The 60,948-nt window shown below is 42.3% G+C and overlaps 1 protein-coding gene across 1 annotated transcript; it reads left to right on the top strand.

Annotated features, from left to right (window-relative positions):
- The first annotated feature begins 14,895 nt into the window (after positions 1-14,895).
- Positions 14,896-53,695, top strand: RAD21 (RAD21 cohesin complex component). The gene is made up of 14 exons (XM_048841523.2): positions 14,896-15,052; positions 24,988-25,158; positions 38,062-38,191; positions 39,478-39,577; positions 40,228-40,334; positions 41,470-41,673; positions 42,355-42,480; positions 42,665-42,787; positions 43,510-43,733; positions 44,457-44,619; positions 45,099-45,250; positions 46,394-46,543; positions 48,188-48,271; positions 51,846-53,695. The coding sequence occupies exons 2-14, from the start codon at positions 25,015-25,017 to the stop codon at positions 52,035-52,037; spliced, it is 1,899 nt and encodes a 632-aa protein (XP_048697480.1). The 5' UTR covers positions 14,896-15,052; positions 24,988-25,014; the 3' UTR covers positions 52,038-53,695.
- The last annotated feature ends 7,253 nt before the right edge of the window (positions 53,696-60,948 follow it).

Below are 60,948 nucleotides of genomic sequence, written 5' to 3' on the forward strand. Positions count from 1 at the left end.
CAGCCTGCGTTTTTTCCCCAAACTTTAGAGTTTTGCCCCTGATTTCTAGAAGAATATATTGAACAGTGAAATCCTGCAGTCTTAGGTATGGGCTTGATGAGCTAACGGTTATTTTTCCACCTCTAAATTCTATGATAAACAGGCCAATAAATATTAAAAGCACATTTTTGAAAGAGAAAATCTCTTCCCCATTATTCTTGCTCCCGCTGAGAGATAAGCCATTATGTATATTTAAAATATGCTGATACAGGAAGGGTTGTTTTTGCACTCTGATAAGTGAACTGTGAGCACAAGCTGCAGGAAAAGAACAGGGTTTCTGAGGAGAGTATTTTTCACAGCTGTTATGGTTTCCATAATAGGCATGAAATCTACTCTTTAAAAAGCACATCTCCTTTGTGAAATAGTTACTGGCTTTGAAAAAGACTTTTCAGTCCTACTTTATACATTATAAAGAAGCACAAGCAGGACACAAGCCCATTTCTACAAATCCTTTGCCAGTCACCTTTAAAAGTCTGTCATTTACTGTAAGATGACTGTGTTGGCTTGTCTTTTATCTGATCCTCCTCTGTCTCACATGCTCACAGTGTTCAGCTTCTGTTGCCCCCAGAGGCACCATAGTTATATAACAGTACAAGTGGATGACAAAACTTAGCCACAAAGTGACACATCTCCCCAGCACAAACACTCACAGGCAGACTGAAGGAAAGTGCAAAAGAGATCAGTTTGTGTATTGCTTTGTTTTCTCCAACCAGTTCTTGTATTGATCTTTTACCAGAAAAGACATATGAGCACAGGTGAGCTATTTCTTTTTGTGAGTTTTTTCCCCTATGGCTCATCTAGAATATTTATAAAGTCTTCTGTTTGAAATAGTGCATTTCCATGGTTTTCTTCATTGTCTGATATTTCTCATTTATCTTCATTTCCTCTCTTATTGCAAAAGATTTTTAAAACTATCTCATTAAAAAATATAAAAGTCAGGATCCCTGTCAAAACTAAACTAACATTTCAATCCAGTTGTGTCAGAGATATGTCACTTTGGGGAAAAGTTTTGTCGTCCACTTGTACAGTTATATAACTGTGGAATCATAAAACCAAAAGGTTAGAAGGGACTGCAAGGGTCATCTAATCTAACCCCCTCCCAAACTGCAGGATTTGTTGTGTCCAACTATCTTTATCTGTTTGGGTGGTTGTTTTTCTAATGTTTCTAGCTGACATGGTTCCAGTGGAGAAAAACTTGAAAACATGACCCTCTAATGGTTCCCTGTTCACTAAATCTATCAATTGTAATTTCTCAGATTGCCTGAATAAACCTTTGTCTGAGCATCTGATGTGTTGTTATTTGTAAGTTCCTTAGAGCAAGGACTCCTCTATGTCTGGTACAGCACTAAATACAGTGTTAATGCCTAATACACGATAATTAAAACATAACAAAGTAAAAAAAATTGTCTAAGATCACATTTGTTAAGTTTTATCTTTTTTTGTTCCCTCAGAACAAACCAGATGTTGAACGTTATAGCCACAATCTAAACCCCTTGAAAAATAATACAAGTCAATTTCTGCTCGTAGGTATGAATGCACTAATTTTACTAAAGGGAATGATAGTTGGCTGCATGATTCCAAGGAGAGAATTTGTCTTTAATATTGGAAACAACTGAAGATTTTTTAAAGTGTTAATTTGCTGTAATTCATTTATTTTCTAGTGTCTTGGTGTTGTTAAACTGTTAAAGTGCTTAAGCTTCCTCTGCCTTTGATGGGGAAATTTGGCATATTTGCAAATACAACCCTTTTGCAGGCAGCCAATGCAGAAACAAAGGCAGGGTTAAAGCTGTTTAGGGGCCCTTTTTCTAAAATAAACAAAACTATGGCTTGAGCAGCCCTCCCCTTTGGAGCCATACCTCCTGGTCACCTAGGTTGTTTTTTCCTTCACTCAAGCACAAAGAGTCCTCTGGGAACATGGAACCATATACATCTTTTTATTTGGGGAAAAAGGAAACACAACCAAAATAAACATGAAAACTCAATATATGCATTTCCATATAAGAAAATGAGCAACCAAAATCAATGCATCAGGAATTTGGTCAGGCCCAGAGTTCCAAAATAGTAATTATCTGCCTTATTGAGGTCCAGAACTCTTAATCTCACCACAAACCCTACAACCTAAAACCCCACTCATGGTTCCAGTTAGACCCAGTGGTAGTCAAGGGACATCTCTGTTCCACCAGCCTGCTCCAATGCTGAGAGAACTACTCTGCTAGCTCACAACCTCGTACGCAGCTATCTGGTCCAGTTCTGTGACACCAGTTCTACTTCCACTAACCTGGTGGTCATCTCAGCACTGCTGCCATCTGTTGAGTTGCTGAATAGTCTGATTTGTGCCACTGATGGTCTGGTCTGATCTCATTGCAAGTTCAGCTCTGTTCTGCCGCTGGGCTGGTCCAGTCCAGTCCTGCAGATTCAGTCCACGCAAGGCACAGAATCTCCAGGTGGGGAACCCAAAGCAAAACACAAAGCATACAGAAAGGGTCCTTACACCCTGGCCTAGAGCTCCTAGTCTCTAGAACAGAAGCCTTTCTCCCTCATCCCCTGTTGAGCTTGGATTTCATTACCAAACCAAGTTGACTACCGATAAACTCAGGCCGACCCACTTACTCCAAGGCATGTGTTGCACAAATCCTTTGGTCTTTAATGAATACAGTAATAATTATCTATTGCTATTTATACAATCAAAACAAATTCCAACTAAAGAAACCAGACTCAGTACATTGAAATGTGTAAGCAACATTATAATTCGTATAACTGAAGCTGACTAGAGCTGGCTTTCCCTCTTCCGTCCCATAGAGGGAGTAGAGTTCTATCCCTCTAAGGGAGAGTCTACACTACAGTCAGAGGTGTGACTGAGGTACTGAAGATATTCCTGTGCTAGCTTTACTTAGGGTGACCAGATAGCAAATGTGAAAAATTGGGACCGGGGGTGGGGGGTAATAGGTGCCTATGTTAGAAAAAGCCCCAAATATCGGGACTGTCCCTATAAAATCGGGACATCTAGCTTTACTGTAGCGAGCACGGCTAAAAATAGCAGTGAAGACATGGTGGCATGGGCTAGGAACTTGCCGCTGCAACTTCATTTCTATTTTCAGCTGCACTAGCTACATTAAAGCTAATGTATATATGCCTACACAAACTGCAATCACATCTCTGGTTGCAGTGTAGCTATTCCATAAATCTTCTGGTTCTGTGGCTTACATATTGTTTCACACTTAAATGACATCTAAGGCCTCCCTGAGTCACTACAGAAGTTACCCCCATCTTCAATTTCCCCATCTGCTGTGATTTTGACACTTTTCTCCTATTTCTCTGTGACTTTTTCAATGTTAGAGAGATAATTGCGTAGGTGCCCTTAACAGCTGGGAGATCTGGCAGTTGTTTCAAGAGCAAATCTAAAGCAGGGTGTGGTGGCCAGCAGCTGGGAGTTGGGGGGCTGTATTGCATGACATAGGGCTCATTGGCAAGTTCGGCGCCAGATGGATTTCTCTCTTTTTTCCCCTGACAGCAAAGTGAATGTTTAGATTTTTAACCATGATTTAGGTGGGGCTTCAGTGACAGCAGTATTTCTCTGAAAGTCACATTACAATCCGTCTGACAAATACTAAACATGTTTTTTTTAAAATAGTCTAAATAGTAACAAACTATTTATTGTACTCTTGTGAATAATGTGCTTATTCAAACCTGTGCAGAGAGCCTTCACGAAGCCTATACACCACTTAAGACCTATATAAACTCTCAAAATATGACTGTGGGTACAGATGAATTTCACCCTTAAAGCACAGGTGAGGAGGGTAGCACTGCCTATTAGTTGCCTGACACTTCCCATTAAAAGGCCGTGCTTTCAGTTGCTTGTAACTTTGCCAGACTTTACCATTTGACCTGACATTTTTCCAGGCTGGGTGTCTGCTTCAGGCTGATTCTTATAACTTCAGCCAAAACATTTCAGCTGGTTTTGAGAATGAAGCTAGAGGAAAATCACTGTTTAGTACATATTAAAAAATTCTGCTGACCTTTTCCTTGAGAAGTTCTAGCACCCCCACACTTTGTAGTAGGTATTTCAAATTTGGCCTGGGGTGGCCTTTGTGTCAGCGATGTGATTTTTGCCATCCCCATGAAAATCTCCCCAAATGTGACAGTTATAAGCCTTTTAAAAAATCACAGCTTGCATATACTTGGTAGAGATTTATTTGCGCTTCATAGCTAAATTCCTCAGGAATTTCATCTGCAGTGGACATGCCCCAGACTGGGGTTAAGCAGAACTTTTCTTGCAGTTGCATCTCTGGACTGCTGCAAGCTGATCCAGGGGTAAGCACCGGAACTGAGAGCAGAGAGCCTGTCTCTCTTGTGCTCTCAATGCCCCCTGTCCCCCCGCTAGACCCTGGCAGCCTGAAAGAGGAAGCTGCCTGATTTGTACACAGAGGGAACATGAGCTGGACCTGTATGGAGGGGAATTGATTGAGACAATTAGCCTGGGGTGTGGACACTGGGACTACATACTACTGTCAAGGAAGGAAGGAAACTGAGAATGGGGTTTGGGGTGAGGTGGAGTCTGAAACTGGCTGGGCAAGGGGATGGAGGGGGAGACTGGAACTCAGAGGTGAGGGAGACTGGAACTGGCAGGGCAAGGAGCCTGGGAGCCAGGGCAAATGTGGTTGGGAGGGGAATGAGAACCAGTGTTGTGCGGGAGACTGAGATAAGACGAGGAGCCAGGAGGAAGACTGGGCATGGAGATTGGGAATATTCAATCTTTTGTTTTATCCACATTGAACATGTATGTCCATATGCCTTATTTACTGGGTCTGAATAGTGCACAATAAGCAAGGCATGGGACCACACACTGAACAACAAGGAGAAAACAAAATGTTGTAAGAGCTGAGCTGCTCACTAAGTGAGCACCATCCACTCTTTGCACTGAAAGAGGCAGGGTCTTGTAGGAAAATAAATAGTATGAGATTCCAGAATTGAAGACTGTAGCATAAGGCATACACACAAAGGGGTCTGAGTTAATGTTGCACAGGCAACCTTAATTCTCGCATTTCCTAACTTTTGAGCGCTTGACTTTGCAACCTTAATGATGTTCTTTTAATGTAGTTTTTTTCTGTGCAATATATTGTGTAACAGAATGTAGTACTTCAGTTAGTGTCCCTTTTGGGATATGCCAAAAGAGGAACTTGTCATGAGAGATGATGGAAGAAATAAAATACTTTGCAGTTAAATAGCTCATTCCAATCAAGAAGCTCAAAGAGCTTTACTTTAGTCTTACAATAGCCCTGTGACCTAGGGCTTTATCGTCAATTTTACAGGTGAGGAAACTGAGGCATCAAGAAAGGATGGGCCTGAACTTGAACCACTGATGGGAGTGGGAGTTTTGCCATTTACTTCAATGGGAGCAGAATCTGCCCTAAAAGAAGTGACTCTCTCATGATTAAATAAGTCTGTGGCAGATCCAGGAATAACACGCAGGTCCTGTGACTTTCAGCCACCTGTCTTAAATGCAAACCCAACTTTATTAGATAGTTAGGGCCAAATTCACCTGTGATATAATGGGCTTGAACGAGTATCCTAGCAGAAAATTTGATCTTAAAAGCCTAATACTGACATCTAGATGCTGACATGGTAAGTTCTTTAAATACAGGGGGGTTGGTTTTTGGTTTTTTTACATCTTGCATCATGTGGTATAAAAGATTCTTAAGCTTCATACACAGTTCCATTCCTGATAACTTCTACTGTTTGGTATGCCTTGCCCAGTGTAATCAAAATCTATACCCCTTAGAGGTAAGCAGCATCTATCTTGCCCCATGTACACCAGGCCAAGAATTGTGTTTGCTGAGCCTAAATTAAAGCCTAGTTTGGCTGGCTAGGATGGACAGAGGTGGTAGGGACCCAGTTTATGACAGGACACTTTCCAAACTCAGTTTAAATATGATTTGACACTGTTCACAAAAACTAAACAGAACTAAACAATCTGAATTTGTTTAAAATGCTGTTTTACAGTACTCAGCAAACACTGAGCCCCAGTGTAGATGGGGCATCTGTATCATCAACATACAATCCTGAATCAGCAAAAAGAAGGAAAGAGGAACTGTCTCATATCCTCAGTCCTAATACCTAAAACATACCTTACAAAATCCCTAATGGAAATTCCACTAGACCCCATTAGAATACTCCAGTTGATTTCTTCTGGTTTCTACTGGAGGACCAATAGCCGCATGAATCAGTAATCTAATGGACTTGTTGTTCTGTCCCAAAAAGAGGCAAAAAGGGGAACTGGATGACGGGTTGTGGATAGCCCCCACTGGCAAGATAGGGTTAACTCCACATTATGGGCGGCAGAAGTCCCGCCCCTCAGACCATGCTGGGCATGCTCCAACTGCTTCCACAGTATAAAAGGGAGCAGCCCTGCTCATTCTAGGCTGATTGCTGAGGAGAGAGGATGGTTGGTGGATGCTTCAGGCCAGGAGCAGCTACGACTGCAGGAGCCTGAGGACCTGGAGACCAGACTGATGACCTCCTACCCTCAGTGAGTGGCCAGGAGCCAGAGTTCCAAGGAGTAAACCCTGCCACAAAGCCTGAAGGTCCTGAGGGCATAGTGGCTGCTATGGAAGTGGCTCAGGGAGGCAGGGTGAGTGGTATCTACCACCTGAGTAGGTCAGCATGTTGTGGTAGGATTCCCCGCTGACTGGGTGATGACCACTGACAGGGCCCTGAACTGGGACCTGGTGGAGAGGGAGGGCCTGGGTCCACCACTGTGGCCACCACCTGCCCCTAGGGGGCAGCCTACTTCCCTGACTCCAGCCTACTAGGCCACCCAGCTCTGACCCCAAGTGCTGTTATATTGACTCTGGCCACTAGGCCACACAGCCCTGACCCCAAAGACAGTTATACTGGCAGTGCCCATTAGGCCACACAACCCTGAGACTAAGCATAGGTGCTGACTCCCTGGGTGCTCTAGGTCTGGAGCACCTCCAGCCTCCCCTGAGCTCACTGTGTCCCTGCTCCTCTGCCTACCTCCCAGTGTTTCCTGCCCAGATGAGTGGGTGTGGGGCTGGGGGCAGAGGCGGGGTCAAGCACCCATAGGAAAGAGGGGGAGTCGGTGCCTGTGATGCTAAGGGAAGTCATATTGACTCTGGCCACTAGGCCATGATGTTTTCAGCTGAAGGACAGTCTTGTAGACTGTAACCCCAGTGAGATCACACCCTGTCCTGCCCCAAAGGAGGCTGGGGTGTGCATACCACATGACAGGGGGTCATAGTGCATCACAAGCTAAATATGTCTAGTTGGCAGCTGGTGTCAAGTGGAGTGCCCCAGGGGTCGGTCCTGGGGCCGGTGTTGTTCAATATCTTCATAAATGATCTGGAGGATGGTGTGGATTGCACTCTCAGCAAATTTGCGGATGATACTAAACTAGGAGGAGTGGTAGATACGCTGGAGGGCAGGGATAGGATACAGAGGGACCTAGACAAATTGGAGGATTGGGCCAAAAGAAATCTGATGAGGTTCAATAAGGATAAGTGCAGGGTCCTGCACTTAGGATGGAGGAACCCAATGCACCGCTACATACTAGGGACCGAATGGCTAGGCAGCAGTTCTGCGGAAAAGGACCTAGGGGTGACAGTGGACGAGAAGCTGGATATGAGTCAGCAGTGTGCCCTTGTTGCCAAGAAGGCCAATGGCATTTTGGGATGTATAAGTAGGGGCATAGCGAGCAGATCAAGGGACGTGATCGTCCCCCTCTATTTGGCATTGGTGAGGCCTCATCTGGAGTACTGTATCCAGTTTTGGGCCCCACACTACAAGAAGGATGTGGATAAATTGGAGAGAGTCCAGCGAAGGGCAACAAAAATGATTAGGGGTCTGGAACACATGACTTATGAGGAGAGGCTGAGGGAACTGGGATTGTTTAGTCTGCAGAAGAGAAGAATGAGGGGGGATTTGATAGCTGCTTTCAACTACCTGAGAGGTGGTTCCAGAGAGGATGGTTCTAGACTATTCTCAGTGGTAGAAGAGGACAGGACAAGGAGTAATGGTCTCAAGTTGCAGTGGGGGAGGTTTAGGTTGGATATTAGGAGAAACTTTTTCACTAGGAGGGTGGTGAAACACTGGAATGTTCTACCTAGGGAGGTGGTAGAATCTCCTTCCTTAGAAGTTTTTAAGGTCAGGCTTGACAAAGCCCTGGCTGGGATGATTTAATTGGGGATTGGTCCTGCTTTGAGCAGGGGGTTGGACTAGATGACCTCCTGAGGTCCCTTCCAACCCTGATATTCTATGATTCTATGACTCTGAGTTGACCGTGCAAAACTGTTGCAAAAAAAGCTAACCTAGTTCTGTGATACACTAGCAGGAGTGTTGTAAGCAAGACACGAGAAGTAATTCTTCCACTCTACTCTGTGCTGATTAGGCCTCAACTGGAGTACTGTGTCCAGTTCTGGGCACCACTTTTCAGGAAAGATGTGGACAAACTGGAGAAAGTCCAGAGAAGAGAAACAAAAATGATCAAAGGTCTGGAAAACATGACCTTTGAAGGAAGATTGAAAAAATTAGGTTTGTTTGGTCGGGAGAAGAGAAGACTGAGAGGGAACATAACAGTTTTCAAGTACATAAAAGGTTGTTACAAGAAGGAGGACGAAAAATTTTCGTTAACCTCTTAAGATATGACAAAAAACAATGGGCTTAAAATTACAGCCAGGGAGATTTAGGTTGGGCATTAGGAAAAACTTCTTAACTGTCAGGGTGGTTAAGCACTGGAATAAATTGGCCAGGCATGTTGTGGAATCTCCATCATTGAAGATTTTGAGTAGGTTAGACAAACGCCTGTCGGGAACGGTTTAGATAATACTTAGTCCTACCATGAGTGCAGGAAACTGAACTAGAAGATCTCTCGAGATCCCTTCCTGTCCTACAATTCTATGAAGTTTCACCTTTTATGTATGTACCTGGAAATTTCAAGCATGTATATAAAGATGACCAGGTTGGAACTGTTACAATGGTACTAGCAACAATGAAGTGAGCTCTAGCTCACGAAAGCTTATGCTCAAATCTGTTAGTCTCTAAGGTGCCACAAGTACTCCTTTTCTTTTTACATAAAAAAGACATTGTGAAAAAATGTTACACAGTCAAATTATTCCCTTAAAGACAATGACAAACTTAAAGCTCAAAAGCAGAGGCTCCAGAAGATTTAAAAAAATATATGAATAAACTTATCTGGTAAGTGCTGTTTCTAGTTTTTTGTTAAACATAATTGCTACCTCCCTTTTTCCCCTCCCCAGCCTTATTCTAAGCTGACGTTTAGCAAGAAGCCCTCTGAAGAAGTCAAATACTCAAAAATCATATATACCTTTACACATCTCTTAAGGTTTTTAAAATCTGTTTAAGATTTATCTGGTACATTTTAACCATGAAAATCTAGAGCTGATTCTAGGGGTAATAAGAACATTTTAGTTAAAGGGAGTGAGTAGCAGTAAAAAGTGAAACTTTTCTCTTCCTAAACATGCTGAAGTTTTGGGTTGTAGTGTTTTTTAGATTTGAAATTGCTCTTTAACTTTTTTACTGATTGCAATAGTCTCAGAGCCAAGAACTCGTTTATCTCTTGCATCATCTCAATAGACTTAAACTCATAGACTTTAAGATCAGAAGGGACCATCATGATCATCTACTTCAGTGGTTCTCAAACTTTTGTACTGGTGACCCCTTTCACATAGCAAGCTTGTGAGTGCGACCCCCCTTTATAAATTAAAAACACCTTTTAATATATTTAACACCATTCTAAATGCTGGAGGCAAAGCAGGGTTTGAAGTGGAGGCTGACAGCTCACGACCCCCCATGTAATAACCTTGTGACCCCCTGTTTGAGAACCCCTGATCTAGTCTGACCTACACATTGCAGGCCACAGAACTTCACCCACCCACTCCTGTAATAGACCCCTAACCTCTGGCTGCTTTACTGAAGTCCTCAAATCCTGGTTTAAAGACTTCAAGTTACAGAGAATTCATCATTTACACTAGTTTAAACCAATCTATATTCTGAAAAATGAGTTTTGGGGCACTGCTGCACTAACCTGCCTGACAATCAGAGTACTTTGCAAGAGCTCTTTCTTGAGTGGCTCAGAGGTATGCTGCCTTTTTATCAGTGCCTCAAGGCTCACTGTAGTCTCAAGCACATATTTTCAGTTAGTATCTGCTATGTGTGTCGGTGAGAAACATCTTGTTTGTTAATTATCAGAGGACCATTTAGAATGGAACTGGCATATGAGAAATTAAGTAGTTTACATTTCTAAGGCCTTCAGTAGTGAGATAGATGGGTTTTCAGCACGTAGTCAAAGATGCAAAACCTAGAAAGTGAAAACAATTCATTTAACTGAATACTATATTATTGTGCATTGTACATTAATTTCCTGTGCTATTTTTATGCTGCTGGTTCTAATCAGACAAAGTGTATTCTGTAAAAAAATAAAAAAACTTGTTCCTGTTTTAATGCATTTAATAAAATTGGCTCTTCATTCATTTCAGAGAACTCGCCCAGGACATGCACAGAGCCCTATTGAAATCGAAGGGGAGGGAGATCCTTCCACGTGGAACTAAGTTTATTGGGACGTTTGTTTCAAACATGCACAAAAAATCCAACAATATACAGTCAGTAGAGACATGTGACATGAACAGAATGAAGCAAGAAAGGGTCATTGGATTTGCTAGCCCTGATTCAGGCAAGCAGCACTACACAGGAAAGCATTCAAGAGTGTGCTTCCATGCTTTTCTGAACAGTGATGGACTTAAACTCATAGACTTTAAGATCAGAAGGGACCATCATGATCATCTACTCCAGTGGTTCTCAAACTTTGGTACTGGTGACCCCTTTCACATAGCAAGCCTCTGAGTGTGACCCCCCCCCCCTTTATAAATTAACAACACCTTTTAGTATATTTAACACCATTATAAATGCTGGAGGCAAAGCGGGGTTTGCAGTGGAGGTTGACTCGTGTGCAGTTTAGCTGGTAGCTATGTTGTCCACAGTTTGCAGCTATAGATTCTTTACATGTTTCTGTGCAAATCAAAGCAGCTTAAACTCGAGGAAGATGGCGTGTGGAACAGTGGATCCACAGGACAACCTGTATCTCAAATTTGAATGTCCAATGGGGAAACATGGTTACTTCAAAAACATTTATTCAAAGTGAATACAGCTCTCTAGAAAAAGCTGTCCATCTCTTAAGAAAGTTGTTTAGCTGGTGTAAGCAACTTCCTGTTAAAACTTCTGGATGCACTGACTGGCTGGTGCATTTGACAAGAGGCTGGAAATGAAAATAGGCCTGGATTTCCTTTTAAATGTCACTGAATAGTCCTATTCCCCATATGTTGGTGAAAGAGCATATAATCAACTACAACCTCTCTACCTGGAGTACAGTATGGAATGCAATTAACTGAGCAGAGTCAGATGAGAAATTCAGCGAAATACTGGGAGCAGCATTCAAATCATACGGTATGTTTCTTTTGCTGTGCAATGGCAGTTATAGGGCAACTGAGTCGGCAGGTCAATTTACATTTTGAGCATCAGGTCCCTTCTACAGATCACTGTCCAAGTTGAGTGAAATAGAAATGCTACACAAGCACCATGAGTGCTGAAAAATTAAATTAGATTTTTAAAATCCTTTGCTTTAATGCTTTAGGGTATTTATGGCAACTGAAGAAAATTTGTATTAAAAATAAATCTTTTGAACATGGAAGTGGCCCTTTGAAACACTCATACAATTTATTCTTTCGTTAAAAATGAAGACAGTTCATTTATATTCTTTAAAAATGGTTGTTTAGTGGCTGGAGCTGGAGCTTTATCCATAAGGAAACAATATATTGTGCTGAGCTTCTGTCTAGGCCCTCTAGGGAATCTTTTTGTTTGTTGTATTATATTTTTAGTAATCTTTAGAAAAGCTTCCCACAATTATGTGGAAGCTTAAATGATTGGCTTGATCATTGTATACAGTCATCGTGTTTTAAAATCTCCATAGCATTTTAAACCAAACATTTTTACATCGTGTGATTAAGCTCAGCTTCAGGCCATGTCAAGAGACATCTTAATTAACTGTGGGAGAGAAACAGTCTCATGAGATGACAATCAATCAGAAATCTCTTGGACAAACTATGTAACATTAAATTAGACTGAAGTCTTCTACAGTGATGGACAAGACCCAGCTGGAGAACAAGCTTACAGAGTGAATTGATCTTGATGATCATGTGAAAACAGTGGACAACAGAGTAAAGCCAAAGAAATTATCATTCAGATAATTTAGATTTAAATTAGGCTACATTTAGATTGGAAGCTCTTTGGGGCTCAGACTGCATGTCTGTACATACTTCTGTGAAATGCTTAGGCACACTTTGGTAGCTCAATAACAATAATAACTATAGGAGGATCAGACACTAAAATGCTGAAAGAACTGCAAAAAATTGGGCTATGCATCAAGAAAGGATCAAAACTATTCCTTAATAGCCTCATGATTCTTATAGGTCAATAGGTTTTTATGGACAAGCTAATTTCAAGTATTTTAGATCTGATTTGCAAGAAAGGATCCCTTCTGTAATAGTAAGTGCTAGACCACAAATATCAAAATTCAGCCCAAGTACCAGAATACCAAAATTAGGTGAGACAAGCAGTACAATGATTTTTAAGTCCATGGGTGAGAAAAAGAACTGAATGATATTCAGTAGATATGAAAGAACATTTTAGGAATGCATCATACTCTTCCCTAAAGTTAAGCTCTGCCACTAATCAAGAATAATGTGGACTGTGACAAGTAGGTAAACAGCTGGCATACCACCCAGTAGTGGGGAGAAAATAATTGTAGCCAAAGACTGTGGGGCAAACCCTTCCTTTTATTAAAAGTGCCATGTTATATTTAATGTCCTATTGAGAGCAGAAGGACTTCTGATTAAAGTGCATGGAACTCAATATATGTACCGCTGAAATAACAAGTCAGTCTTGCTGAGACTAAAAATTTGTGGTTCCGGGGAGTTTAAGTGTTTTCAACCTGGTGCTTCAACCACTAAGCCACTATACTGAGGAAAAAAAGAAAGGGGTTAGTAGTGTTACAGAAGGCATTTTCTGACAGCAGGCATCCTGGCAGCATTACTTTACCCCAGCAAAGTTCCATGTGGGGCATAAGGAGAATCAGTATTTGCTTTGGATAAAGATTCTAATGAGACACTAAGGAAAATGAATGCTGAAAACTTCAAAACTGAGTCAGAAGAAGAGGGATCAGGAGACTAGACTGCATATTTTTACACTGTTTGTTTGATATGCTGTCATCTGCTAAGATATATTGTTGTCTGATATGATAGATTTGCTCAATTACAGTAATATTGTTTAAACCCTTGGAGGGAAAGCGGAGTTTCCTGGTATTTCCGTGTTCCATTTTGTTTATGTGCTGATAGTCTAATTAAAAAAATGTACAATATTGTTTTATAAGAAAGTTTTCATTATGCTTATATATTTAAGGTCTCTTTGGGACGAGGATGATTTATGGCACTTCATTTTATAGTTGAGCCAATATGTTGTTTGACTTTGTAGCCATGGTTTCAGAGACTCGCTGATGCCTCATAGAGATGACTGAAAAACATTCTATTCAGAAAAAAAAGGTTTCCTGGTTTTCTATATTGTTTCTTCCCTCCAATAAAAATAGATTCTTTGTTTACTAATCATCTACTCCTGCTGCTTATTTTTCACATGCAATCATAATCACTTTGGATGGGCTAGCACCAGCAGGAGAGTGAATTTGTGTGGGGGGGTGGAGGGTGAGAAAACCTGGATTTGTGCTGGAAATGGCCCACCTGTTGATCACTTTAGATAAACTATTACCAGCAGGACAGTGGGGTGGGAGGAGGTATTGTTTCATATTCTCTGTGTGTATATAAAGTCTGCTGCAGTTTCCACGGTATACATCTGATGAAGTGAGCTGTAGCTCACGAAAGCTCATGCTCAAATAAATTGGTTAGTCTCTAAGGTGCCACAAGTACTGCTTTTCTTTTTGCGAATACAGACTAACGGCTGTTCCTCTGAAACCTGTCATAATCCTTTCTGTGAGATAATACAGTTGGTTGTGGGGAAATGCTTGCTATTTTCAAACTCCCAAAACATGTGGTGCCGAAACCAAATTACTTCAAGCAAGGAGAAAGATAGGGGGTGCATAGGTGCCATGTCCAGCCACAGGAGGAAGTGGTTACTGAACATTGTGGAGGAAAGGGAGAAGTATCCATAGTGCTCCAGAGGGCAGGAGTGAGTTGTGAAGGTTGGAGGGAAGACCTGACAGCTGGGCCTCCAGTGAGGAAGCAGGCTTTAAAAGGGGGCTGCCATCTGACTCATGATTTTTGATCCCCTGCCCTGAGGCTGATCCCTGCATGCTGTGCTGGGGCTGACAGTATTTCATAAGCCTGATGCCCAGGGCTGTAACTATACAGCTCCCTCGCCACAGACCTGATGCCATGTACCCTAGCAACTGCGCTAGCCACTCCCGCCCCAGAGGGGGCGCTACCACTGCCCTCTTCCATTCAGGGCGGGCTATTTCAACCGCACCGGCTCAGCGACCACGCGCAATTCTTCTTCCTCAGCTCATTCTCCGGGGCCTAGCCCCGCCCCCTTTCCTTGGGCCTTGTCAGTCTCAGCGGTTGCGCATGCGCCTTTTCAGCACCTTTCAACGCTCCGCCCTTTTCCGTCGTTCTGCTACTGGGAGGTCGGGGCTGGGGCGCACGCGCATTTGGTATCTTCTTGCCTTCCCTCCCGGAGTCCTGATCGTCATAGTGGTTGCAGTTCCGCGCATGCGTGTTTGGTCTCCGTGCCGGGAGGGGGGCATTTTAACAGTAAACATCCTGCCGATTTGAACGGCGGGTTTGGGCGGCAGGAAGGGCTGCGGCCGCCATCTTGTTTGTTTGAGTGGCTCGGATCGGGGAGGAGGCGGAGCGGTGTAGTTACCGAGCCCAGCCCCGCCAGCCGCTGCATTGGCCTCCCCTGCCGCCACGCAAGACTCGGGGTAAGGAGCCGGCCTCGCTGCGCCCGCCGCGGCGGAGCAGGCAGCGCGTCTCGCGGGGGGATCCGCCGCCGTCCGAAGGGCGGGGGCGGCCGGGCTCAGGGCGCTGCGCTTCCTCCGGGACGCGGAGAGGCCTAGTCCTCGCCGCCCCGTGCTGCGGCTGGGCACCCGTGGCCCGCTGCTCCCGGGGCCCCTCCAGCCGAGTCCGGGAGGCGGAGAGACGCGGGGCATTAGTGTGTCTTCTGGGGCCGCTTCCCCAGAGGCGCGCGGGGGTTGCGGCCAGTGCCTGCGGGAGCCGGGAGGGCAGCTCCGCAGTCCGCTGCCCCCTGGAGCCTGCCCAGCTGCCGAGCGGAGGCGGGTGAGGCCCGTGAGGGAGCCCCGGGCAGGCAGCTCGGAGCAGTTCGGCGTGAGCCTGGGGTGGGGGAGCTGCTGCAAAACTTCTCCATAAGCGAAGGTGACGTGCCCCCAAATCCCCGCTTCCTAGCCCCTCGGGTGCGGCCCTGAGCTGCTGGATGTGAGGGGCTGCTGCCGGCATTGGATCCATGTCCAGCCCGGGGCACCGGGCAGGTGATTGGGGGCGGGGGGTTCAGTGCGTGTCTGGCGGCGGTGCGCTTTTAAATGTGAAGCGATCAGAGGCCCTCAGTAGAAATCTTTGTTTCCCTCTGTACGGGGCAACTAATTTATATTCATATAGACTATTATGTGGGACACTATTTTGCGAACCTTTTCCTGAAACTGTAAACTCTGGGATTGGGTTTATGTGGGATTGCTTTTGGGGTTGTGGGAAGTGAAGGTTTAGAAGGGGGGGACCTGAAAGGGAAAAGTTTGAGAACCCCCTTACACTAGAAAATATGTTTTTGGAGGGATGGGTCAGTCCTGTATTAGCAGAGGTGGATAATCTAGGGCTTTTCTACTAGCAGTAATTAATGCAATAACTAGTGATTAGTTTAAGTGGTACATCAAAGAGCTATCCCTGTTACCTTTGCTCGATTTTTAGAGTTGAGGTTTTTGGGACAATAGGATTGCCTGTATTGCCCTCTACATGTTTATAATATTTGTAGCTCTATACTATAATGACTGTAATCTAATCCTGTCTTCATGGTTTCATCTGGTCTTCTGCAGAAGTCAGGAAGGATCTTTCTCTCACACACACATACACTCCTGATGTACAACTGTATTCTGGAGCGGGGTGGGGGGGCGGTTGGGCTCACCTTCCTCTGAAGCATACCACTCACCACACCTAGAGATGGGATACTAGCTGGGGTGGACTAGTGCTCGGAAGTGGCACAGAGAATCTTGCTCACATGCTTATGCTCTAGCTGATCACTAGATTTGGTGTTTGGGAAGAATTTTCCCCAAGATCAGATTGGCAGGGTCCTTGGGATTTTTTTTCACCTTCCTCTGCAGCATGAGAGGAAGCATGGATTGTGTGCTGGATATACTCAACTAAGTGATTCTCTGCCATCACAGGGATCTTGGGATCCCTGCTGTTCTCAAGTGGTGGTGCACAACAGTTTAGCCTCCTGAGGACTAAAATTATCTTTTTTAATTGAAATCATTGGACTCAACATAGGGGTATATGGGTGAAAAACTTAATGACTTGTGATGTGTAGGAGGTCAGAATAGATGATCTTGTGATTCCTTTTAGCTTTTCTGAAATCTGCCTCAGAATCACCCTGCCTGCCAAAGTTCAGCTGTAACAGTCACGTTTTCCTTTTTTTAAAATGTTTTTTTTGTTGCTGTCTTATTTAAATTAATTTACCTTGTTCGTTGAATTTGAATACTTTGGGCAAGAATATTTCAGAATTTCTACAGTAGTTTCTTTGGCCAAGATTCAGCAAACACGTGCTCTCTTTCACAAATGTGAGTAGTCTTCTTGACCTGTCTTTGTAGGATCGGGGCCTTAATTTACTTTCTAAAGACTTGTAAGCATGTGGTATGCTGTGAATTTCTAAATAGTAATTAAAACAAAATGAACCCAGTATATTGACAATCTGAGAAAGTGGATAAGGTGGGAAAATTGGCATATAAGTTATTTAAGTTAGTCAATTATAGAGAAGATTGTGAGGAACTTCAGGGACCTAACCAAGCTAGATAAATTGACAGATACTGTGGTAGACTAAGTTCAATGTTGGTAAAAGCAAAATAATGTCCATTGAAGGGAAAAATTTGAACTAGCCTGACCATTAACTTAACTCAGGAAAGGGGCCTGGTGCTCATTGTGGGAGTGAAGACCTACTCAGTGTGAAGCTGTGGTCAAAAAAGCAAGAAAGACATTAAGATGCATAAGTAACAGGATGGAGAATAATATTAAAACTATGCTATTATGTAAATCAATTGAATACCCTCATCTGGAATATTATGTGCAGTTTATCTGACTCAAAAAGGATATAGCAAAATGTAAAGGGGCTAAGGGAAGGGCAGCAATAATGTGGGGTATGGAAAAACTCCGGTATGAGAAGTGATTGAAAAGATGGGGATTTTTTACCTTAAGATACAAATGCGATGTAACATGATAAAAAGTATATAAAATAATGATAGAGAGAACGTAGATCAGGAACTTCTGTTCTCCCTTTCTCTTAACCAAGAACAAAGGAACATGATGGCAGATTCAAACTGATAAAAGGAATTTTTCATGCAGTGTGTAATTAAAATGTGGAAAAGCCCAAGATTTTACCTAGATTCAAAGAGCTGTTGGACACTTACAGGGCTAACGAGTATTTCCAGAATTACAATAGTTTAATGCTAATACATTTCAGAAGGGATATAAAACCTAATGCTTTAGGTTTAACCCAATCTCTAATGACTGGAAATTAGGATGAGCCTTTCTGGGGGGCAGATTATGTCACATCTGCCCATTCTGAGGTTTTTTGCACCTTCCTAAGACACATCTGGTGCTGGCCGTTGTCCAAGACAGGATGCTGGGGTAGATGGACCAGCGGTCTAATTCAGTGTGGCAATTTCAACATTCTTTTTTTTCAGTTTTACTTTATATACACGGTGTGGTCAAATGTACAGACACAGTATAGTCAATTTTCCCGTGATTGTTTTGGTCTTTCTACAGCAACGTAGAGACACGCTTTAAACAAAATAGGAATATTTGATTATCAAAACACAAATAGGCAGGAAGGTTCAGGGACAACTGTAGGATTTGAAATAATTTTAACTTGATTAGACTTCAGTTTGGTGTCACTTTTTAAAAGGACACATGTTTGACAGGGCCAAAATTTGATCGTAGCAGAAAGTTTCCCAGTCTGAGATGAGTGGGGCTGCACATGAGGTGCCCAATAGGTTTGCTGGGCAGAAGAATAGATCACTGTGTAGAACAGTGGTTCTCAACCAGTGGTCGGGGGCCATGAGCAGGTTTCAGGGGGGCTGCCAAGCATGGCCAGCATTAGGCTTGCTAGGACCCAGGGCAGAAAAGCCAAAGCCCTACCATGCAGGACTGCAGCCTGGTGCCCCAAGCATCCCCACCCGGGGCTAAAGCCGAAGCCTGAGCAACTTAGCTTCACATGGGTCCTGCTTGCTACCCCCCTAACATCAGCCCTGGCTTTTATATGCAGAAAAACAATTGTTGTAGCACAGTTGGGCTGTGGAGTTTTTCTAGCATCAGAGGGACTCAGAAAGAAAAAGGTTGAAAACCCCTGGTGTAGAGGAAAGTTGTAGGATCCCAGATCTGATCCATTGCTTCTCTAGTTAAAATGGCAGGTGGCTACTTGAAAGTAATTACAAAGAGGAGTCCTTGTGGCACCTTAGAGACCAACAAATTTATTTGGGCATAAGCTTTCGTGGGCTAGAACCCACTTCATCAGATGCATGGAGTGGAAAATACAGTAGCAGGTATAAATACACAGCACACGAAAAGATGGGAGTAGCTTTACCAAGTGGGAGGTCAGTCTAACGAGGCAATTCAGTTAACAGTAGGATACCAAGGGAGGAAAAATCACTTTTGTAGTGGTAATGAGTGGCCCATTTCAAACAATTGACAAGAAGGTGTGAGTGACTGTTGGGGGAAATTAGGTTTTGTAATGACCCAACCACTCCCAGTCTTTATTCAGGCCTAATTTGATGGTGTCCAGTTTGCAAATTAATTCCAGTTCTGCAGTTTCATGTTGGAGTCTGTTTTTGAAGTTTTTTTGTTGAAGAATTGCCACTTTTAGGTCTATAATCGAGTGACCAGAGAGATTGAAGTGTTCTCTGACTGGTTTTTGAATGTTCTAATTCTTGACATCTGATTTGTGTCCATTTATTCTTTTTTGTAGAGACTGTCTGGTTTGGCCAATGTACATGGCAGACATTGCTGGCACATGATGGCATATATCACATTGGTAGATGTGCAGGTGAACGCGTCCCTGATGTAAGGAGAGTGGTCACTTTAGATAAGCTATTACCAGCAGGAGAGTGGGTTTGCGTGTGTGCGCGGGGGGGGGGCCTGAGAAAACCTGGATTTGTGCTGGAAATGGCCCAACTTGATTATCATACACATTGTAAGGAGAGTGATCACTTTAGATAAGCTATTACCAGCAGGAGAGTGGGGTGGGGGGGGAGGTATTTTTTCATGCTTTGTGTGTATAAAAAGAGCTTCTACATTTTCCACAGTATGCATCCGATGAAGTGAGCTGTAGCTTACGAAAGCTTATGCTCAAATAAATTGGTTAGTCTCTAAGGTGCCATAAGTACTCCTTTTCTTTTTGCGAATATAGACTAACATGGCTGTTACTCTGAAACGCATCCCTGATGGTGTGGCTGATGTGGTTAGGTCCTATGATGGTGTCCTTTGAATAGATATGTGGACAGGGCTGGCACCGAGGTTTGTGGCAGGGTTTGGTTTCTGGGTTGGTGTTTTTGTTGTGTGGTGGTTAGTTGCTGGTGAGTATTTGCTTCAGGTTGGGGGGCTGTCTGTAAGCGAGGACTGGCCTGTCTGATACAGACTAACACGGCTACCGCTCTGAAAGTAATTAATTACCCTTCCTGCTTTTGTTGTGAGCCCTAATATTGTTGGTTGTAGGAGCAGCTCACATGCACAGGTGTATAGTCAAGGAGTACCAGGCCAACCCAAGCTTCTCTTTGCACATCTAGCAGTTAGTTCAGCATTGGGTTGTATCAGATGTCCTATTGCCCCCCCCCCAATCTGTCTGCACTTTTCTGGAGAGAAGAGTCAGACCAAAAAAAGTAAAGGAGAGAAAAGAAAGAAACAAGGAAAAGAAAATATACTGGATTGGTCCTGCTTTGAGCAGAGGATTGGACTAGATGACCTCCTGAGGTCCCTTCCAACCCAGATGTCTATGATTCTACGACAGAAGCATGAGAAAAAGGCAGCAACAGTTGCTGCCATGCTGCAAAGGATCGTGGGTGGTGCCTATGCACCAGTGCACCCCAGGTGGGGATTCCAAGAAGAGAAAGTTGGTAAGCACTTCAGGAATAATTCCACTGGAAATGTATTTTAAAATTTGTACAAACTGCATGAGAATGTATTCTCATTGCAATTTTGGGATAGTGCATTAGAACTTAGAAGTGATGCTGACTTGTGTATTTTTTTTCAAGCAGACCACATTGAATAAAGTAGACATTGCAAATGGAAATTAATGTTTTAATGTAAGGTGTTGTAACTTATAAATGCATTTGTTAAATTATTTTTAGTCTGGTAACGTCACTCCTTAAATTTTCCTCTATTTATATGTATAACCTTCTGTGGCAGCACGAGGAAAATTGCTAATCTCTGCCAGAAGCAATTCACTTCTACTTTGTTTCCTCTTTTCAAGATTTTCAATACTTGAAACAAGTAACTCTCATTCTTCTCTAACATTACACTTAAGTTTCAGGCTATCCATAACCCTTGCATAGATTTAGCTATTCTCAGTGCTAGTCCTGTGAAACATCAGCATGCTGACCACTTACCATTTGGACTTCCTATCCCCATCTTCCCCACAACAAAAGTGTAATAGGTTCCCAGCCCTGTTTGTTGTATTAATGACCTGTTTGTGTGAAAGATTAAACCTTTCCCTATTGCATTGGGGAGCACTTCCTCGCTCCCCCTTCTCCCTCCAAATGCCCATGTATATTCCATAAATAGAAGAAATAAACAATTTGTCCTCACAAGGACCTAATCTTGTTACCCCCTTAGCATTAGTGCTTGTGTGTTCCTGGCACTGTAGGAAAGTTACTTCCTCTTGTAGCTCTAATATGGGGAGCATGCAGACTGAGTGCAGCAATATTGCTGAAAGATAGTAGTGGTAAAATAGCAGCTGCTAACATGGCTATCTGTGCTGTCAGGGAACTGGAGTGAACACAGTTGCTTTTGTGTCTTATTGGGCCACATAATGCTTTTCATGTTTAATGGGAAGCCTTCATTATATTTTCAGGCCTGAGTCAAGTATGTCTGATCTTTCCCTGAAGTTTAAGCTATATATTTTGAGCTGATTGTGAACATGTCAAATCTAATAATTATGCCAATCCACAAAATCAGAGAACAGTTTTTATAACTGGAGTTGGAAGGTTGTGACAGAGTAATGCTGATGGCTTTAACTCCTCACTCCTTCTCCATTCTCTTATTCCTAATGTTTTTGAGAAATATTGCATTGTACAACAAACCCACCTCATATATTTGTGGAATACTTTTTTAAACCCATTGCACTGAGAAATACAGTTTGATTTATAATGTCCCCCTTCATTTGAAAATCTGGGTGATTCCCATAAAATTCCTCCTTCAGCAAGTCTTTTGGAGGATCCTCTGCATCTCTCCTTCTCCTCCCCCCCCCCCAACTTTCAGTGGGGGTGCAACAGATTTCTGTCCTTGGGTCCTTTCTCTTCTTCCTGTTTACGTTAGCTGTGGATAATCTCATTTGCAGGTAGAAATTCAACTACCACAACTATTTCTGGTGACTCTTAGATCTTTCTCTACTCCAGGCCTGTCTTTCTAGCCAAACAACAATCTCAACATGTCCCCCTGCCATGTGGATGTCTAGCCATAAACCCAAGCTCAACATGGCTAAAAGGGAGCTCTTCACCTTCACCTTCCCCTCACCTCTCTTTTCTATCATTGTGAACAGTACTACCATCTTTCCTGTCACTCAGGCCTGTAACCTGGCTGTCCTCTTCAACTCAGTCCTCTGCCTGACTCTTGGCAATACTTTCTGCATACAGTCTCTAAGATTTGGCCTTTCCTTTCACCCACACTGCTAAAACTCTCATCCAAGGTCTCATCATCTCATTTCCCAATTAGTGCAACATCCTTTTCTCTAGCCTTAACAAATGCAAATTTGCCTTGCTCATATCCATTCAGATTGCCACTGCAAAAATCGTTCTCATAGCACATAGCTTTGATCACATCATCCCTCTCTATGAATCCCTCACGGGCTCTCCCTTCTCTTTCACATCAAACATAAGATACTTGTCTTTACATTCAAGGCCCTTTGAGTCCTATCCCCACCCTATCTATAATTTCTCATTTACTCATGAGAGTTGAGTCCTGCCCCTGAAGAGCTTGTAATGCCAAGCTCCGTCACCCACTTCTTAATCTTCAAAGGAATGCTTTTTTTAATGCGGCCCCTTATGTTTTGGAGGAGCTCCCTATAAACATCTGTAAAACTTAACCCATTATACTACTTTAAAACTTTTTCCATGATACCTACAAAAAAAATTAACAATGGTTAGGCTGCCAGTGTGCTGAGACACTACCTGTAATACTGACCTATATTGTTGCATTGTTTCCTTGTACTCCCCCATTTATCTGCCTGTATCCATCTTTCTCATGCCTTATACCTATGCTGTAAGGTCTTTGGGGCACGAGCTGTTTTTTGTTGTTGTTGTTCTGTTTGTACAGTGTCTAGCACAGTGGGATCCCAGTTTGTGACTGGAGCTTGTTGGTGCTATGGTAATACTCTAGCACTAATAAAACACAAATTCCGATAAGTATAAACCAAATTACATGAGTGGGCATGCTGAGATCAGGTTGCAGAATATTGCACAACTGTGAAGTAACTGGAACAATGTAAGGGTATGTCTACACTGCAATTAAACACCCATGGATGTTGTTAGGGGCTGTTTAAATGCAGTGTAGACTTCTGGACTCAGCCTGGAGCCTGGGCTCTAAGACCTTGCATGGTGGGAGGCTCCCAGAGCTTGGAATGCAGCCTTAACCAGGAAGTCTACACTGCAATGAAACAGTCCTGCAGCCTGATTCAGTGAACCTGATTCAGCTGGCACAGGCCAGCCACAGTTTATTTGCAGTTTAGACATTGCAATTCTGTAAACCCTTGGGACCACAGGTTTAAACGTGGTTTGGAATCACAGGAAGCCTGCATTCTGTATGCCACCCTGCGTTTTGGAAACTTTCCAGCACTAGACAGTTGTCAGTTTTGCTAGAAATTGATGCTCCTCTGCTTGATGCATCGAATTAAACCGTTCTGGTCCTAGTGTCATATGCTGTGCCTGCTGGGGAGGTGTTCTATCTAGGAGCTTTAAAGGCATAAGTTTGATCCTCCATTATAGGTACAATGAGAGCGAGAGAAGGATAGAAGAGGCAAGACAGATGGTGATTGGACTTGCCAGGAGCTGGATCCATCCTCTGAGGATGGTAGCATGCTCCCCTTACTTGCTCATTTCTGATTAGATGACTAGTGGTTTTGGTTTTCTACTTCCTGAATACACACACTTAATTACTGGTAAGGATACAATTTTTGTCACAGAGGTCATGGATTCCATGACTTTAGTGGACCTCCATGACTTCTTTGGCATCAGCTCCCACCACAGCAGCAGATCAGGAGCAGCTACCTGCGCCTGCTGCAGTAGCAGCAACCAGGGCTGGAGCAGCGGCTGACAGTCAGCCCCCAGCAGGACTCGGACTGTTAATCTCAATCTCAGACTTTTTTAGTAAGTCACAGATTGCGGGCTTCTGTGAATATTTGTTTATTTCCCGTGACCTGTTCATGACTTTTGCTAAAAATACCTGTGACAAAATTTTAACCTTAATTATTAGGTTCATATGGGTTTCCCCATAATCTGGTGATGGGATTGTAGTCTTATGTCTATCTCGTATGGTGACCATCCCTCATAAATACAGTATATTTCCTCTTCTCAAAGCTGTTAGGAGTGGGCTCTTGCACCACCAGCAGCAAGACTAAAGGACAATAGGAAAACCATGCTACACTCAGAGGGAAAGGGCTGTAGATAAGAAGAGTTCTTTAGGAAGGTTGGAATAAACATATGGAAGGCTTTTAAAATGAGTAGAACTCTTAACTTTTTGTTCTGGAATGAAAAGATGCAAGAACTGTTTGAGGATGGAAAGACTATAATTTTTGTGTGTGTGAAAAGTTAGGTCAATAGTATTCCACATGTGCTGGAGTCTGAATAGCTGGCACTTGATAAGACTATGTAGAAGACTGTGGTGAATGGAGATGGAAGCATGAATAAAGATTTTTACAATGGAGGAGTCCTAGTGACCAGCATCGGGAAATAAGCTCTGGGAAGAATCATAGATAGGTCTAATAAGAGACCAAAGTTCATGGTCAAGGATGATGCTAAACTTAGACCATTGCTGGCAGATGTTTGTCTAGGTATACTTAATCCTGCCTCAATGCTGGGAGATGGACTTAAGTGGCCTTTTGAGGTCCCTTCCAGCCCCACATTTCTGTAGGTGACTTTTTTCTAGTTTACCTGCTCAAGTTTCCAATGCAATACAATTATACACTTATAAACATATAGCCACCAATGGGAAAAAAGAGCAAAACTCTCTCAATCTTGAACGAAATCCTTTCATGTTTCAAGGTATGAGGGGCATTTTTGATCTACTTGAAAATTTCTGTCCTTTTGTACAAAACCGTTCTAGAATCTTACTGGTTGAAAAGAAAACATGTCGATAGCCTCCAAGTGCACACATATACATATGATTTTTTGCAGTAACCCAATTCAATAGAAAATAATTACATTTTTCTTTACAGGTTTGCACCTTATAGGCGGCTGGGACAATGTTCTACGCCCATTTTGTCCTGAGCAAGCGTGGGCCGCTGGCCAAAATCTGGCTAGCGGCCCACTGGGATAAGAAGCTAACCAAAGCCCATGTATTCGAGTGTAATCTAGAGAGCAGCGTGGAGAGTATCATCTCACCTAAGGTATTTATTTTACAGTGATCTTGATGTTAATGTTGCTGGTTCAGCAGAGATAAATTATGACAGCACATGATCAATATACAAGAAGTAACTAATATACTGATGCCTTAACCTGAAAAATTCTAAAAATGTTAACTTTTAATGAAAAAAAGTATGCTCACTATTGTTTTACATGAAGTATGAAATAATCCATGAATTCTAAGAAATCTGAGCTTTTCACTCAATTCTTGTTTTATAGTTTTGCAAGAAGTGACCAGGTTTCAGATTTGGTCCTTTGGTTAATAGGTTTTATGCAGAGTATCTTTATCTGAATTATCTTGACGTACCATGTGTATACATGGACATTTTTTATGGTGGGAGTGGGAAAGGGAAAAAACATCTTGTACCTGTCGGCGGGTAGCTTTCAAAGGACTTACGGTAACATTTGAATACACTTGTCATTGAGAGCTATTGAAATAAAGAATGATTATTTAAATACTCTTTCTTGTCCTTAATGTTCAAAGGGTTGAAAAATGTAGTCGATAGCAAGTAATGTTATTGAGTAGCTGAGTACAGTTTTCCCCAGGCTATGCCCTAAGTTGCCTTTGGTGCTTTGCTTGGTATTAGCTACAGCCAACAGAGCAACTGTGAAAGGTGCTGAAGGACACAACCTCAGAGTTAAGGGGAGAGAATGGAACGCTTTCTTCTTACCAGATACCTACTAATCAGAGGGAAGGTTTTTCAGGTCTTGTGCGTTCGTGGATGTCTTCGTTTTTAACTCGCCTCTAAAAATGGACTAGTTATGTGGCACATAAGTCAAATATAAACTATTTTACTTGACAAGAGACATTTGGATGCCTTAGAGAAAAGCTTTTTTCCCTAAACCTAAAGCCTGTTTCCTAGTATCCATAAACATGTTCTTTATCTAAACAGATATCTTGCTGTCAATTCAGTGCAGCTAATATGATCTTTACAAGACTTATAAATATACACAAATAAAATAGCTGAATTCTCTCTTTATCAGAGCACTATAGATATGCATGGTGCTTTACAGAACAGGCTGATTCCCTGTCTACAAGAGTTTGTAATGGAAAGGTATGTTTACACTGGCAGAATTACATCACCGCTAAGAGAGCACTGAAGGGAAACTACTGTTGTGTGTTCACACTGTCAGCTGCCTGTGCAATAGCGTGTTCACACTTGCGGCACTTGCAGCGGTATTTGGAGCAGTGGACTCTGGTCAGCTATCCCGCAGAGCATCTCTTCTGCTGCTAAGAATTGTGGGAAGGCGGAGGGGGTTGCGGGCTGTCATAAATATAAAGGGAAGGGTAAACCCCTTTGAAATCCCTCCTGGCCAGGGGAAAGCTCCTCTCACCTGTAAAGGGTTAAGAAGCTAAAGGTAACCTCGCTGGCACCTGACCAAAATGACCAATGAGGAGACAAGATACTTTCAAAAGCTGGGAGGAGGGAGACAAACAAAGGGGTTTGTGTCTGTCTGTATGCTGCTCTTGCCAGAGACAGAACAGGAATGGAGTCTTAGAACTTTTAGTAAGTAATCTAGCTAGGTATGTGTTAGATTATGATTCCTTTAAATGGCTGAGAAAAGCATTGTGCTGAATAGAATAACTATTTCTGTCTGTGCATCTTTTTTGTAACTTAAGGTTTTGCCTAGAGGGGTTCTCTATGTTTTTGAATCTAATTACCCTGTAAGATATCTACCATCCTGATTTTACAGGGGGGATTTCTTTATTTCTATTTACTTCTATTTTTTATTAAAAGTCTTCTTGTAAAAACTGAATGCTTTTTCATTGTTCTCAGATCCAAGGGTTTGGGTCTGTGGTCACCTATGCAAATTGGTGAGGCTTTTTATCCAACATTTCCCAGGAAAGGGGGGGTGCAAGTGTTGGGAGGATTGTTCATTGTTCTTAAGATCCAAGGGTCTGGGTCTGTAGTCACCTAGACAGGGAGGATTGTTCATTGTTCTTAAGATCCAAGGGTCTGGGTCTGTGGTCACCTATGCAAATTGGTGAGGCTTTTTATCCAACATTTCCCAGGAAAGGGGGGGTGCAAGTGTTGGGAGGATTGTTCATTGTTCTTAAGATCCAAGGGTCTGGGTCTGTAGTCACCTAGGCAAATTGGTGAGGCTTTTTACCAAACCTTGTCCAGGAAGTGGGGTGCAAGGTTTTGGGAAGTATTTTGGGGGGAAAGACGCGTCCAAACAGCTCTTCCCCAGTAACCAGTATTAGTTTGGTGGTGGTAGCGGCCATTCCAAGGATAACGGGTGTAATATTTTGTACCTTGGGGAAGTTTTGACCTAAGCTGGTAAAGATAAGCTTAGGAGGTTTTTCATGCAGGTCCCCACATCTGTACCCTAGAGTTCAGAGTGGGGGAGGAACCTTGACATGGTGGCACAGTGGTGGGATTAACCTGAAATCATTTGAGATCCAGTTGAGATTTTTTGAACTAGAAATACAGATTTTAAAAAGGAAAATTTTTTTTTCTTTGGAAAGAAAGTCCAGAAAGCAGCTTTGAAACTGAAAGCAGCTTGGTTTCTCTCTGCTTTGTGGCCAAGCAGAGACAAAAGGGGATTATCTTGTGAATTGCAGGTTTTTTTTGCCTGGAGGCAGGGTACTTAACTCCTGCAGGGAAATCTTCCAATCCAGAGGGTTTTTTTTTCTTTTCTTCCTAAAAGTAAATAGGGGGTGTGTGTTCTACCCATTTGCTTTTTCTTTGGGCTGGGTAAGCAGGTTTCCAAGCAGTTGGAGGTTTTTTGCTTTAATTTGGGCCCAGAGCAGAGACAAGGGAATTGTCTTTTTCTGTAGGCTGACAATCACTATCAGAGAATAGGTATTCTATTGCAGCACAGCAAAATTTTACAGCCAAGTTTTGTTTGTTTATTTCTAAACCTCAGGTGTAAAGTTAGTTAAAAACAGAGAGGTTAGAATGACCAAATCCTCAGCTCGACTACAGCTGGAATTAGCCAAATTTCAGGCTGAGGAAAGACAAAGGGAACATGAAAGACAGATAGAACTCATGCGGCTGGAGAAGGAGGTACAGGAGGCTGCCCACAAGAGGGAAATGGAGGCAAGGAAGCATGTGGAGGAGGAGAAGGAAAAAGAGAAGAAGCATGTGGAGGAGGAGAAGGAAAAAGAGAGGAAGCATGTGGAGGAGGAGAAGGAAAAAGAGAGGAAGCATGTGGAGGAGGTGGAGAGGATAAAGGCCCAGCAGAATATACCAACAAACCCTAGCAATCCTTCTCCAGGTACCACTTCCCATCCCAGAAAGTTCCCCACCTACAAGGCAGGTGATGATACTGAGGCCTTCTTAGAAAACTTTGAAAGGGCCTGCCTTGGGTACAACATCTCTACTGACCAATACATGGTAGAGCTGAGGCCGCAGCTCAGTGGACCCTTAGCTGAGGTGGCAGCTGAAATGCCTAAAGAACACATGAACAAGTATGAACTGTTTAAATCCAAGGCGAGAGTCAGAATGGGGATAACACCCGAGCAGTCTCGTCGGAGGTTCAGAGCCCTAAGGTGGAAACCAGACATGTCATTTACCCGACATGCCTACCACATTGTGAAACATTGGGATGCCTGGATATCAGGAGCAAGTGTTGAATCTCCAGTAAATTTGCCCTTCCTAATGCAAATGGAACAATTCTTAGAGGGTGTTCCTGAGGAAATAGAAAGATACATCCTAGACGGGAAGCCCAAAACTGTAATCGAGGCAGGAGAGATTGGAGCCAGATGGGTGGAGGTGGCAGAGAAGAAGAAAACTGGTCGCAGTTGGAGTGGAGACCAGAAGGGACCACCCCAGACCACACCCTATTACCGGGGGCCGCCCAAAGCCCCACCTACCTCCCAAAGAACCCTCCAGACCCCTTATCGTCCCACCACCCCGTTCTCCAGCAACCCTCCTCGCCCCAGTGACCCGTCAGCTGGACGATGTTTTAAGTGTAACGAGCTGGGGCATGTAAAGGCCAACTGCCCCAAGAACCCCAACAGATTACAGTTCATTGCACCGGAATCACACCAGAGGTCCACAGGCCCAGATACCTCCCAGATACCCTTGGAGCGGAGGGAAACTGTGAGTGTGGGCGGGAAGAAGGTCACCGCGTGGAGGGACACTGGAGCACAAGTGTCAGCTATCCATGCTTCCTTAGTGGACCCCCATTTAATCAACCCAGAGATCCAAGTGACGATTCAACCCTTCAAGTCCAACTCTTTCAATTTGCCTACAGCCAAGTTGCCTGTCCAGTACAAGGGCTGGTCAGGAATGTGGACTTTTGCAGTCTATGATGATTATCCCATCCCCATGCTGTTGGGGGAAGACTTGGCCAATCATGTGAAACAGGCCAAGAGGGTGGGAACGGTCACCCACAGCCAGGCTAAACAAGCCGTGAGGCCTAGCTCTGTTCCGGAAACTTCTATCAGGACCCGGTCAGAGGTGATGGACCTGGACCCCAGGCCAATGTCTGCAACAGCAGTAGTGGATCCAGTCCCAGAGACCCAGACGGAACTAGTCCTAGAACCGGAACCAGCCGAACAACCAACACCAGACCCCGTGTCGGCACTGAATCCAGTACTTGCAACCTCAACACCAGAGGGCCCCACCGAACCTGAACTGGCAGCAGCCGATAACCCTACACAAGAGGCTCAGCCGGAGCCTGAATCCCAACATAGTGCACCAGCGGAGAGCGGTTCACAGTCAACAGAAACAGCTCCATCCCCTATATCGCTTCCAGAGGGACCAAGCCTAGGTCCACAATCCCATGAGGAACTGATGTCTCCAGCATCAAGGGAACAGTTCCAGACCGAACAGGAAGCAGATGAAAGCCTCCAGAGAGCTTGGACGGCGGCACGGAGCAACCCACCGCCTCTCAGCTCTTCTAATCGATCCAGAGAATTAAAGGTTTGTCAGTTTACAGCCCAGGGAGGAGACGACGCTGAGTGGCCTGAAGGTGTTTACTACGAAGGGAAATGTGCTGGTGGTGTGGAAGAGGTGAACCTCTCCATGACCCTTGGGCGTATGCAGCGACAGCAGATCCAGGAGCTGTGCACTAGCTACGCGCCAACGTTCTCAGCCACCCCAGGACTGACTGAACGGGCATACCACTCCATTGACACAGGTAATGCTCACCCAATTAGGGTCCAACCTTACTGGGTGTCTCCTCAAGCTAAAACTGCTATGGAACGGGAGATCCAGGATATGTTACAGATGGGGGTAATCCGCCCCTCTGAAAGTGCATGGGCATCTCCAGTGGTTCTAGTTCCCAAACCAGATGGGGAAATACGTTTTTGCGTGGACTACCGTAAGCTAAATGCTGTAACTCGCCCAGACAACTATCCAATGCCACGCACAGATGAACTATTAGAGAAACTGGGACGGGCCCAGTTCATCTCTACCTTGGACTTAACCAAGGGGTACTGGCAGGTACCGCTAGACGAATCTGCCAAGGAAAGGTCAGCCTTCATCACACATCTCGGGCTGTATGAATTTAATGTACTCCCTTTCGGGCTGCGAGATGCACCCGCCACTTTCCAAAGACTTGTAGATGGTCTCCTAGCGGGATTAGGAGAATATGCAGTCGCCTACCTTGACGACGTGGCCATATTTTCGGATTCCTGGGCAGACCACCTGGAACATCTACAAAAAGTCCTTGAGCGCATAAGGGAGGCAGGACTAACTGTTAAGGCCAAGAAGTGTCAAATAGGCCTAAACAGAGTGACTTACCTTGGACACCAGGTGGGTCAAGGAACTATCAGCCCCCTACAGGCCAAAGTGGATGCTATCCAAAAGTGGCCTGTCCCAAAGTCAAAGAAACAGGTTCAATCCTTCTTAGGCTTGGCCGGTTATTACAGACGATTTGTACCGCACTACAGCCAAATCGCTGCCCCACTGACAGACCTAACCAAAAAGAAACAGCCAAATGCTGTTCAGTGGACCGGAAAGTGTCAGAAGGCCTTTAACAAGCTTAAAGCGACACTCATGTCTGACCCTGTACTAAGGGCCCCAGACTTTGACAAACCGTTCCTAGTAACCACAGATGCATCTGAGCGTGGTGTGGGAGCAGTTTTAATGCAGAAAGGACCTGATCAAGAATTCCACCCTGTAGTGTTTCTCAGCAAAAAACTGTCTGAGAGGGAAAGCAACTGGTCAGTCACTGAAAAAGAATGTTACGCCATTGTCTACGCTCTGGAAAAGCTACGCCCATATGTTTGGGGACGGCGTTTCCACCTGCAAACCGACCATGCTGCACTGAAGTGGCTTCACACCGTCAAGGAAACTAACAAAAAACTTCTTCGGTGGAGTTTAGCTCTCCAAGATTTTGATTTCGACGTCCAACACATCTCAGGAGCTTCTAACAAAGTGGCTGATGCACTCTCGCGTGAAAGTTTCCCAGAATCAACTGGTTAAAATCGTCCTTGAGATGTGGAAAATATTGTTAGTCTTTATGTACTTGGTAGTATATTTAGAGATGCATGTGTCTTATTAACTCTGTTTTTCCTAGAGCTCCAGGAAGAAATCCCAGCCAGTGTTTCACCCTAGGTGAGATTTGGGGGGCGTGTCATAAATATAAAGGGAAGGGTAAACCCCTTTGAAATCCCTCCTGGCCAGAGGAAAGCTCCTCTCACCTGTAAAGGGTTAAGAAGCTAAAGGTAACCTCGCTGGCACCTGACCAAAATGACCAATGAGGAGACAAGATACTTTCAAAAGCTGGGAGGAGGGAGACAAACAAAGGGGTTTGTGTCTGTCTGTATGCTGCTCTTGCCAGAGACAGAACAGGAATGGAGTCTTAGAACTTTTAGTAAGTAATCTAGCTAGGTATGTGTTAGATTATGATTCCTTTAAATGGCTGAGAAAAGCATTGTGCTGAATAGAATAACTATTTCTGTCTGTGCATCTTTTTTGTAACTTAAGGTTTTGCCTAGAGGGGTTCTCTATGTTTTTGAATCTAATTACCCTGTAAGATATCTACCATCCTGATTTTACAGGGGGGATTTCTTTATTTCTATTTACTTCTATTTTTTATTAAAAGTCTTCTTGTAAAAACTGAATGCTTTTTCATTGTTCTCAGATCCAAGGGTTTGGGTCTGTGGTCACCTATGCAAATTGGTGAGGCTTTTTATCCAACATTTCCCAGGAAAGGGGGGGTGCAAGTGTTGGGAGGATTGTTCATTGTTCTTAAGATCCAAGGGTCTGGGTCTGTGGTCACCTATGCAAATTGGTGAGGCTTTTTATCCAACATTTCCCAGGAAAGGGGGGGTGCAAGTGTTGGGAGGATTGTTCATTGTTCTTAAGATCCAAGGGTCTGGGTCTGTAGTCACCTAGGCAAATTGGTGAGGCTTTTTACCAAACCTTGTCCAGGAAGTGGGGTGCAAGGTTTTGGGAAGTATTTTGGGGGGAAAGACGCGTCCAAACAGCTCTTCCCCAGTAACCAGTATTAGTTTGGTGGTGGTAGCGGCCATTCCAAGGATAACGGGTGTAATATTTTGTACCTTGGGGAAGTTTTGACCTAAGCTGGTAAAGATAAGCTTAGGAGGTTTTTCATGCAGGTCCCCACATCTGTACCCTAGAGTTCAGAGTGGGGGAGGAACCTTGACACGGGCCATCCTGGGTCCTGTCCCAATGCCCCATGATGCATTGCTTCGCTTCCCAGCAAATCCTGCGCTTCCATCCACATTTGGCACCATCTTTCAACGGTTTGTATACTGTGTGCTCTTCCTCTTCAGTCTTCAGGAATGGATCCCGCACTGTTGACCAATATGCTGCTCGCTCTCACTAACACGTCACGAGTAGCAGTGGAGTTATTCCTTAAACTACAAAGGCAAGAGGAGTTTGACAGTAATCTCACCAAGCGTAGTAGCTACGACATGAATTGCTTGTGGCATTCACGGATGAGCTGACCACACTGGAATGCCACTTTTGGGCTCGGGAAACACGTACTGAGTGGTGGGATCACATCGTCATGCACGTCTGTGTTAACCAGCAGTGGCTACAGAACTTTCAGATGAGGGCAGCCAGATTCATGGGACTGTGATGAGCTTGTCACAGGCCTGCGGTGCAAGGACACGAGAATGAGAGTTGCCCTGTTGTTGGAGAAGTGCGTGGTGATTGCACTGTGGAAGCTGGCTACTCCAGACTGCTGCCAATTGGTCACTAACCAGTTCAGAGTGGGAAAGTTGATTGTTGGACTCGTATTGACGGAAGTGTGCAGGGCCATTAATCACATCCTGTTCCAAAAAACCATGACTCTGGGCAACATGCGTGACATTGTGGATGGCTTTGCACAAATGGGCTTCCCTAACTGTGGAGGGGCGATATATAGCCTGCATATTCCAATTCTGGCATCAAACCATCTAGTCACTGAGTACGTTCATTAGAAGGGATATTTCTCTATGGTTCTCCAGGTGCTTGTGAATCACTGTGGGTGTTTCACAGGCATTAACACAGGCTGGTCTGGAAAGGTGCATGACACACGCATCTTTCGGAACACTGGCTTGTTCAGGAAGCTACAAGCAGGGACTTTTTTCCCAGACCAGAAAATCACTGTAGGGGAAGTCAAAATGCCCATTGTGCTCCTGAGTGACCCTGCCTACCCCTTAATGCCATGGTTTGTGAAGCCATACATGGGGAACCTTGACAGCAGCAAGGAGCGGTTCAATAAGAGGCTGAGCAAGTGCAGAATGACTGGTGAGTGTGCTTTTGGCTATTTAAAGGCCCGCTGGCGCTGTCTATATGGGGGGCTGGACATGGCCGATGACAATATTCCTATGCTTGTAGCCGCATGCTGTACACTCCATAATATTTGTGAAGGGAAGGATGAAAGCTTCACTCAGGGCTGTACCGCTGAGGCTCAACGCCTGGAGGCTGAATTTGGACAGCCAGAGACCAGGGCTATTAGAGGAGTGCAGCGCAGGGCCATAAGGATCAGGGATGCCTTGAGGCAGCAATTTGAAGCTGAAAGCCACTAATATTTGTTGCTATGCTCGGGAGTGCAGTGCTTGTAATGCTAGGAGGTGATTGTGATTGGTGCAGACAATGCACTGTGAAGGTTTAAGAAAATTGCCTGTTTCTTTGCAGGGCTCTGTTTGCTTTCAATTAATGGAATAAAGATTGCTTTCAAACCAAAAAAAATATTTTATTAAAAAAACAACTGGAGGAGAGAGCCAAAAAAGCAACACATCAGCTCTGTGGGGGTGGGGAGGGTCCCAGGAGGAGGTGGGGTCCCAGGACGGTGAAATATTTGTGTATGTCCAAATATCGTATGCAGCCTTGTCCTGTGGAGTATAGTGCAGCGGGTACTGGTCTTCAGCAAGGCTAAACTGCAGAGGGATGGGTGTTGAGTACAGTGGGTACTGGGAGTCTGGGGGGCTGGACTGTGATGGGGCAGGAGTGGAATGCAGCAGGTGCAGAGTGGAGCCAGGAGGTTGATAAGTGTGTTGGCAGTGTCTGAGGGGAATCATGATAAAGAGTTTTGTGACAACCACTGCAGGGGAGAGTGGGCACAGAGGTGCTCGGTTTGTAGTGCTAGTAGCACCCGGAGCATGTCCACTTAGTGCTCCATAACGTTTAAGAGCCGCTCCATGGCTTCGTTCTGGCACGCCGCGTTCTCCTTTCGGTCCCTCTTCTCGCTGTTCCGCCACTCCTTCAATTCTTGTTTTTTTGCCGTGGAGTGCATCACAACATCACGCAGAAAGTCCTCTAGTTTGTCGTGACCGCTTTCTAATTCTGCATAGCCGTTCAGCCGGCAATAACAAAGAGGGAGGCTGGGCTCCCATGGTCATATCTGTGAAGCCAAAATTCAACATTTTACAGCAGCAGTATTGTTTGCAACACTCAGACCACTGATTCAGTGATTTAAAACACAGCCACTATTCACATACCTGTCACTAACTAGCTGACCCCAGGCAAGCACACATGAGCCACAAGACCCCCAAAGTGGTGAGTAACTGCAGGGGCAGGGGAAATCAGTGTTCCAGGACTGTACTGTACACTGGCATGTGGCTCTTGGGCAGAGCCAGCACTGTGTGGGGAGGCTCCTTATAATTACTGTCCCCACATTTTCCACAGGCTGTGTTCATTATGGAAGATTTCTCGATGCTGAGGGTGAGAAGGGAATCAAGGGAGGGTCTTCTCCGAAACTGCAGCTTCCACCCTGGACCTTATGTGGCTCGCCTGTGTGCAGCAATGGTTCCTCCCCATCCCCCACAGTGACAGCAGAGTGGCATGGGAAAGTTACCCTTAATGGGGCAAGAAACAAAGCAGCTCTGCCAAAGAACCTGCGGCAGTGGATTGCCCAGTATGTCCATGAGCGTTTCGTGGAGCTCTGGGGCAGATTCCCGTGAAGTGAGGGAGTGAATAAACACCCTGTTCCGCCGCTCAGACAAGGCATGTGGTGGTACGCGCATCATAGAGACGCAAGCCTGCTTTCTGCAACCCTGCTGCCCCCAACAACTCACTTCAGCAGTTCCCAAAATCAGAGTCACTTCCTCTCCTGTTTGCACTTTGCCAAGCTCCGACCAGTGTGACTGGCCAATGTGAGAAGAGCTCCTGGATGCATGCATTTCTGACCTCTGGGTCCCCCTCCACATCCTTGTCCAAGTTTTCTTCCTCCTGGCTCAGTCTACTCTCTACTGCACACGAGCCACCGAAGTATCCACAGTGGCCTTCGCTGTGGAGGTGGGGTCGCCAGCAAGTATCATATCCAGCTCTTTGTAGAACCGGCAGCTTGTGGGCACAGCACCATAGCAGCGGTTTGCCTCCCTCACCTTGTGGTAGGCGTTCCGCAGCTCCTTCACTTCAGTGTGTCGTGGTCATGGCCCCTTTCTGTCATGCATTGTGAAGTCTGTCCTTAGGTATCATAATTCCTATGGCTGGAGCACAGCTGTGACTGGACAGCTTCCTCTCCCCAAATGCTGATGAGATCCAGCAACTCGGCATTGCTCCAGGCGGGAGATCACCTGATCTCTGGAGCAGGCGTTGTCACCTGAAAAGATACGCTGAGACCACTGCACACATCACCTAGCAAACAGGACGGGGACTTTCAAAATTCCCAAATGTAAGGGGTGGGGCTTACAGTTGGTCACCTAAGGGCAGGGCAGTAGAGTTCAAACCGATGACCAGAGAGGCAAGAACAGGCATTGTGGGACACCTCCCGGAGGCCAGCTGGAATGCTGTAATCGACCAGGGTGTCTACATTGGCACAGCGGCACTGTAGACTTGACACAAAGCTGTACACCTTCCATCGGGGTGGTTTTTTTTTTAGTGTGCAGTTTCTGCGCACTAAGTGATTTGGTAATGTGTACACCTCGGGAGTTACACTGCAGAAAGCTGTTTACAGTTCAGAAACTTGCCAGTGTAGACAAGGCCTTAGTTAAAGACGAGAACCTCATTAGATAATCCAGGGAGGAGTCAGAGAAAGTAGGATGAGAACAAAGGCAGTGGAAATGCTCACTCACAGGGATTATGCATGTACCTTGAGGCTTGCAAGGATTTTTGTAAGACTTTCAGAGCCAGGCATTCTTAATCTCTGGAGGTTTTTTTTTCTTTTTCTGTAAGATTTTTATCTGATTTCTGGAGGTTTAGAAGAGCTTTTATTGTGTGTAATAAAAGCCTGAGTATCGGTAATAATTCAGTTAAATTGAGGTTAGACGTTTTAGGACTTAAGCATCCTGGGAAATCTTATTCCATTTATCCGTCAACACAGTTCTCAAACTTCTTCAGATTATGAGCCACTGAAGATGTTATTTCCTGACCACATCTTTTGACAACCACAGTCCTTCCCTGCAGCAAATACAATACTTGGTTACATAGAAAAATAACACTGAAACAGTTGGAGACTTGGTGACAAGAGGATTGCAAATTTGCTTTAATGTGATGGGTACAGCTGCTTCTTTGTGCCCTTCCCAAAATTTTTAACTGTGCTGTTTTATTTCCTATTTTGATGTGAAACTCTCCATTTACTATTAGTAAATCTTCCCTCATTGCCTGCGGTCACCTTTAACCTTATTTCTGGGTCAGTATGCAGTTTAGTTCTGTTCTTTGTATTTTTTGTATTATCATAGAGGTGGGGCCCCTGTTGTGGACCAGGAGGACCCCATTGTCCACCTATTAAATCCTGATCAAATTTGGGGACATCACCAGGATTGAAAGTTAACCAAAGAAACAAGCATGAAGGAGCTATACAGGATGCAGTGAGATGGGTTTGGTTTTGTGTGCTGCTTGCTAATTTATTCCAAATTATTCCAAAGCGATGGATAATTCAGACTTACTTTATTTCCTTAACGTTCAGTTTTAATAAATAAAATTATTTGCTGTAATCGCTAGGCATGCTGACTCAGTGAATACCCTTTTGTTTGCAAATGTAACAGGCCTTCTCTTCATTACCAGTAAGCAAAAATAACAAACTACACCTGCATGCAACTCTATACTACTAGATATGGTAGTCAAAATATTGGGCTTAAAGCTAGGAATTCCCTGAATTCTGATCCTGGCTCTGATGCTGTCTCCCTCTATGGTGTTGGACAGTTTCCCCATGCATAACATTGGAATACTTAGCAGCATCATACTGCGGGAACTGATTGTAAAGCTTTTTGAACAGCATATGCTATATTAAGTATTACTTTTGTGATATGTCTTGAAATAGTACAAAGTACAATGAACAAATCGCTGTTTAGATTTAGTTGAAAGGATTGGTTTTGCAAACTACTTCACATTAATTAATATTGCCTCTGGCAGTATAAAGATAATTTGAGATGCTGTGCTTTACTGCTTATCCTAAAATTGGTGTAAAAGGTGTATATCATAGGAAAAACTCTAGCAAGATTGGCTTACACTGAGGTTTTTTCTCCTGTGAAAGTACAGTTTTTTGTTTTTTATAAACAAGATATACCTGTTGCAATCCAGTAAATATATTTTCAGGTGAAGATGGCACTTCGAACCTCAGGACATCTGTTATTGGGAGTTGTTAGAATCTACCACAGGAAAGCTAAATACCTTCTTGCGGACTGTAATGAAGCCTTCATTAAGATCAAGATGGCTTTTCGTCCAGGTACTTGTCCATATATCTTAAACACTTTCTCCCACAAGTTAAGTTACAATATGTAGTAAGACTTAAGCACGTATGCCGTTCTACATTCTTATTCCAGTGGGGAATCAGGAGAAGTGTGTGTTCTTTTGCATAGGGAAATACCATCTTTCAGTTGACTGGCTGAGGTTTGTGCTGACCAAAAAGCCTGCTGAAATTCTGCTGCTTCCCCAGCACTGCTTCAGTTGAGTGTTCTGGACTAAGGTTTCAGCACTCTTGTCAATAAGATCTATTCAGCTGGTGATATGGGGATGTGCTTGTTGTTAAATAGCTACATGTGCAATTGGGAAGCACTGAGCGGGATTTAGAACCAGTGGAGTAGCAAGAGACCATGCAGGCAGGAGGTGAAAAGGGGAAATATAGACGCAAGTTGTTCAAAGGGATCCTATCTTATAATCCTATTCCTTGTGCCTAAACAATTTTGTCTACGATCGTAAAAGTAATACCTAAGCTACAGTAACTGAAAGAATATTTTTTTTCAGTGTGTGTATTTTGTGTTACAATATTTGATGTATACTCAGTATCACTGTTTTCCTTAGGATAGTCAATTTCTTCTATTATGTGGATGTTTCACACAATAACAAATAATTTAAGTAGGAGAACATGATCGTAAAAGCAGAAGAATTGGCAGGGAGACTTGGAGGTTGGGAAGGAGGGAACGAATGTTAATACCTGGAACTGCTTTTAACCCAACTTTAAGTTGAGTAACTCAGTTGATTATTTCTGATTTTAGTGTGGGAATTGTAAAATTTTTTGCCAATTTGAAGTTGTTCAGATGGGACTTCAGTGGAAGCTTCTGGGTGCTCAGTACTTCTGAATCCAATCTACTTACGTGCCTAATTGTGGCCTCTGTGACTTAACTTTAGGAATCCAGGTTTTTTTACAGTGGCATATTTTTTAAAACTGGCACAAAACAGCTTTAACAAGATGTTGAGACTTGAAGCATACAGCATTTTTCTTTGTTTTTTGGATCTCCCTTTCTGATCCAGAGTCTCAAGTATATGGCCATGGTTTTCAGTGGCATTTCACTGCCTGCTTTATTGCATTTAACTTCATCTGTAACCTGTGTTTGGAGTGGGATTTTTCAGAATTGTTGAGCATTGGCTTGGTCTTTTTCCACTGAAGTCAGTGAAGCCAATGGGAGTCGTACCTAAGGGAGCAGAGAGGCCAACACTAAACGTGTTGGGAGGAGAAAAATCGTATCTTTCGTGTAGATATAGAAACTTACGTCTTAGTGTTCTCCTTTTCAGGTGTTGTTGATTTGCCTGAGGAAAATCGAGAGGCTGCCTACAATGCTATCACTTTACCTGAGGAATTTCATGATTTTGACCAGCCACTGCCTGATCTAGAGTAAGCTTCCTTTCTCTTACTAAAGTAGGCTTGCTTTTCTGGAGTAGCAATTTCAAATCTAAATTTATAATGGCAGATAAGCACCATTTCAAATTGGATACTTCGCCTTTTTTAAAAATGAAATACTTCTTTTTGCCTGGGTTATTCCATAGTGGGAACTCCTGGAATGCAAATTGCTATGCTAATATTTATTTGGTTTACAGTTAAATTTAAAATGTATTGTGTAAATTGAGAAACAAGTCACAATATGTTCCAAGTTATTTGTTTTCCTAACCATTTACCTTCACGCTCTTTGCTTTGCATTATATAAATTTAAACTCTTGCTGAATGTAGTTTGTTATTCCAAAATCGACCTTCGTGCCACAAGAGGCACGGTATATCTGTAGCTTTTCTTTATTCCTAGCTCCCTAGAAGCTGATCACAATTTCTATTGCCTCACTCTAAGTATATCCTGAAGTCATATTTGTTTATGTTGTCACATTTATTTTAGGTTTGTCTTCATGACTGTATTTATACAAGTGCATGATATATTTCTATAGACTGGCTTCATAATAAAACAATAGTCTGTTAAGTAACCTGTAAATTGTTTTAAATTGATGAAATATAATCAAGGAAAGTCTTTTAAAACTGTGTGTTCGTTTTTATTTAAGCGATATTGATGTGGCTCAACAATTCAGTTTGAACCAGAGTAGAGTGGAAGAAATTACAATGAGAGAAGAAGTGGGCAACATCAGTATTCTTCAGGATAATGACTTTGGTAAAATGCTTTTATATTTTTAATATATGTACTAAGTTAGGTTTTGCTAGCTCTTGGACTGAAATGAAAGTTTCACAAATCATGTGGAAATACTACAAAGTGCGTTAATTTGCTCTGAGAATTTTACATGAAATATCACTAAATTTGTTAGTCAGATGCTCTTACAAGAGTGAATACCCTCATTATAGGATGAGTTTTCCAAAAATCTGTCATCTAATAGCCAAAAAAATTGTTGCTGCTTGTAAAGAAGCAATAATAACCATTTGTCAGGTAGATTAATGCTTAAGTGAATGTGTGAAATGTTAATTTTCTCTTTAAACGTGGCAGTCTAAATTCATTAGCCAGCAGCTCTTTTCTTACTATTTTCATTGCATTCAGAAATTACTATTTGATCCCTTATAACTTTCTCTTAGTGACAAAGCAATTGCAATGATGAAAGTGGTATTCTGAGATTTATTGTTTCAATATCTCTTGGTGTATAGTTGTACAAAGAGTGCTTTGAACTGATAAAAATGTGTATGAATATGCTAAAATTTAAGTTTTCTGTGCACCATGCTTGTTTAATATTATCCATAAAATAGGAATCTGTTAATCAGTAGACTACACACGGGATTAATAGACCTCTCTGGTATTAATCTGTTTTTGGGTGTGCATTAAACACAAACTTCGTGCATAGGAAGCTTTCTTGGAATAGATACAATGGACTCTAAAATTAATATTTTAAATGTTTTGGTGCAGTACTGAAGCCATTCTCAATAGGTATGCTTAGGATATATTTTCTACATAAGAAAGATAACTGTTCAGGTGGAGGACAAGGGAGGAAGTTGTTTTGAACAAACCTATGAAATTAAAACAGCACTGAAGAAAGTGCCTTCAATGTGTCCAGCATTAATTCTACATTTAAAAGAGTAATTAATCGATAAATTGTAAGAGTTGAAAACTATAGAAACATAATTGCATTTTTGTGAACAGAAATAACTGTAAAACTTACTGAGAAATTAGTTATAGAACTAAATTAATAATTTTTTCTAGTGGGTCATTTTTTCATAGATTAAGTGAAGCGATTAATGTTCTGCTTGTTGATTTGCTTAAACCTAAATTCTTTATCTGTTTGGCTAAAATTATATTCTTACAGGTGATTTTGGAATGGATGATCGTGAGATGATGAGAGAAGGTAGTGCATTTGAGGATGACATGCTAGTGAGTACCAGTGCTTCCAATCTTTTACTGGAGCCTGAACAGAGCACCAGTCATCTTAATGAGAAAGCTAACCACCTAGAATATGAAGACCAATACAAGGATGACAATTTTGGAGAAGGAAATGATGGAGGAATATTGGGTATGTTTGAGAAATTAGTGTAACAATTGGGTTTTGTTAATTGTGCCTTATCTTCTGTCTAAATTGTAAGCTCTCTGGGGCAGGGGCCATGTTTGTTGTTTGTACGGTACCTAATAATAATTACCCCAGTAAACATTTTCCTGTAAACTCAAACTGCATACTTTAAAATAAATCACTTTCCAAATTCAAGACACTCCACTGTACATGTGAGACTTGGAAGAGAAACTAGTATGTGAATCTTCTGGCTCATTTTAACCCCTCTGACTTCTTTGGGAGAGATTGAATTTATACAATGAGACGGTTAAATGTTGGATCCTTTTTTCCCCTGAACTTTAAAAACCCTGTAGAATTCTTGCATGATGGACTTAATGTTTGCATGTTACACTTAAGCTTTGCATGCAATTGAGAAGTCAGAACATAACAGCGTACTAAGAAAACAGACACAAGTGTGACAGTTAACTTGACTTAATATTGTTTTGCTGGAGTTCACCTAAAAAACTCTACATTTTTTTTCTTTTGAAGGAGTATGACTGCTACAAAAAAAATTCAGATAGTTTGTGTATCTTTAGTATTTTAGTTTCTTGTGCTATTATAAGTATACAACATTTTGATTACTTGGTTGTTTTTGTTGTTGTTGGTTTATGCACAATACCAAAACTGATTCTTTTGTCACTATTTCAGATGACAAACTTCTTAGTAATAATGATGGAGGCATCTTTGATGACCCACCTGCTCTCTCAGAAGGTGGGGTAATGATGCCAGAACAGCCTCCCCATGATGATATGGATGATGATGATAACGTATCAAGTGAGTATTTAATCTAGGACTAGGTTTCATTTCTTTTAAACTATGACTAGGAATTCTTTAGTTTCCTAATAAAGCTTGTTGTGGACTGAAGTTTATAAAAGCTTGTGTTGAACCTGTTGATGTACTGTGTTTTCTTTGGGTTCCAACTTAGTCCAAGATGTTCAACTTTTGTTTTGTTTGGTAGTGGGTGGACCAGATAGCCCAGACTCAGTAGATCCAGTTGAACCGTTACCAACTATGACTGATCAAACAACACTGGTTCCAAATGAAGAAGAAGCTTTTGCTTTGGAGCCTATTGACATCACTGGTAAGTAAGCCATTTGAGAACACTTTAATTGAAATATTTGAGACCTTTTGATCTAGGAAAACCTTGAGTTAATGGAATAGAAATGAATCTCTTGGCATTATTGCTAACTCGGTTTAGTGGTGTGTGTCCCATTTTCTTTTCAGAACATGGAATTTTGTGTTGCTTTCCCAATAAATTCACTTCCAGCTGTCTTAGAGCATATACAGTGCAGTCACACATACTGAAATATCGGCCATGCTTAGTCCCTTGCTAAGGCAGAACCTCAAGTTTTTTGTCCAGTTATCTAATAACTGTTGCGTGTTAAATCAGACATGTTCTTACTGAAACAAATTAAAATCTGCATACTAAAAATATATTTAGGACATAGCTGTCTGCAGCATATAAGAAGCAACTCGTGGTGACATGAAGGAAAATAAATAGTCTCATTTTAGTTCAGTTATTACTAAAATACTGTTTCTCTAGTCAAAATGGATGGTAGCATGGTTGAGTCGCTAGCAAAATGACTGGTACTGTATTTACTTGTTTACAATACATGTAACATTAAAAGCTAATAATATCAGTTCACATCTTAAAAGCACTGTACAAATATTTAGTGCTGCCTCCAAATAGTAAAATTTCTTAAATTTAGGGAATTCTTAGGCAGTATATTTACTTGGAGCCTGTAGGATTTTTACTGTAACGTAGTATCAAGTCTCAGTTTCCCCCTCTCTTGTCTTCAACAGTCAAGGAAACCAAAGCAAAGAGGAAGAGAAAGCTGATTGTAGACAGCGTGAAAGAGCTGGATAGCAAGACTATCAGAGCCCAATTAAGTGACTACTCTGATATTGTCACTACTTTGGACTTAGCACCTCCCACTAAGAAATTGATGATGTGGAAAGAGACAGGGGGAGTTGAAAAACTTTTCTCTCTGCCTGCTCAGCCTTTGTGGAACAACAGACTATTGAAGGTAACACAGATTTCTGAAGGTTTATTTTTAAATGAATTATATTAAGGACTGATCATGTGGTTGAGGCTGAAAGCTTATGTAGCAAGCAGAAATGTGCATTAGCAGCATCTGGTAAATAGTACATTTTTGAAAACTTCCTACAACTGAAAACAAACTTCTGGAGTCTGCATGTAGTTCAGTCACTGATAGATAGGCTTGGAAGGATTAGCTTTTTAACAGTAAATGTCGATCAGTGGTGGTTTTTCACCCCACACACACCAAGGAAAAAATATTTTCATCTGATTGAAATTTGCAGGTCATGAAAGTAAGAAAAATGTGTGACAACTTACTTTGATTTAAGGCTATTTACTTTGTTTTGACATATGTTGACAATTTGATTTAACTTGAATCTTTACCTTTTTGACTCTCAACATCTACTTTCATTAAATAGTTATTGTCTGATCCCTATAATTTTGCACAACTATGAAAAATGTAAATCGATAAAATTTTTAAAATGCTTAAAAAGAAACATCTGTCTTAGTCGAAGCTATTAAAAAAAAAAATTGGATTCAGCCAAGCCTACTGATATGTAACAATTCTTAAACATTCAGAGAAAGAAGCTTTTTAAAACAAGGGCACATAACGAGAAGTCCATCTCTGAAACAAATAGAATATGAAAAATTATGGGGTAACTGCAGATCAGAGAACTACTAGTCTACAGGAGTGATTTGTTTTTTCTTACAGCTTTTTACTCGCTGTCTTACGCCTCTTGTACCAGAAGACCTCAGAAAGAGGAGGAAAGGTGGAGAAGCTGATAACTTGGATGAGTTCCTTAAAGACTTTGAAAACCCAGAGGTGCCCAGAGAGGAACCGCAGCAGCAGCAGCAGCAACAGCGAGATATTATTGGTTTGTAACTCATTAAATAACATGTTCTACTTCCTTTCAAAGCTTAATTTTCACTTGGACTCGTCCTTTGTATTAAATTACTAGAGGGGAAACATTTACCTAGGTTATAAAGCACAGGGCTTTGTAATTGCTCATTGTATATAGCTTGTTATAGTCAGTAACTCCTTTGTTGGTAGATCTCTTTTCTAAATATAGCAGACTTACATGAGACAGCTGTGTTCAGTGGATTAAATGGGCACTAAGGGCTGGTCTGCGCACACACGTGCACTGTTTTAACTAAATTGACTTTTGCATCAATTTAATTAAATCCGTGCAGAAACTGTGTGAGTGTGAAAATAGGGACCTAACTGTTGTAAACTCTGGAGGTGCTGTGAGTTGATCGATGTGAGTTTAAAAAGTGACGTGATTTATAAACTACTTTATATACAATGAAATCAAAATACCTATTTATAAAATATATTGAATATTACAAAATATAGATGAACCTATCTTGGAAGAGCCAAGCCGTCTACAGGAATCAATGATGGAAGGCAGCAGAACCAATTTGGATGAATCTGTCATGCCACCCCCACCACCTCAAACAGGCGTAAAGCGCAAGGCTCAGCAAGTGGAACCAGAGCCTGTATTACCTGTGAGTAAGATTACAGTGAAGATGTGAGTTACACAGGAGTGGTGACTATATGCTCTGCAAAGAAAGCCTAGAGCATCCCTTATCTAGAAACAGATAACATTCTGTGGTGGGAAGGAAGTGGTATTAGTCTCTGCTACAAATCCTGAAAGTAATTCTCCCCACCCCCACCCCGCAGAATCATATCAAGGTGGGACGGTGTCCTACAGAATTTGAGTAAAAATAAAACCAGCCCCCACACAGTAAGGTCATTGTAAAAAGGTCTATAAGGGAAAAGCAGTGCTATGCTAAGCCCTTACATTTAAAGGAAAGAGAGTCCCAATGCATTTGTTAACATGTTTGGAATACCTCTTACAATGAGAGTTACTTCTATAACCACTCAATATATGATGTAATTTAATGCGAGTTTCACCAAGATATAATTCAATGCAACACACAGTTATAGTATTGCTTGTGGTCCTGTCTATCTTGGTGTAAAGAATTGCTTGTTGACTGTCTGTTTTGGCAAGAAAAACCTCAGTTACCTGTCTTCACCCTTCATTTATAAAATGAGGAACAGTTAGCCACTTGGGTACCTCTGCTTCAGTGTTTAGCAAGCAGTGTATTTCCAGTTCTCCACGATCTGTGGGGAATGGTGTCTTCAGTACCCTATTTGTAAGTCACTTCTGAAAATATTAGCTAGTACCTTTCATTCCAATGTCCTCATTCTTGTCCCACAGAGGATGCCACCGTGGTTTTTAATGCATTGAAGAGTCATTTCCCCAGTCAGTTGGTAATGGGGTTTATACAGCAATACATCTGGCTATGTCTCACCCAAAGTACATCATATTACTCTATAATAAGATCAGTTCCCAGGGTGATGTCCTAAACCAACTTCTTGGGAAACAGACTTGTGTTACTAATATTTTATTAGAATTTCTAGGTTTAATGGAATCTAAGGGAAATAAATATGTTGTATTTCTTTGCAAAGAACACAGATTATTTGTAGCAAGTGCCTTGAAAATTAGAAACTTGGATTAAATTCAATTTTGTGGGATTATAAAGATGCCAAATTGTATATTTAAGATGTTCAGACCTAAAAGTTCCAGTAGCTGCAATCTTCAGGTTAACTCCCATGTAACATTACTGTCTCGTGTGTTCTCAAAGCCTCAGCCATTACAACAGTTGGAAATGCCACCTGTAGAAATGCCTCCAGAAGAGCCTCAAAATATCTGCCAACTAATACCAGAGCTGGAACTTTTGCCAGAAAAAGAGAAGGAGAAGGAAAAAGAGAAGGAAGAGGAAGAAGAGGAGGAGGTAGGCATGAGCTCTTAAGGATCAGTCTATAGATTTGACACAGGAATGACTCGGTGGGGTTCCTGAAGATATATTTTTACTGCCATCTCTTTACTTGTGACATCCCTTAAACTAAGTGTTTCAGCTAAGGAAGCATTTTCTGGTTACGTGGGGAGTGAGACAGATAAAGGGTAGAACTTTGAGATATGGAGAACACTCTTGATTGCATGCTTGACTTGATGAGCTGCTCAACTGATTGGAGAGGTATTGACCATACTTTACATACAGTTAACAGCTATACATGTTACATTTTGAACTGTTACCAGATTTTAAATGTTGATCAATTTTGTAAAAAACAAGTTTTATGAAAAAAGTTTAAGATCAAATGAAATGTTTTCACAAATCTAAAATTTTTCTCTGGAACTTTAAGCATTCTGTTGAGTTCGAAACATAAACATTACAGAATTATGATCATGAGGCTGACTTAAATGATTTCCACTGCACAAGCTGAGAGAAATTTAAAAGTAAACAGAGTATAAGTGACCAATTAAATTCATTTAAACTGTACATTCTTTGGAACAAAGATTGTAACTTATGTGTTGAAAAGGAGCCCTGATCTTGATGTGGCCTCTTGAGTGTTAACGTAATATGGATTTTAAAAAATAAGGCATGAATGGCCTAGGTGAAGACACTTTGCAGTTTAGATTTTAAACTGACAATGTTGTGTAGATAGCACTGTGGTCATGTAAAAAGCCATGTGCATACACAAAGGCATAATGTACATATAACTTAGTGTGGTACCATGCAAAGGATCAGACAGGCACCAAAACATAGTTTTCAAACCCCACAACTATCACATCAGAGTTCTAGAAATAAGGATGTCTCCTTAAGCTTGCAATTCCTGAGTTTGCCAGTTGGCAGTGGCTTTTTTGCTTAAACACAGTGATGGTGGGACAGTAGGAAAGCCACAAATCAACCTGTAAATTAGTTTTCATCCTGCTTTGAACAGTATTAATTGAAGCAAAAGGAAATTAAATATTTGAAGATTACTGAAGCAGATGAGATGAGATTTGGCTTGCAATCTTACCTAGCATTTTCAGTGTTTAAGAAAGGTGCTTCTTTTTGGAATGTAGAGCATTTCCTTTAAAAGTTGAGTTTACTCTCCATAAGGAGAGGCAGGATGCTCTTGTAGATGAAGTGCAGGAATAGGCATTGAGAGACATAAGTTCTAGTCTCGGTGCCACAGATTTCCTCTGTAGCTTTGAGCAAATCACTTTCCTGTGCCTGTTTCATGGGACTCGAAGAATCCAAACACCTGCATGACAGTTCTGCAGCCAAAGCCCACATCACTGGACACAGGTCTGCCTCAGGTGTTTTAATTGCTGTGTAAACGTACCTTTAACGTACAATTATAAGGACAGGCAAGTAGCCTTTTGTCAATTACTTTTAGTCCCACCAGGATATCCAGTTTCCTTTTTGTTGCCATTCTTCGTCATCCCTTGTAAGTCAGGCCATCTTGACCTTCCAGCTAATTCTTGATTGGCTTGAGGAGAAGAGTGCTGAAAACAGATCTAGAAGCATAGATTTCATTTCACAATTTAAGTGTGTGAATATTAACCTAAGCCTACAAGTGTTCTTTAAGTGTGAATTTATTGTTGGTTGCAGGAAGAAGATGGTACCGGGGGTGATCAGGATCAAGAAGAAAGAAGATGGAATAAGAGAACTCAGCAGATGCTTCATGGCCTTCAGGTACATATAGCACTTGTCTTTACAATTACTTCTTGAACCAGTTTAGTGTGTTTTGACCAATGAAGAGGTCATCTAAAAGCTAGGCTGACAGTGGACACCACATACCTGACTGATACTTTAAAGGTTTGATTTTGAAATGAGCATGGAAAAAGTGTAGGTTGTGATTAGGCAAATCATTGAAAGCACTCTCTAAAAGTAAACCTGTATATTCATACATTGTGCAATAGAGGGACAGTTGAGCCAGATACTTGTAGAACTCTAATGACAGGTCCTACTTTTGGGTCTGTACTTTGGCTTGCAGCAAAGGCAGGAACTCCAAAAACTCAAATTCCTAATTGTTTTCCAAGTAACACATACCAGCTCCTGCAGTGAAATCTAGGCACCTCACCAGCTCCTGCAATGGAACCTAGGCACCTCCAGTTCTTTCAGCTGCCTGCAGACTGCATTTGGAACTCCTAACCTTCATTAGCAAATATCTCAAGTTATGGAACCACTCTTGACCACTTCCACAAAGAGAAGCAGTACTCAGTAAAATTGGCCAAGAACCATATGAATGCAGCTCAGCATTGGGTGTGAATGGTCTTTCCAATCATATATACTAGAAACAGCTGTACTTCCTACCATTATCACATACTTCAGACACACACATGGCTGAGATCCTGACCTTCATCCTGCTGTTGAGCAGAGCTTGAGCAACTGTCTGAGGGAACCTTTCGAAGAACTTGTATCCCTGAAGTTGGTCTTAATTTAGAGAGTCAAGTCACTGTATACTATATCAGTTTGCAGACCAACAAAATCATTCCTGCTGTCTCAGGAAACCCTACAAGTGTAGGATAAAGCCATATCTCCAGATGTTGTTATATAGCTGACAGTTAATTTGTATGAGTTCTAGCTGAATCTGGAGCACATGGATCAGATTGATGTTGAGTAGGACATAAGAGTTCTGTTCCTGTCTGTGAACAACAAAATACTGGTTCCATACAAGGCACCATGAAAAGACTCTGCTGAAGAGTCTCGTAAAAGCTATGGAAGAAATTCACATATGACTTTGCTACTTTCTCATAGCAAAATCTCTCTGAGCCAGTTCATGAGAAGCATACATTCTCAGTCCTGCTTGAAATAAATAGGATCCCCAACATTGTTGGGGGAGGTCAGCAGATAAGTTTGAACTGAATTCCAGGAATCCAATCACCTTGCTACATCTCAGTCTAGAAGCCATCTCTTTGTAGGCATTAATTCTTGAAGAAATATTTTTTCTGATCAGTTGTCTGAACCCCAGCTGCTTTTGACACTAGTTTGTGTAGATGAGCACTAGTTTGCATTTGGGCATAAAAGTGCACAAATTTGAGCAGAAAATTGTTGTGATCTGGTGCAAAAAAGGCCCCCCACACACATTACTTGATCTCCTTGACCTGTCAATCTGGATTCCTTTTTCCCTCAATTCATGTGACAGCTCTTTAATTTCTACAGACACTGAAGATAACCCACTTTCTCAATATCTGGTTTAGGGAGAGGGGACTGGAGCATTTATAATACCCCATTTAAAAGCCTGCCTGTCCTGTGCAATAGTAATGTGGCTTTAGCTGCTGATAAAAGCTCCTTTTAGTGTCACATTGAACATATGAGCTCACTTCATACATGGAAGTTGTAGTTGAAATCACTGATTTCTCATTCTGCAAATTGAACGTCAGTGATCTGTCCTGACTAAATTCTTCACAGATGAAGCTGGTGCTCAGAAGCATCCCAACTTCTTTCTGAATACAGTGTCAGAGTTTCACCTTAGGCCTTATCTGTTATAAGTTGAATAAGTTTAACTGAAGGAATAAAATTAATATAGTTAAACTCCTGCAAACCCCTTTGTGGATATTTGTGTTTTGGTTTGACTATCCATGGATCTTTTCCCAACCAATAGACTTTGTAAGACAGACCGTTCTCTACACTTACATCTACTGACTGTAATTTATGTTCAGCTAGAAGCTGTCACTTTGGTCTGTCATTACAAAAGCATTGTTGGCTAGGAGAATCTCAATTCTCCGGAACCCTAGCAATTTTGAAAAAAGGAGTGATTTGGGATGCTCTCACCTGAAAGGTGTCTGATGTTAGGGGCTTATTCCTTCACCCACTTACTTCCCTGGTGCTTCTCGCATGAACAGAGAGCAACAATACCTGAAGTCCAAAGGTGCAAACAATTCGATGTTTATTGGGGTGAACTTCCAACAAGCATGATTCCAGTTTCCTTCCTTAGTGTCCCCCTTCCCAGCTCTGACACCACAGAGCCTTATCTGTGTCCCTGTTCCCATTCCCCCCCTTAGAAAAACATGATTCCAATTTCCCTGTTCCCATTCCCCCCCTTAGCAAAACATGATTCCAGTTATATCCCACCACCTTAATTAGTTTACACCCAGCAAAATTAATTATACAGCAGACAGAAACAATCACAGAACCAGACAGAGATTATACAGACAAACAATAGGGAAATGGGGACTACAGTGATAGAACAACACAGAAATGAGGATTTCACAACTACGTCTATAAAGACATAAGTGTTTCCCAGCTGTGTCTATTGATAAGTGAGTTCTTGCCAGGCAGGATGCTATCAAACTAAGTTTCCTTTTACATTTTCTAGGCACTTCCCTTTCTCTGGAGGTGATAGGCATTATCAGGACAGGATTGTATTCCTAACAGTGCAATAGCACCTTCTTTCAATGACACTAGTTTGGAATGTAAAGATGTGACCATTCGCTTCCCAGCTTAAGGCTGCCTCTGCTGCTTAGCCAGAGGCCTTAGCCTAAGAACAGGGCTTCAGACTGTCACAGTAAGAGAAGGCCCTTACGCTGGCAGACAGTGATTTTAATTCTTTCTTTTATACCTCTATAACTAGCTAAGTGATAAGAATACACCTAAATTCTTAGAGTATAGGCCTTTACAGACAGGCCTGAATATCTATATCCTAACATCTGATTTTTCAAAAGTACCCACTGTTGGAAAATCAAGCCCCCTTTAAAAAAAAATCTCAAATTGAGCATTCAAAAATACAGGCACCCATAATCTCTAGTCATTTTTGGAAATCTTGTCCTTTACTTGATTACTGTAATATGTGTCTTCTCCAAAATACTTACCCAATCACAGGCAAACATGGCTTTAGGTGGTTTGGGATTCTACCAAGGGATTGAAATTACTTGATCTCACGTGTATTGTTTATATCTGTCTCTAGTTGTTGTTTCTGGGAGAACAAGTGGCGTATCTATCACAGGTGTGCTCCCAGCTCAAATGGGGATTACTTTGACAGCCAGTGTATCCTGAGTTGGGGGAGAGGTAATAGTCACCTGCCCCGGCAGCTGTGGATGACATTAAGTGGAACCTCAAATCCTGAATACAGTTGTCCCTCCCTGTTGATTAAAACATCCTGCACCCATTAGTGATGATTGCCTTGGCTCCAAACCCAGAGCTGCCAAAATACTTGACTTTTGTACTTACCAGTGTTGACCATAATTGGGTATGTAGAATTTTGGGGGGGCTTATTTATGGTATCAACCAACTTTTATGTGTGTGCGTGTGTGTGTTTTTTTTCCAGAGGGCTCTTGCTAAGACTGGAGCAGAATCTATCAGTTTGCTTGAGCTGTGCAGAAACACAAACAGAAAACAAGCGGCAGCAAAATTCTACAGTTTCTTGGTACTCAAAAAGCAGCAAGCTATCGAGCTGACACAAGAAGAGCCATACAGCGACATCATTGCAACACCTGGTCCCAGATTCCATATTATTTGAATGGTTAGATACATCATGGCTAGTGTTAATTTCACTAGTGCATATGTATTGCCCCATGTGTAGGGCCCACAAGACCATTGAAGAAAATTTAGATTTTAATTGTCTGTACAAAGTCCTTGGTTTTCTTTTGGTTTTGGTTCTTGTATTTTAAATTTACCACTTTCATTTTTAGTGACACTGCTGGGGTGGATGGCTTGAGTTCCAACTGCAAAAACAAGACAAGCAATTCAAGGACCCAGATAAAGATTGTTTTATTCAGAGCAGTTGTGTGCAATATTGGTGCATGTAATGTTGAGTGACAATGAAAATGTCTTACTATAATTGGATTAGCTTAACTCAGTGATGATATTTTTAATCTACACAAGTAAACCTGAAAGGCCAACCTATTGTCTGATTAAAAACTTTGCCAAACTTTTCTAATATGTTCTGTCTGCTTCTCATAGTAATGAATTTTTCCTTCCCTAGATTTCTGTGTCTGTTTTCTTCCTGGGTACCATGGGTCTCTTGCAGCTGCCAATGTGAATGGTAGTGCCCGGCATGTGAAATTTGCTTTGTCATTTTTGCAGTAGGATTTTGTAGCCCTTGATGCTAAAGGAAAACAGATTTCTATGGAAAGCACTTCCTATAACTGATCCTACTTGTGCAGGAGGACAGAGCATGTGTAAAACATCTTAGATAAAACATTCCTTTTCATTTATCACCTCATTGCAGTCCACTACTGATGATGGCTAGCTACTGTTAATAGACAGCAAATAAAAATTCTAGTAATTTCATTTAAAGCTTAAAATATCAATATGCTTTAGGTTTGATAGAGCTGTACATAAACCCCAAACTTTTTTAAAGAACAGACTTCTGGATTGTATATTTTCTGACATTAAGCAGGCCAATGAAGATGAGCTTAAGAGAAGTTGAACAGATTGCATTTGTAAAATATTGAATTAAATCAAGACACAACCTGTACTGAAAGGACAGCAAACTAAATATATAGTACAAGCAGACATAGTTACACTTAAAGCAAATGTTGCTGTGTAAAGTGTATTAATGGCTCTTCAGATATATTTATAGTTTTAGTATCTATTTTCCAATAATGCACACTCCTTTGTTCAGAACATTTTAACAGCTTTGCAAAATAAGTCCTATTGGTTTTACTATAAAGAATAAAAGCTTTGCTGTTAGGACCAGATAGTATCAGAAATTATGTGAATATGTTGATTATGGAAACGTCTTAACTTTTTTAGGGCAAAATTATTCACACTGAAAGTTCTGGTTTTAATGTTGGCACTTTTGTGAAATGATTCTCTTTTGGGACTCTGAAATTTCAGTGTATACTCAAGTGTAAAATTATGTGAATGTTTTAAAAATTTGAGACTACATAATGACCGTGTTTTAATAATTGTTGAAAAAGTTAATTGTATAAAATAGTTACTGCAGCTTTATTTTCAACATAATGTGCCTGTAAAACCATGATTTTCCCCTTTGTAAAAAGACATTGTAGATAACTTGAGTGTTTAATTATAGAAAGGTCATTTAGTTTCTTGTTACACATTTTGTTAGTCTGTTTTTTGTTGCTTTTCAAGGTTGATATTCTTGAAAATAGGTGATGCTGTATGTATAACTTTTCTAATAAAAATTGTTATAAGCTGTTGCTTGTTTGAATACCTTTCAGTGACATGTTGCTTATTTTGGTATTAGGAGGAGATGTTAGTTCTTTAAAAAGGTTCTTAAAAACTCCCTCAAACATGTAAATACTTTTTGCCATTAGGAAGGAACACTTTAGATTGTAAAAAGAAAAGGAGTACTTGTGGCACCTTAGAGACTAACCAATTTATTTGAGCATGAGCTTTCGTGAGCCACATCTGATGAGCCACAGCTCACTTCATCAGATGTGGCTCACGAAAGCTCATGCTCAAATAAATTGGTTAGTCTCTAAGGTGCCACAAGTACTCCTTTTCTTTTTGCGAATACAGACTAACACGGCTGTTCCTCTGAAACCTGTCATTACTTTAGATTGTGTTAATGATGCTGTATTTCTCTCTCATTTAAGTGCTCACGCTAAGAATGGCTGCCTGTGTATAGTCCAGAATTAGGAAATTAAACAATGTCTGTAAAATGCATTTTGTCTTGGTTCCCATCCCTCCCTACCCCAAAAACAAATTCATATTCCTTTTTTTAGCACTGCAACTTACTTTGCTTCAAAAATTGCTTCTGAACGTGAATATTCTGGTATTACTGGGGTAGTATGAATGCCCCTGGCAGGTCTGAACACTTTGATCCGAGCCTGTAAAGAACATTACAGCTCCATTCATCTCATTTACTTCATTTCTGTAATTAGCTGTGCAATGGAGGGACTTAACTCTGTACCTGAACAATTTAATCTTCTTGAGCAGCATTCTTGAGTTTACAGTATAACTTACTTTTCTGCATCTTGCACTATTGCATAGCCAGAAGCCTCAATTCTGTCAGTGGTGATGGGTCTGTACTACACAAGATGGAAAATCTAGCAGGCCTTGGGAGCACTTGAGCCACCAGTTGCTGATCAGAAAACATGGACCACTGCAGTTAGACTATTTCTGGAAGGAATTGGTTCCTAGCAAACAGGAAGTGGAATCCATGCCATCTTCCCTGGTGAAACTGAATGTCCACAGCTAACAAATCATCAACCTTTCCTTTCCTTTCTGTTCTGAAAAACGTAGTAGTCCCCTGACATTCAAAGAGCTAACAATGGATGCAGAAAACCTCTAAATGCTGTCCTGGCTCCAAATTTCCATTTTAGGCAAAATCACTGAGAAAGTAATGACAACCGACCTTCATAATCCTCTTTTAGCACCCTAGGTGCTTGAAAACTTGACTTCAGGCACAAACGCAGCTTGGATAGTGTCTTAATGGCAGTAAATATGTCCCAAGTCAATGTTTTGACTGTCGACCACAAGGGATAGTGTCCAGCAAGTGGAATGAGCAAATGCTGTTTGTCCCAAAGTCCTTCAATTTCACAGTCGGGATTTATCATGCCTTTCTGCTCATTAACTGCGTGCGATCATCTGAGAGATGTGGAGATGCAATGGGATAGGCTGTTAACACACGCCAGCATTATTTTCTCTTTCTTCTGATACACCTATGCTATCCCCACTGCTAAGATGTTTCAGGGTAGTGCAGTAGCCAAACTCTGAATTCTTCCCTCCATTCACCTCAGGGGCATGTGAACTACTTGCTATGTGACAAATGATGTTGCAGAACACAATAGAAAAATTGAATTGCTATTAACCATTACCAGCCTAAGAAATGAACACTTTGGTGGAGTGCAGGCTGACTAAAAATAAATACTGTAGTATTGGCTTTGTCTCCATCTCCTAGGGTGGGATGAGGGATTTGGAGAATTCCAAAGCAAAGAATGAATTAAACCAATTGAATGAAGGCATTTATAAACAAAATAGATTCATGACCGTAATTCTTTCATTACATCTTACATCCCTCCCCACTTAAGAGGTCACCTTTTGCTTTCCATGTTCCTCCTCCTCGTCTGCTTCTGGTCAGGGGCAGGATTCTGTCTTAGAGTACTTCTGCCGGTGTCCCTCAGTAGCTGCTTTTAAGGCATGTTACAATCCAGTCTCTTTCACTGTGCTTATTGTTGATCATGTAGGGTCCATTGCCAATTTTTTGTGCCTTCTATCCTGTCCCTCTTTAGTCTGTCTCAGTTGAGTGTGACAACTGCTTCTGACGTTCATGCTACTGAGCATGTCAGATGTGCTCTTGGGGACATCCACTAAGAAGTCAATCATCAAGTAGTGGCTTCTAGTAAAAGTGAGTGGCATGGTCTGGGTCTGGATCCTATAAAATGGAACCACAATACTACTGGCTTTTGACATTTGTTGTGGAAACTTTATTCTACCACTAAAATATTTTATTTCCAAAGTCCTATAGTGGTAAGCGAGATACGACAGCTGATAATCATTTACAGTATAGTGGTTGGATTCCCAAAACCAACTCTAAACTTAGCCTGCCTTATACCAATGCTTTTGCTTATTTTAAACTTAACCCTTCACTGCGGTAAGACAACTCTTCAGCCCTCTTAATATGTACATGCTGCTGCCACTGACTTCAACTGGAGATGTACATGCATATCCAAAGGTAGAATTTGACCTTGGTATCAGTATTTTGCTCCTGCAAAGAAAACATGAGATCTCTCTTAAACGACTCTTGTAGAGGTTGGCTAGATAATCTAATCTGTTATGAAGTACACGCACAATTCAGTCAGTTACCCAGAGTGAATAAATTGTATTTGACTAAAGCAGGGAGTCTCAAACTTCATTGCACCCCTTTTGACATCAAAAATTACTACATGACCCCAAAAGGGGAGTGGGGTGGCGAAGCCTAAGCCAGCTCGAGGGGGGAGTCTAAGCTTGAGCTCTGCCGCCCCGGGCAGGGGGGGCCAGAGCTGAAGCCAAAGCCTGAGCCATGCCGCCCAGGGCTGAAGTTCTTGGATTTCAGCCCTGCGTGGTGGGGGCTCAGGCTTCAGCCCAAACCCCAGCAAGTTAATGCTAGCACTGGCGACCCCATTAAAACAGGGTCGTGACCCACTTTTGGGGTTCTGACCCAGGGTTTGAGAACCGCTGGACTAAAGCATTCTTCCAGAATGTCATGCATTCTTCATTTGAAGGTAGCAATAAATGGAGAATCCACTTTGCGTGAAAACTTGTTCCAGTGGTTAATCACTTGCTGTTAAAGTTGTCTTATTTTATAGTTTGAATTTGTTTGGCTTCTGCTTCCAGTCATTGGTTCATTCTTAACTAAAAAGCCTGTTAGTATCCTGTATTCTCTCTGTGAAGGTACTAATATACTGTAATCAAATCACCTCTCGGCCTACTTTTTGATCAATAAATTGAGCTCTTTCAGTGTCTCCAATCCTCTCATCATTTTTGTGGGGTTTTTTTCGGCACTCTCTCCTATTGCACTGCGGACCATTTTAACAGAAGGGTCCAGCCAACTCTTACTCCACAATCTCAAACTGCTTCTCAACTCTGTGCCTTCTAAGATTCTAATCTCCAAGACACAAGCAGCCATTATATTTTGTGAAAGCGTAACAGTCCAGAGAAAGATATGCAAAGAATGTGCGTGGGTTATGATAAATATGCAATGTTCAGATTCATAGACAATCAAATGTATCAACATTTCCACATAGAATGCCATCCTGTCTGGTTAACTAGCTGAGAATGACCCTACAAATAAAAAATACAAATTTTTTATAAGTGACTTGGAAATGTAAACTTACAGCTGGCTTATGAGGAAGCTGAGGGAGGCAGCGATGAGGTTTCGAAGTGTTTTCAACTAGAAAAGTCTAAGACTTGCTTCTGGTGGAAGCTATTTAATGAGAGAATCTGCAGATTTTCTTGATGGTTTATCAAGCCTGAAATAAGTGCAGAAGGTCTCAAGTGCTCTTTTTGCTAAATTATATCTCCACATCTGTCAGAAACAGTCCCAGTTTAAGTGTGACAGTCTGCTCTCTGGTGTGAATTGGAGCAGGACACAGATATTGGGAGCTGTCTGTCACTCTCTGACCACTGACATCTGTGTAATTGCACAGACAATCTTAATGCCTTTGAAGGGGGTGTGTTTTAAAAAAAATAAAAATAATCCAACATAAATGTACCTGCATGCAAATTGGCTATACAAAGAATTCTCAACCTAGTCACCTCTGCAAATATTAGTCATTAAAAACGGCCAATCAGTGCTGAAGTTAGCTCATTTTTATTAATTGTTCATTGAAAGTGATAATAGTTATCAGAGCAGAGTAAATTTTACGCAGTGTTTATGGATTGCCAATAAGGTTCTTTCATGAAGACAAAATTTAGCAAATGGTGCACTCTGCCTTACTCTACAGTGACAAAGCATATTTTAACACACGATATACTCTGAAGCCTGAACTTCATTGACAATGCATGGTGCACATAATAAAGGTTTTCTGATTTACTCGCTGGATCTCCCCCTTGCAGCTCTATTTGTAGGTATGGAGGCTGATACTTATTTTCAGATTTATATGCAAATGCACAAATGAGACTAAAATTGTTTATTTTTGTTCCTCCAACTCTAGACAGGCAGTTTAAGTTCTTCGAGTGACTGCACATGGCCATTCCACTCTTGGTGTATGTGTACCCCATGCACGCTCATCAGAAACTTTTCCCTCATAGGTACCATAGGAGCAGCTCAAGAGTTCTCTGCTGCTGCATGCCCTGCAGGCTAGTATAAAGGAGCGCGAACCTCCTCAATTCCTTTTTACTGCCTATGATGGTCATTGGAATTGCTTGGCTTGCCTTAGCAAGTGCTCTTAGTGTGTTCGTTATAAATTAACTCTAGATAGTTTTCTAGATATGTAGTGTTAATGCACTATTTACAGTATGAACTAAGTATGTTTTCTTTTTTGGTCCCCAGTTTGGGGTGTTTTCCATTACTCAGTACTGAGGGATGCCTTGATCGCCAGGCTTCAAGCCCTGTCTCTCTTGTACTAGGCCAATGCCCATAAGCGACCCACACTCAAGCTGCTTGAAATGTTCAGGGGGAGCTCATATTTGGGATTGTTGCCAGATCTGCAAAGACTTTAAGCCTCTGACAAATAAAGACAGAGAAGCCAAGCTAAAGTTTTTACTCATGGAGGTGGCCCTGAGATCTCTGTCAGAGTTCGGTCAGTCAGCATCGTTTAGGAGTGCACCTCTTATGTTGTTTGATTCCCAACACAGCTCATTGTCTGCAGTGCCTAAGAGGAGGCATAAGGCCTCTAAGCAGACTGCTGAGAGGGGAAGACTGCTGGCACTGAAGTCTTCTAGGCCTGAGGATGAAAGTAGAGTGCAGCCAAAACATAAGTTCTCCTCTTCTCTGACACCGAGCCAGGTACCATCAAGGGAGCACCTTCTACATCTGCAGCGCTATGCTGGAGGTGTTTGCGGCAGTGAGTGATCTGCTTAGCAACTCTGTATCTATCTCCAACAGGCCAGGAGACCGCACTCGGTACCAGCAGCAGATTGCAGCATCAGTGCAGCACTTAGAGCTCTGTCAGCCTCCATGGCCTCAAACTGCATGTCTGTCAGTCGCGTCAAAGGGGAAGCCTCCAATGCTGGCTGTGCTGCGTCCTCTGACTAGACACTGGGCTCTGGCGCTGTCGAGAGCAGCCCCCCCCCTTTGTCAGCAGAGGCAGTCATCCTCTTCTGAATACGAGATTGGCTTCTGTTTCTCAGCCTCATAGCCACTCTCGCTACTCTCCACCACGGCACTATTACCCTGCTAGGGAACCTCCAGCAAGAGTACCATCAGGTGGGTCACCAGGGGGTCTGTGGGGCTCACTACCTGTCCAGTGGCCTTCTTGGAACCTGTTGGGTTTCCCCCCAGTTTCTAGGTCATACACGTGATGTTCTGGTTCTTTGTCCTTAGAGAGATGAGGAGTGCCTACGCACCACCTGTTCTGATCCCAGTACCTTGACTGGTACCGAGCAGTAAGAGGCGGTTCAGGAGGACCCTGCTGGACAGCTAGTGGAGGAGAGAGTAGTAGCCTCAGCCTGTGCTGGCCTCTTCTTCCTCTCCTGATGAGGGAGTCTCCTTCTGCATTTAGCCTCCCTTGGATGACTATAAGGCCACAGCCTTAGCAGTTCTTGGTGGCCTTTAGCCTGGGGATCCAGGTGGAGCAAGTTAAAGAATCCTAATTAAGGGTCTCTGGTAGACCCCTTTGTCCTTTCCCCCTTTCTCAAGAAGGGCCAAATGTAAATATTGTGTTCCATCCCAGGGGTTTGAATACTTATATTCTCATCACCCCTGCCCCTAGGCTCTCTGGTGGTGTCAGCAGCCAATGAAAGGGAATGACAAGGGCAACAAGGGGAGACCCCCCCAAATTGAAAGGCGCAAAATAACCTAGAGCTGTTTGGTAGAAAAGTTTATTCTAGTAGGGGGTTGCAATGCAGGATTGCCAACCAGTAAGTGATTTTGGGTCAGTCTGATTTTAATGGGTGGGACTCCATTTTAAAGTTTAGAGACATGCTGCCACAGAATGGTAGGCAGAAGTTCACGTTATTAGCTGATGAGGGTAAATCTGTAGCAAGACCTTAGCTGCAAGGTGCACTGGATGCAGTATACTTGATGGCTAGGTTCATGGCTTCTGCAGTGGCCATGCACAGGAGCTCCTGACTACAATCCTTGGGACTTCCATAAGAGGTCCAACAAACTTTACACAACCTGCCCTTCGAAGGGTCTTTGCTGTTCTCAGAGCAAACTGTCTAAACTCCATGGCTTGAAGGACTCTCAGGCAACTTTAAAGTCTTTGGATTGTACACTTCAGACCCGTCCAGAAAGCACTTCCACACACAGCAGACCCAACTTTACTCTGCAGAGAAAGAAGAGTAGGGGTTATAGACATAAAGAACCTCCTCCTCCTGTCTCTGCATCAATGCCTGCTCCATCTACACAGCCAGGGGTGCTAAACTGGCATTTTGACAGGACACTGTAGAAATGGGATATACCCTCCAATTTCATTCTACCTTTCCCTCCTGTCATAAGTATAAAGGGAAGGGTAAACCCCTTTAAAATCTCCCCTGGCCAGAGGAAAAACCCTTTCACCTGTAAAGGGTTAAGAATCTAGGATAACCTCGCTGGCACCTGACCAAAATGACCAATGAGGAGACAAGATACTTTCAAAGCTGGAGGGGGGGGGAGAAACAAAGGGTCTCTCTGTCTGTTTGATGCTTTTGCCGGGGACAGAACAGGAATGGAGTCTTAGAACTTAGTAAGTAATCTAGCTAGAAATGCGTTAGATTCTGATTCCTTTAAATGGCTGAGAAAATAAGCTGTGCTGAATGGAATGTAGATTCCTGGTTTTGTGTCTTTTTGTAACTTAAGGTTTTGCCTAGAACGATTCTCTATGTTTCGAATCTAATTA

This window comes from Caretta caretta, chromosome 2, assembly GCF_965140235.1.
Source record: "Caretta caretta isolate rCarCar2 chromosome 2, rCarCar1.hap1, whole genome shotgun sequence".
Taxonomy (NCBI): Eukaryota; Metazoa; Chordata; order Testudines; family Cheloniidae; genus Caretta; species Caretta caretta.

Excerpts from the sequence above, each read along its gene's own strand:
- RAD21 (XM_048841523.2), top strand. The coding sequence starts at position 25,015 with ATGTTCTACGCCCATTTTGTCCTGAGCAAGCGTGGGCCGCTGGCCAAA. Across the intron at positions 43,734-44,456 it reads GGAACAACAGACTATTGAAG|CTTTTTACTCGCTGTCTTAC; the intron begins GTAACACAGATT and ends TTTTTCTTACAG. Across the intron at positions 44,620-45,098 it reads GCAACAGCGAGATATTATTG|ATGAACCTATCTTGGAAGAG; the intron begins GTTTGTAACTCA and ends TACAAAATATAG.